General features: G+C 49.4%; 3 protein-coding genes and 1 non-coding gene across 11 annotated transcripts in view; 1 reads left to right on the top strand and 3 right to left on the bottom strand.

Moving 5' to 3' along the window:
- The window catches only part of C1H1orf109 (chromosome 1 C1orf109 homolog), a 13,178-nt gene extending 8,292 nt beyond the window's left edge, over positions 1-4,886 (bottom strand). For 2 of the 7 annotated variants that reach the window (XM_047563935.1, XM_047563983.1), the window contains exons 1-2: positions 4,164-4,821; positions 18-209 (exon numbers count right to left, since the gene is read on the bottom strand). In XM_047563935.1, coding sequence (XP_047419891.1) covers positions 18-209; positions 4,164-4,525 — 554 coding nt within the window. In that variant the 5' untranslated portion in view covers positions 4,526-4,821. The other 5 variants (XM_047563945.1, XM_047563992.1, XM_047563955.1 and 2 more) reach the window with 4 other exon arrangements.
- Cdca8 (cell division cycle associated 8) lies at positions 4,784-20,637 on the top strand. The gene is made up of 10 exons (XM_047564005.1): positions 4,784-5,407; positions 5,539-5,667; positions 7,649-7,689; positions 12,615-12,687; positions 14,923-15,005; positions 16,301-16,365; positions 17,214-17,309; positions 18,108-18,234; positions 19,022-19,108; positions 19,878-20,637. Exons 1-10 carry the CDS (start codon positions 5,314-5,316, stop codon positions 19,920-19,922), a joined length of 840 nt encoding a protein of 279 aa, XP_047419961.1. The 5' UTR covers positions 4,784-5,313; the 3' UTR covers positions 19,923-20,637.
- Positions 20,638-26,113: 5,476 nt separating this feature from the next.
- Epha10 (EPH receptor A10) lies at positions 26,114-62,946 on the bottom strand. 2 transcript variants are annotated; one of them, XM_047518938.1, is made up of 17 exons: positions 62,841-62,946; positions 60,697-60,761; positions 58,456-59,134; positions 52,114-52,269; positions 51,229-51,579; positions 44,588-44,721; positions 40,034-40,205; positions 36,485-36,593; positions 32,494-32,555; positions 32,238-32,363; positions 31,181-31,366; positions 30,658-30,719; positions 30,233-30,436; positions 29,801-29,950; positions 29,379-29,572; positions 28,902-29,057; positions 26,114-28,735 (listed from the first exon to the last, which is right to left on the bottom strand). In XM_047518938.1, the coding sequence occupies exons 1-17, from the start codon at positions 62,944-62,946 to the stop codon at positions 28,621-28,623; spliced, it is 3,027 nt and encodes a 1,008-aa protein (XP_047374894.1). In that variant the 3' UTR covers positions 26,114-28,620. The 2 variants fall into 2 exon arrangements, with proteins under 2 accessions (XP_047374894.1, XP_047374967.1); XM_047519011.1 differs by lacking the exons at positions 26,114-28,735; positions 28,902-29,057; positions 29,379-29,572; ... (6 more) ...; positions 36,485-36,593; positions 40,034-40,205 and adding an exon at positions 44,383-44,464.
- Positions 60,089-60,190, bottom strand: LOC124968493 (U6 spliceosomal RNA). Its single transcript, XR_007105742.1, has one exon. It is a non-coding gene; the product is annotated as a U6 spliceosomal RNA (small nuclear RNA).
- Positions 62,947-69,946: the final 7,000 nt, after the last annotated feature.

The following is a 69,946-nucleotide window of genomic DNA, read 5'->3' as shown; positions in this document are numbered from 1 at the left end:
ATGTATGCAAAGGATATGAAGTTCGGTAATGTCTCTCAATATCTTGCAACCACTCCAACATGTCAGCCACAGACGGGCTCAGAGCTGAGGGCTGCAGAACAGCATCAAGGCCGACCACGTCTGCATGCTGCTCATAGATCCGAAACACTTGCTCCACGTGGCTGCTGACTGTGTCTCGTACCTTGAGGAGAGTGGCTCTGTGGAAGAGTCTGAATTAGGTGACATGAGAATGTAGGCAGCAGGGCTTCTCAACCCTGGCACCGCTGACATTTTGAATCGCATGACTCTGTTTTGCGGAGGGCCACCCCACACACACAGGATGTGTACCAGCACACCTGGCATCTCCCCACCAGATGACAGAAATAAACCACGCCCTCACTGTCTCCACATCACAACCATGTCTCTAGACATTGCCAAATATCCCCTCCCAGAAAAACTGCCCCCAGTTGAGAACATGAGCTAAGGAGACTGGTGGTATTGCTTTGGAGGTACAAGTAGATCAAGAATTAAGAAATGACTTTATGATGGAGAGGCTGAAGAAGTTATATTGCTCTCAAAGTTGTGGGATAAGCCCAGTTGCCAAAGAAAGGAAAGACCAAGGGACATTTCTGGGGTTAAGGATGGACTGAGCTCAGAGACAGAATGCTTACCTAGCATGTGCAAGGCCCTAGGCTTAATCCCCAGTACTGCCCATCTCTAAAAATAAATAAATAAATAGATAGATAAATAAATAAATAACCTGTGTAAGGGGAGCAAATGCTCACTCACAGACCCATGCCATGTACAAGGAAAGGAAATAAAACGGTATTGAAGCAACAAACCATTCCTATCTACATGCTCCCTAGCTCTTTCCAGAAAATTCTTGAATGGTCAAGTGTGGGCTCAGGATGCACAAACCACTGTGGACCTTAGGAAAGTTATTTATTCTCCCCATGCATAAAAACAGTTTGTTTTGCTCACAATACAGAACAGAGACTAGCACATAGAGTAAACACTTATTCAACAAATCAATGAGTGAATGAATGAAATTATGATAAAAACCAAATGCAATAATGCATATAAAGTGCTTAGAGCAGTGCCTAGGTTATGGTTTCATCCGTGACCCCAAGGGACCCAGCCATCAAGACAAAGGCTACAACTTCCAAAAATAGAAGGCATTTCCCAGCCTAGTACTGTGGCTTTCAAAAATGTTTGACCATGACTCACAATGAGAAACAGAATAACAACCCAACACCCACACACAAAAATGTAATCAATTGAAGTAAAAATACTTGACCCTCTCAAATGCTGTTTTTCATACTATGAGATCTAATTACTTGTAGATTATGAACAGCATTAAAAAAAAAAAAAAACAACAGAAGGCAAAATATCAGAATGCAACACTCCTAGCATTGTTTTATGGAATATTTCAGTTACATATGTATGCACATGTGTTTTATGGAATATTTCAGTTACATATGTATGCACATGCACATGTATGGATCATGACATAAAATGTATTTCTTCCTGTAAATCATGACCAAACAACTAAAAGTCACTATCTGAAGGAAAACAGGTGCCTCTTGGAAGGCAGGCTTTCGCTGGGAATTTTTGGTATTTTTGTTCTTGTAGTGTAGTGTAAGTACTCTACCGCTGAGCTATATACCATTTTTTAAAATTGAGAAACAAGCTGGGCATGGTGGCACACATCTGTAAATCCCAGTGGCTCAGCAGGTTGGTTGGCTGAGGCAGGAGGATCAAGAGTTCAAAGTCAGACTCAGCAACTCAGCAAGACCCTGTCTTAAAATAAAAAATAAAAAATAAAAAGGGCTAGAAATGTGGCTCAGTGGTAGAGAGTCCCTGGGTTCAATCCCCGGTACCAAAACAATCAATCAATCAATAATTGAGAAGCAATTCACACTTTAAAAGTATACAACTTAGCGGGGCATGGTGGCACACGCCTATAATTCCAATGGCTTGGGAAGCTGAGGCAGGAGGATCAAGGGTTAAAACCAGCTTCAGCAAAAGCAAGGCACTAAGCAACTCAGTGAGACCCTGTCTAAATAAAATACAAAATAGGGCTGGGGATGTGGCTCAGTGGTTGAATTCCCATGAGTTCAATCCCTGGCACCCTCCCTCTCAAAAAGTATACAACTTACAATGAAACTACTCTGCATAATACTACAATGGTATATACATGCCACTACACATTTCTCTAAATCCAGTGAACATACAAAACCAACAGGAAAGCCAATGGAAACTATGGACTTTTGGGGATAATGACATATCACTATAGATTCATTGATGGTAACAAACATTACCACTGTCATGCAGGTAAGAGTGGAGGTAATACATGTGTGGAGGCAGAAGGTACAAGGGAATTCTCTACACATTCCAACTTCACTCTGAACTTGAAACTTTCAAAATTAAAGCTTCTTAGTTTTTTTAAATAAGTATACAATTTAGTACTTTTTCATATAGTCACCAACCACTATGCAACCATCATTACCACCTAATTCCAGAACATCTTCATCACCCCCAAAAGAAATCCTGAATTCATTAGTAGTTATTCCACTTCCCTTCTTCCTTTTGGCCCAAGGAAAGCACTGATCTACTTTTTACCTCTCTGGATTTGTCCATTCTGGATATTTCAGAGAAATGGAATCATACAATGTGTTTTGTTTTGTTTTGGTATTTGATTTCTTTCACTTAGCATAATGTTTTCAAGGTTCATCCATGTTGTAGCATATATCAGTGCTTAATTCCTTTTTATGGCTGAGTAACATTCCAATGTATGGATCTATCATATATTACCTATTCATGTGAAGAACATTTGGATTGATTCCACTTTTTGGCTGTTATGAATCACACTGATTACCAGAGTCCTTTAACAGCTACTACTGATAAAAGGAGTTGATTTGTACAGAAGTTGTGATGAATTAGGGGGTTCTAAGGATTTCTGCCTCCACTCCTCACCAAAGTTCTCTCAATCTAGAAGCCAAAGCCACATCTACAGATCATATGCTCAACACAGCTAACACATCACATGAGCTGATTTACCTGTCCAACCTCATCTCTTACATCCCCTACTCCAGCAACAGTACTCATACCCACATCTTGGCTCATTTTACACAAATTCATCCTTCAGGCTTTGACATTACCTCCTCCCAGAGGTTTCCTCCCTCCATAGGTTGCACACATCACTATCTTAGAACATAGCACAACATCTCTTCAACTCAAGGCTGCTTCACTGTTGTCTTTACAGCACCTTGTGCCTGGCATCAAAGGCACAAATGTCGCTTTTTACAAGTGTACAAGTGTACAAAAGAAAAAAATGTATTTTACACAAACAACAGTTTCCTATTCATCTATGACACAGACACTATACACAAGAACTTTATTTGTTTGGAGTCAAAAAAAGGCCACATATGCCCTGTCTCAATAACCTGTAGGTTACTGAGAGAAAAAATATCTAAAAGGCAAAAAACAGAGCTTGTAGATATGCTGGGCACAGAGACATCAGTGTACAGCAGAACAAAATGATGGGGCTGGGGTTGTGGCTCAGTGGTAGAGGCACTGGGTTTGATCCTCAGCACCACATAAAATAAACTAAACTAACATAAAGGCATAAAAATGGACTTTAAAAAAAAAAAAAAAAGAGCTCTGGTGTTTTTCAAAATAAGGGGGTTAGATTCCAGTCAACTCTTTACTAGATGTGTGACCAGGGCAATCTGCTTGAGTCTCAGTTTCCTCACTTGCAAAAATGGAATGACATGAGATTAAGTCACAGAGGTATTAAAAAGACTTCATGGGTAATGTACATAAAACCTTCAGTTCTGGCACCTACCAAGCTTACAGCATAGTTCCTTATTGCCTTTACCAAGACAACTATAGCACAGGGCTAACAAGCCTTCTCCACTCCTTTTCCTTTGTGCTTTTGTAATTTCTACTAAGCCCACTACCATGCCTGCCCTCTGAAAGGGAAATGCCAGAAAATGGTTTTTTTTTTTTTTTTAGAATATGGTTTTTTTGACAGTGGTCTGGCTGCAACAGAAGGAAAGGAGGAAAGGCTGAAACGCCACCAACTGTCATGCTCTCGAGCAAAAACACCCTTCGGATGAACCTAGCTATTTAAAAGCACCCAGTTTGAAGATCTTCCTAAAGAGCACCAAGGAAATCCTTACAGCTTCTCCCCTAGCTTGTCCAGGACAGTGTCCCCAGCCGCCAGCTGCTTGCGCCGCAGCCGCTCCTGTAGGTCGGGGAAGGCCCGAAGCGCCGGCACATCCTCAAACCGCACTCTTTGTGCGGCCTGCAACTGCTCTGCCAGGTTGCTGAGCGAGGCCAGGAGGGGCGAGCAGTCCCGCAGAGTGCTCTGCCACAGGCCGTGCTGCTCCTCCACGACCGGGAAGCACTTCTTCAAGGCCTCCTGCACAGGAAGTAAAGGCCTGTCTTGAGCCATCTTCTGTTGGGAAAAGAAACAAGAACAAAAAACAGGGTCAGGGCGCCGAGTCAGTAGGGGAGGTACTGGGTCGAGGGTGGGAGCCATTTCCGACCCCGTGGTCGGTCCAGCTGTTGGCCTCCAAGTCCCTCCGGACCGGAGCTCCTGCCCGAGGCATCATCTCGCCTGCAGAAGCGGCTCCCTGAAGGACCCTTGCTTCCCCCCTCAGGCAGGGTGTCCTAGTTACTCCTCGGGATAGGGCAGTTTCCTGTTTCCGACTGCGGATTCCCGGGGACCAGGCCCTGACCCCCTCAAGACCGATGCTTCCGGAGGCGGAATCCCGTCTCCTCTCTTTGAAGCTGCCATCAGCGTTCCCTAAACCAGCAGGATGTGGGAGCGTGAGAACCCACCCGGACAGCCAGGGCGCCTCGCACACTTTCTGCGCACGCTCAGAAACGACCGCCCTTCGGCTCACCGGAGGCTAGCGCGACACTGAGTCGTGAAGAAAGGCCGTAAAGCCGCAATGACTTCTGGGCATTGAAGTCCTGCATGTGGATTGGCTGCCTGATGGAGAAGCTCGCTTGTGATTGGGTGGTCCGGGACCATCCTCAAAGGGCCACTTCTCATTCGTCAGTCATTGGCAATTGAGTTTGAATTGGGTGGCGGTTAGCTACAGCGCTCTTCCCTCTCAGCCGGAGCAGTGAGGTGTTTCCCGGCCCTTGCTTCCCGACCCACGGGTACGTATCTCGCGGCTTCTTTATGCCCAGACCCTGAAGGACGACGATTCCCAGCCGCCTTCGCCATCCCTTCGTGTCCCCTTACTTTCCTTCCCCTGTCTCCGCTGCCGACCCCTTGTGACTCGGTCCCAGCCTCCCCGCAGCCTCCTCCGAAGCGCCATGGCTCCTAGGAAGGGTGGCAGTCGGGTGAACAAGACCAACTCGTTACGGAGCCGAAAGCTCGCCTCCTTTCTTAAGGACTTCGACCGTGAAGGTAAGGGGTGGATTCCCGCCGTCGCTGCTGCTACCTAAGGGCGATCGCGGGGCGCTGGTGCGTTGGGGCGCGGGTGGCACGGATTCGCCCGTCGGGTGACGCGTCTTCTGTCGGCTTCTGCCCTCTCGCAGTGCAAGTACGAATCAAGCAAATTGAATCAGACAGGCAGAACCTTCTCAAGGAGGTGGATAACCTGTACAACATCGAGATCCTGCGGCTCCCCAAGGCTCTGCGCGAGATGAACTGGCTTGACTACTTCGGTAAGAGACGAACCATGGCCGCGGTCAGTCTGTGATTATCGTGACAGCCTTCAGAAAAGGCTCGCTAAAATGTTCCCTTCCTCTTGAGGTCTAACATGGCCACTATAGAAAATTGCAACTCTGCTGCTTGGTCCCGCTCTCTACCTCACCTGCCTGCTTCGTTCTTCTTCTCAATGGCACACCCCCTACACCCGACACATACATACCAATGCAAACCCTTCCTTAAAGGACTAGATGGCAAATATTTTAGGCTTCTGGAGCCAGTGGGTTCTCTGTGCAGCTACTCAGCTCTGCTGTTGTTCTGAAACAGCTATAATGAATGGGCACAAATGGGCTGTATTCCAATAAAACTTTATGAACGGACTAACATGAATTTCACATAATTTTCACACATCAGGAAATATTATTCCTCTGGGTATGTGTACATTACCCAGCCATTTAAAAATGAACAAATTAATGACTTGGTTTGTTATCAGCACAGGTGAAAGAAGCTCTTTCTGCAGCTCATGAAAATTGCAAATTGATTTAAGTGTCCACTCCTGTCTTGATTTAAAAATGGGCAAATTGATTGTGAACTGCAAGGACAGGAGAGTTCTCCTGACCAGAGAAAAATCTCAGCCGATTTTCTCACTCCCTTATTAAACGTCCAGGAAAAAGCAGAGGACTTCCTCTGCTGAGTTACCCTTTTTTTCCCGTTTTCCTTTTTATTAATAATTACAGTATGTAGCCTTTTTCCTGGATAGAAATGTTTGTCCTACTCACATAGGATTTGGTGGTTCTTTCATTTTGCCTTTTTATTTATTATTCTACGTATTCACCCATTTCTACAAAAGTTGAGCATGCCTCAGTCACAATTCTGTGTGCTGAAGATGCACTGGGGAATCAAACTGACATTTTTCCTGTCCTTGAGAGCATATGAGCTAGAGGACAAAGGTTTTTTAAAAACTTCAGGGCCTTGGGATATAGCTCAGTGACAGAGAGCTTACCTAGCATGGGTGAGGCCCTAGGTTCAATTCCCAGCACTACAAAAAGAAAAAAAAAAAATTATAGGTATGTCATTAGAATTATAAGTACTACAAAAGAGACTAGAGTAGTGGCTAGTGAGTATATTTATTTAATGCTTTCTATGCCAGGTCTACATTGTACCAAAATGGTTTATATATTTTAATTTCATAACAAGCTAATTTGTTATTAATATTATGCCTGTTTTAGAAATGACAAGATTAAGGCACGGAGAAAGGTTACTTTGCTTAAGGTTTCAATTTAGTTAGTAGCAGAATCCATTTGAATCCCAGCATTCTATTTCCAAAGCTTGAGATCTTAAATTTTTTAGGTTTTTTTGTGTGTGTGCCTCCACAACCAGTGAGATCTTAACAGTTATACAGGATACCAGGACAGTTTCTAGGAGGAGGATGTAACCTAAATTTATTCTACATCTAAATCTCACAAAGATTCCATTCAATGCATGTTTACTACACCAGATTTTTGCCCAAAGCACTGGATCTTATCGGTGGAATTCAGTCCAAGACAGGAGTGGACACGAACAGCTTTGTTTTGAGTAGCTTTTGAGTAGCAGTTGGGTATGATAAGGGGAGCAACAGCAATTTACTATATAAGTTTTTACAATTTACAGCACTCAAGTATAATAGAAACATAAGCAGAATTTTGGGGTGACATTTGAACTGAGTTTTAAAGGATGAATTAGAAATTTGTTGGCAGAGGTAAAGCTTAATACTAGGATACTATCATGAGAGAAGGTGGCACTTTTGAGAAATAACAAAAATTTTGATGAAGTGAAACAAGAATAGGTCAAAAAAGAAAGGAATCAAGCTTAGAGAAAGAGTGGACTAGATCATGGGTCTATCAGTGTTGGACCAAGGGCTGAAATCTAGTCCAGGTTTAGAAAGATAATTGATAATATTAGGGAAGATGATTTATCATTCTAATCTGAGAGTAACTAAATGTAATGTTCTTTTTAAAGCCCTTGGAGGAAACAAACAGGCCCTGGAAGAGGCAGCAACAGTAAGTGACCTGTTTTACTTTTGAGTCAGTTAGTTTTTAAGTATAATCTATTCACAAAATTCAACCAATGGGCTGGCATGGTTGCACACATCTGTAATCCCAGTGGCTTGGGAGGCTGAGGCAGAAGGATCGAAAGTTCAAAGCTAGCCTTAGCAACTTAGCAAGACCCTGTCTCTAAATAAAATACTTTTAAAAGGGCTGGGGATGTGGCTCAGTGGTTAAGTGACCCTGTACCAAAAAAAAAAAAAAAAAAGAAAAAGAAAGAAAAGAAATCTAACCAATGGGTTGCACACTATAGAAGAGGTTCCATAGTGATCATTATTTCTGTCAACTAAAAAGTTATGGTTGTGTCAAACACTGAATATATGAAGTCCAAATAGATCTGAATCCCAAAAAGGGATTCTGCTATTATGACACAGTCTCTCTACCCCAACCCCCACCCCATGAGTTCCTTATTGGAGGATTTAGTCAACCACGATTGGAAAATGTGTTTTTTTAAATTGCATCCAGCCAGTTGTGGTGTTGCACACCTGTAATCCCAGCAGCTCCAGAGACTGAGACAGGAGGATTGCAAGTTCTAAGCCAGCCTCAGCAATGGCGAGGTGCTAAGCAACTCAGTGAGACCCTGTCTCTTAATAAAATATGAAATGGGGCTGGGGATGTGGCTCAGTGGTTGAGTCCCCCTGAGCTCAATCCTTGGTACACCGTGCCTCCACCAAACTGCATCCATATTAAACATGTGCAGACTTTTTTTCCTTGTCATTGTCCCTAAACAATACAGTATAATAGATATTTACTTAGTATTTACATTGTGTTAGGAGTTATAAGTTATCTTGAGGGAATTTAAAACATATAATAGGACATGCATAGGTTGTATGCAAATACCACATCATTGTATATGAAGGACTAGAACCTTCATGGATTTTGGTATCTGCAAGGTGTTCTGGATCCAGTCCCCCAAGGGTACCAAGGGACTACTATATATTTTGGGAGTTTTGTCCACGGTTCCCTAGCTTACAGCTTCTGTACCCCTTGTAATTTCTTAAATGACTACAATAGTAAGAATATCTTTTTGGCCTTTTGACCTTAGCAACTCCAGAGTGATAAAGGTGAAAGACAGTCTTTTGCTATTTATAACAAGCCCCTTTCAACCTTGATGTTAATGAGGTGATTTTTTTTTGGAAAGTCCCTGGGTAACCAGTGGATGAGGTGCTGTTTCCAGGGGAACAAACCCTGTGCTGTTAGTGTTAGAACTCAAAACCCCTCTTCCTGAGAGGGGAGAAAAGGATCACCAAGGGCCAATGATAAATCAATCATGCCTATGTAGTGAAGCCTTCATAAATACCCAAAAGGACAGGGTTCGAGGACTTGAACACATGGAGGTTCCTGGGGGGTAGCAAACCATGGAAGATCTGTGCCCCTTCCCCTTGCCTTAGGCACCTTGTAGGGAGGTTTTAAGTGTTATTTTTCTTCTGAAGGTTCCATAATGTTGGTCTGTGAAATAAACTGGTAATAGATTAACAATGGGAAAAAGCATACAATTGATCAACATACATAAACATAGGAGCCATACACAAAGTATGAAATTCAAAGAAAGAGCCAGATATAGAAGTTTGAGGTTCCTGGAAAAAGGAGGCTTCTGCAAGCTTTGGCGGGCAGAGGAGAGGATCCCAGTGAGAACAGAGGCTCTCTTATTATACAAGTAAAGTCTCTCAGGTAATGGTTATCAGAGGACCATAAATAAAGTGCTTCCAAATTCAGAGAGCAGCTCTAGCAAATTAGTCAAACCTAAGGGGCGGGAGGACTCCTCTTTATAGCCAGTTGGTCAGAAACAGGTAAAACAACCTGGGACTTGCAATTAGCATGGGAAGCAGGGAACAGTCTTGTAGGATCTGATGCTATTCTCAGGTAGATGTATCTGAATTGAATCAGTGGTGTCCACTATAGGATTGTTTGTATGATGTGTGGGGAAGAATCTACACACGTAGGCCATAGAAATGTTCTAAAAATATAGTGGGGAGAAATGGAGTTTTGTCATTCTTAAATCCTCAGAGGGAGACAGTTCCTTTTTTGACAGGCTCCTGGTCATCTTTTGTCCTGAACTCTTCAGGAGAAGTGGAAAGCCTCAAGCTCAAGTTCCTGTAAACCCCGGGGTAAACCATGACCTGACCTGCTAGGAGATAAACTATGACTTTATTTTATGTATTTTTTTAGTACTGGATATTGAACCCAGAGGCATTCTAACACTAAGCTATATCCCCAATCCTTTTTACTTTTTATTTTGAGTCAGGGAGGCTGCCTTGAGCTTGCCATCCTCCTGCCTCAGCCTCCCAAGTTGCTCGGATTATAGGCTTGTGCCACTACACTCTGCTCAAAATAAAAATCTAAAAAACCTGGGGACAGAACACTTGCCTACCAGGTTCAAGGCCCTAGGTTTAATCTCCAGCACCACCGAAAACAAACAAACAAAATTGTGCATACATGCACCTAGGTGTCTTCCTGGGGAGAGAGTTTATTGTAGCCTTCATCACATTTTCAAAGTGAACACAAAATTCCGCATCCTTCATTGAGAATCATTTGGAATGTGAGGTTTGAAGGGGTGTGACTACAAAGGGTACATATGTGCAGTGAATAACAGATCTCAACCATCTCAAGAAGCTAAAGGTAATCAGGAACTAGTTGTTCATTTAGAAAAAAATTCAAGAGTTGGGGGATGAGAATAACTGAAACAAAATTGAGCTAGTAAAACATTCTTGATCCATGTCTTCTTTTTCTTTATGTGTCTATGACCCATTTTATTGACACCCCCCCCACAGACCCAATTCTGATATTTCAAAACATTCTATCTGAGATGAAATAGATCATTAACTAGAGATCTTCCTCTTTTTGAATTAATCAGACATGTATAGCTGAAAATAAGAACTTCTGGTGTAATACGAGAGAACCAGTGTTAACACACCAGGTTGAGAGAATTCCAGATTTAGCTAATACCATTTAAATCCCATTAAAGAATGATCCTTTCATCCAAAAACTCTTAGTTGGGAGGTACGCTGGAGACTCCCAAGACCACCACAGGTTTGGAGGTTCTCTAGGAGGACTCAGCCTATAACCATACTCTTGGTGATGATTTATCATGATGAAAGGACACAAAGAAAACTCAGCAGAGGGAAAAAGTACAAGGGACAAAGTCCAGAGGAGACCAGTTGAGTCACACGGGACATGCTCAATTCAACACATGTGAAATGTTATCTCCAGAAAAACCCTTTAGAGACTCAGTGCCCAGGCTTCTTATTGGGTGCTGGTTTCTTAGGCATCCTCTGCCTGACAGAAGAAAGCAGGTGTTTGGTATAAACCACATTGTTTACATACAGTTTAGGCATGGTGAACTGTTCTTATCAAGGAATGGTGGGAATCACAACATACCAGTTAGTGCTAGAGATGGTGGAAAGTTGACAGGAATGCCATTTCTGTCCCATCAGGCATGGTACACATCACTAATCTATTATAGTCCAGTGTCTTCTAAGCCCAGGCAACCTCAGAGTCCTTCTCTGAGTACTCCTCAGATGTGACACCTGTGTCACTCCTTCTCTATAAGGACCATTTCGTTATTTATATGTGCCCCATGAGGCAAGGACTACAATTCATCTGTTCTTGCCTGTACCCTACATATGAATAGTCATCACCATAAACAAACTAATTAGAATGCAAGGAGGCCTCTTTGAAGGACCCAGGAACCTTACTGAGAGTTGGGTGTCATGGTAGTCCCAGCCACTTGAGAGGCCCAGATGGGAGAATCACTTGAGCCTCTAAGAGTCCAAGACCAGCCTGAGCAACATGGTAAGACCCAATCTCACAAAAAGAAAAAGAAAACCCTATTGAGAACCTGTAGACTTCCCAAAGAAATAAGTCTGACACAGTATCAAGTATTGTGCCAGGCATGGTGGCACACGCCTGTAACCCCAGCAGCTTGGGAGCCTGCGACAGGAAGATGGTGAGTTCAAAGCCAGCCTCAGCAACTTAGCGAGGCACTTATAACTCAGTGAGACCCTGTCTCTATAAAATATAAAAAAGGGCTAGGGATGTGACTCGGTGATTAAATATCCTGGATTCAATCCTCAGTACCAAAAAAAAAGAAAAAAATCAAAAGTGTTGTAAAGGATGTGAACCATTAGGGACTTGTGTTTGCAAATGAGATATAAACAAGATATAAACTTTGGGAAAGAGTTTCGCATAATAGCATGACTGATTTTTTTTTTTTTTTTTTTTTTTTTTTTTTTTTTTGGTACCAGGGATTGAACTCAACCCCTGAGCCACATCCCCAGCCCTATTTTGTATTTTATTTAGAGACAGGGTTTCACTGAGTTGCTTTGTGCCTCACTGTTGCTGAGCCTGGCTTTGAACTTGCAATCCTCCTGCCTCAGCCTCCTGAGCCTCTGGGATTACAGGTATGCGTCACCATGCCCAGCTAAGGCTGACATTTATGTAACCCATAACCCTGTAATGCTCTGTCCTTCCTAAGTATGTAGCCAAGAGAAAACTTGGACATCAAGTGCATCAGATAGTTCAAAGTAGCACTATTGTTGGGAGAATGAACAAACCCATGGCAATATAATCACACACACTCATTTGTACGTTTACTTTCTTTTCTGCAAATAGAATGATAATGGTTACCTCTGAAGAATGACAGGATTAAGAGCCTGGTCACCTTTGGAACAGGGAAGGAATGCATACCTAGAAGCAGGTTATTAGCAATGTTTTAGGTCTTAAGTTATATGTAGATTTATAGAGGTTCTGTATTGTATTGTAACTAATATTTAGCAGTCATTTTTCATGTATCAGGTAATATATTTTTAAAGTTGTTTATTAGTCTACTGTATCTCATTTGGTGAACTAAGCCTGGTACTTTCTGGCTGTGTTTGTCACAGGCTGATGTGGATATCACAGAAATAAACAAACTAACTGCAGAAGCTATCCAGACTCCCCTGAAATCTGCCAAAAGTGAGTACTTTTCTAATGTCTGGTTCCCAATCCTATAAATCCCAAAATTTGATTTTAGCTGCTGCATTTAGTTAATCATATGCAGGACTCATACTAACCAAACTTACAAGGCTGTTTGTTGTGTGAGCAAAAGTGAAAGGAACGGGAAAACAAAGACTGTTCCAGAAACCAAACCTTGTTGCCTGCTTGCTTTCCCTTGAGTAACGTAGAGAGACTGGCAAGATTCAGAGAGGTGTTATAAGACACACAGTCTTATAAGACAGGAGAGTCCATGATGTGACCAGCAGGGTCAAAAGAGATTTGTAGAAGGAAATTTTCCAGCATAATTTCATGTTACCCAATTCAGTGATCTGGCCATATAAAATCATCTCACATCCATGTCCCACAAGCCGAGTTGTAACTACAGAGCATGGAATCCAGTCAGGGTGAATTGAGACATGGGCTGAATGTCACTGTCATTAAGCTGTGGTAGCTCAATGCATCCAGCCCTTGTGAGGGCAGACCCACCCCGTGGCCTGGATGTGGGGGCTGCACTCCAAGTACCTGCTCCACTAACCAGGGCCAGAAACACTGTCTTCTTGTAGTTCTGACTGGCCTTCCATCGGAATTGTCTTAATGAATGAAGAAAGCATGATGAGATTTTTCCTTACTTTGTGTTGTATTCCATTTCTGTCTCTCAGGTTATGATAGAATTGAACTTGAGTGTTCTTAGATCACATATTTATAATCAGTTTTGCTTACATTGTGATGGTGATGGTTAGGGATCTTCTGATTTCACTCCCTACGACTGAACACACCAGGAACAATGTCCATCAACTGTTAAAATTGCCTTTTTTTTTTTAAACCTTTTTTTTGGGGGGGGGAGCGGTGCTGGGGATTGAACCCAGGGCCTTGTGCTTACAAGGCAAGCACTCTACCAACTGAACTATCTCCCCAGCCCCTTTTTTTAACCTTTTTGATCATTGGACTTCAACTACATTGTAAGCTATTAAAATATATCTATATGGACTGCGGATGTAGCTTTTGTGGCTTAATGGTAAAGCGCTTGTCTCCTGTGTACAAGGCCCTGGGTTCAATTCCCAGGACCACAGGGAAAAAAAATAAGAAAATAAAATTTAAAATACATACATATATGTGTGTGTGTGTGTGTGTGTGTGTGTGTGTGCATGTATATACATACTATATAAGTGTATATATGTATATATATATACACACATACACACACTGATACATTAAAAAGGAATGACAAAATAGCTTGAAGTCATTTACTCTGATCTCTTTACCCCATGATTAAATACAGGGAATCCCTGCTCAGGATTGCCTAGCTGCTGGTGGTACCTATACATGGAATTCCCTTTATGGAATCCCTGCTCAGGATTGTCTAGCCCCTGGTTGTACCTATTCAGCAGTAACACACTTCTTTCATCTCTAGACAGTTGTGAGGGTTAGAAAGTTCTTTCTAATTTTGAACCAAACTTTCCTGTGGTATCTGTGTATCAATACTAGTTCTGCTCTTTGGAGCCCCAAAAAACAATTTTCAATATGATAACCCCTTAAACATTAAAAATTGGTACTTATCCTCTAGAATCTTTCATCTTAAATATCCCTAATGCTCCTTTACCTCCTATGATGATAATTATAATTTATTTTTCTAAATAAAAGCATTTGTTATAACTTGTGTCTGGTATCATCCAGTGAACCTTACATTCATTCATTCCACGAATACTTACTAAACACTTAGAAGCACAATTCTAAGGTTTGGGGATAAGAATGAAAATAGCAAACGCCTGTTCTTGTGGAGCACACATTCCAAACCTACAGTGACGGCTCCCTGTTAAACACCAGGAAACGGAACACCTTGGTTCAAGCCATTTGACCCAGACCACACCTCAAGCTCAAGTCTTTCCTGGTCGGAGTGCTGGGCTGTCCCTACCGAAGCACTACTCTGATTAAGTTCCTTTGTTTAAAACCACTCCTCCCTCCCCACGCACACACACTTTTTAAGTGATCTCTGGGGTGGGGGCATACGTCAGTGGTAGAGCTTTTGTCGAGAGGCCATGAGGCCCTGGGTTCAATCCTCAACACTGCCCAAAAGAAGTAAGTGGTATTCTTTATGTCAAGTCCATTTCTTGATTGTAGCCTTAGGTTACATAAGTGTCCTTCCTTCTGAAAAATGTGAATGCATGACACCTCCTCCCATCAGAAATAACATGCTGTTAATGCTGTCTCCTTTAGCACGAAAGGTAATACAAGTGGATGAAATGATAGTGGAAGAAGAAGAGGAGGAAAACAAACATAAGAATCTTCAAACTACAAGAGTAAGTAGAAATTCAGGGTAAGGGCTGAGGGCTAGCCAGAGATAAGCAAGTACACAATTGCCCTCCTAGGGCTCACAGTCTGACTGAGGGCCTCCCACTTAAGTGGCAGATAAAAGAGATCATTGACATGCATGGGAAGTATGTAGGCCACAGGAGAGGAAGCTGGTGAGCCTTCCCTACCCCAGGAGGACACAGCCAGTCCCTCCAAGGTCAGCGAGAAGAAAGGGAAGAAAATTCCAGGAAGAGCTAGGAAAAGGTCGAGCTAAAGAGCTCCTAGGAAGCAATTTGGTATGGCTGATGTAGGACAGGAGGAGAGCAGGGACCAAATAATGGATGGCTGTGTGTGCCAAGCTTGGAAGTTTCATTCTGTCAGACAGGTGATGATAAGTGACATCAGATCCATATTTTAAAATAGTATTCAGGATAAAGAGAAGAGGGGAAAATAAGACAAGGAAACCTATCAGGTGAAACTGAGGCAGTGACTAAAAAGAATCATGATTTTGAGGTAGGTTTTATAAAGGAGAACTAGCATGATTGGTGGAAGAAGGAATCAGATGGCTAAATGGTTTTAGCTTAGCCACCTGCCATCCAGTGGAGCATGGGACCCTGGAGGCAGAGTGGTGGGTCAGGGTGAGCGGGGGCATGCCAGTTGCTTGCCCTGTCGAATATTGAGAACCTCTCCAAGACGTGGAAATTCAAATAGGAAGTTCAGCCCGGAACTCGGGGAGGAGGACATCGGGAGATGCCTTGTCTCCCAGATCTGTAGGTGCTTGTCCCAAGGGGCGAGTATGAGGAGGGAGGCTGCAGGTGGGCATGAGAAGGAAGCTGGGCGGAGGGGTCTGACGCAGCCTGCCAAGGGACAGCAGGAGATGCAGGAACGCTAGATTGGTCTTGGAAGATGGGAGGGGAGAATTGCCAGAAGATGAGTGATTCTTGTCACATACTCCCAGGACGCAGAGGATTCCTAGATTGGGTAACTTGGGATGCCCAGAGTGACCACCACAGCAGCACTTTATGGAAAGTAGTGGGGCGAGTCAGGCTTCAATCAGTTCAAAGGGATTTACCTTTAATCTTGGCCCAAATTTTACATTTTGAAGACCCAGCCAGTGTAAGTCCTCTGTTGATTAACTCTATTCTGAATGTTTTAGTCACTAAATTCTGTGAGTTGAACCTTCTTCTGTTCAATATTAACTTTCCTTCCAAGAATTGATCCCCCTTCCTCTCCTTTTCTAACCCCCTTCTGTCCCCCGTGCTGGGCTTTGTGTAACCTCAGTTTTATTTGATTGTGAGTACAGGTCAAAAGGTGTCCTCCATCCAAGAAGAGAACCCAGTCCGTGCAAGGAAAAGGCAAAAGCAAAAGGTATTGGGTTTCCAAAGTTAGACATGTGTTTGGGCTTAATTAAAGAACTCTGTACACAGGCAGAAGTAGAGGCAGAAAGGGCTTTGGCGGCTATTGTTCTAGGATTGTAAAGTCACAGGATCCATGAGGAACCTCTAGTCTAAGCCAGTTCTGTGTACCTTCTCTGTCCTCCCCCACTGTTTTGTTTTTAATACAAACAGGCAGAGTGAGCTCAAAAGAGTGTAGTAAGAACTGTATATTATGTTTAGTTGCCGACAGTCCGTGTACAGAGCTACCCAGAATCAGTCACAAAGTGGCCATCACCTGCCCACAGCTAGCTGCTTGCAATGTTCCTTGCAATGATTCTATGGGCTTGAGTTGACTATGTGATCTCCACTATTTGGTGGGAAGAGGAAACAGCTTAAGAAAGTAGGCATTGGACTGTGTGTCTATGAAAAAGAGAATTCCTCCTTTTTCTCTGGGCAGAAGTAGCAGGACATTAACCACCTGCCTTTCAAGAGAACAAGAATCCCGGTTTTGGGGTGGCAGGGGGCTTTGTGTTGTCTCTTCCAGCCTGATTGAGAAGTCGGGCTTTGCGGGCTTTCTGATTGGGTTCAGAGTCGGGCTCCTGCCTAACTGGCTGTGTGATCTTGGACAAGCTCTTTAAACCCCTATGCCTGGGTTTCTGCACCTGTAACGAGGAGGATGAATACTGCTTGCCTCCTAGGGTAGCTGGCAGGGCCACATGATTTTTTGAGTATGGGACACCCAGGGCAGTATCTGACACGATGTGTCATCTGCCTCTGCAGCTGCTGCTGCTGCTGTCATTGCCAAGAGCTGGCACACTCATGGCTGTTTCTTCCCTGTAGGTCAAGCCATGACAGCACTGTGACCCCAGCTGTGGGCCGATTAGAGTTGTCCATGGTGAAACCAACTCCAGGCCTGACGCCCAGGTTTGACTCCAGGTGAGGCTGAGAGCGGCACTTGGATTCAGGCGGGAGCCCAGCAGTGAGAGCTCTCGGGAGGTGTGCCAGGAAATGCCCTGTCCTAGTCACTCAAGTAGGAAGCGCTATGCAGCCCTTAGAGAAGAATGCACGTGTGCGCGCTCCAGGGAACGCTTCACAGTCACTGCGTGTCGCAGGCAGGTTGCCAGCAGTGCAGACTGTAGGATCCTGTTTGCTTCGGAACATTTCAGAGAAGTTACCTCTGGGGAGTGGAGTAAGGATCGATTAACTCTGAGGAGGGAAAAGTGAGGAAGACTTACTTTCACTTTTAATTCCCACTCGATTATTTTTTCACGTGAGCATGTAGCAAAAGATAATTAGCCAAAAACAGCAGCATTCTAGCTGCCTTAGGGAAGCTGGGGTGGGGATTGCATGCTGATGTAATCTCTGAAGCACCTCCATTGAACCTGGAGAGTCCTCTTGATGGAAGGACTTAGCCCCTCTGGGAAACACATAGCCAGTTTATTTCTGGCCCTGTGGGTGGGTGGAGGACTGGCACCCATATAGAGCAACTGGTCCTAAAGTTTACATGAGTAAGAGTTGACTTTTTCTAGATGTATATTTAATAATTACAGCCTCCCCTCTCCAGCTGTGTTTAGTCATTACTACTTAAAAAATGTACCTAAATTTAGAACTTGTCTTCTGGAAAGTGTGGTTTGAAAACTGCAGCTCGAAACCAGATGGGGCTGGAAGGGCTCCTCGTGCTTGATGTCTTTCAGCCTGACAAACCATCTTCACAGAGATTCTCCCACTTTGCAGGGTCTTCAAGACCCCGGGCCTGCGCACTCCAACAGCCAGAGAGCACATCTACAACGTCTCTGCCAACGGCAGCCCTCTTGCTGACAGCAAAGAGATCTCCCTGACCGTGCCAGTGGGCGGCGGAGCGGTAAAGCGTTTCCCTGGGAAGGCAGAGCGCAGTGTGCTGCTCAGTGAAACCTTTTCTCCCCTGGGCGTCATCCACCTCTGTCCTTCAGAGTCCTTTGGTTGCCTGGGTCCTGATCTCCATGCTTCTGCAGGACTCAGAGTCCAGTTTTCTCTCCCAGATTAGAGACCCAGACTGGGAGCATCCCTGCCCAGCTCTGTGTTCCATCTGTTCATCAGCTGCCATTTGCCCACCTGATTATAGCAAGCCAGAGGTGCAGAGGTCATGATTCCTGATCTTGAGAAGCAGTTCAGTAGTCCAGATGGGTCTGCAATTACAACAGTTAGGCCACATGCAACAACAGATACAAAGGGATCGCTGAGGAAGGCACGACTGGTAGGCACTTAGTCTAGAAAGCAGGGAGAGCCATACCTTCAACTCCGCACAGCCTTGAGGGTTCAAATCAGGCTGAGCCTGGTTTCCCTAAACTATAAAGAGCAAGTTGCTGACCTCAGCCCCAGTGGCAGGATGGCGTCTCTCAGATGGGTCTGTGAGGGTATCCAAGCTAATGTGCATGCCTTTGTCCCCCGATGACCTAGCTGGTGGTCATCTGATAACACTGACGATGTCGTCTTCTCCTTAGGCCTAAGCCACCTCCTGCCTACCTTGCCACTTCTCCCTCCCAGCCATCCCCACCATAACATGCAGGATATCCAGTGGACATCCAGTGGACCCCCTGGGGCATACCAGGCTGCGGGGGGAAGTTCCTGTCTTAAAGGACCTGTCAGTTGAACCCATTCTCTCCATACAGAGCATGCGGTTACTGGCCAGTGACTTGCAGAGGATTGACATTGCACAGCTGAATCCAGAGGCTTTAGGGAACATTAAGAAGCTCTCGGTAAGTTCCATATTCCTCTAGCTAGGAAGCCTGTGGTAGCTTTCTTGGTTTAGCTTTCCTTAGGATTGTTTTTGGGTCTGGTCTAATACTTGCTATGTAAAATCATGTTGCCTTCTCCCAGGGGATTTTGACTGTTACTACTTCCCTAGCAGCAGTTCTGATCTGAGACTGATGTTGAGTTTTGGCCATGCCAGATTTTGCCCTTGAAGTTCCACAATAATTACCAAGATCAGGCAACGAGTACCAGAGTACCCACTGAGCCCATGAACTGAACATATTCATAGTAGTCAGGAGGGAAGGGGCTTGTTACAAGGGATCTCACAGAATCGAAGAAACATTCAGGCCTCCAGGTGTTGGGGACCATCAGAAATCAGCCATGGCAGTCCGTGGACCTTCACGGGCACACCACTGTTCAGCTCTGGGTTCCAAGCCCTCATTTCTCTGGCTCATCTTCATTCTCCCTCTTGGCACATAACATTCTCCTCAGGCTCTTGGTTCTGCTCTCCTTTAACATTGATTTGTGTGCGGCTTTAGGTAGTGACACCTCCAATTCTGTCACTCCAGTGCCAAAGCCGTTCAGTTTCCTGTCTTTGTTTAGGTTCTCAAGAATGTTATTTTACCACTTTGTTCTGGTGAGAAAGTTTCAGAAAGGTTTATCAGTGTGAGTACAAGTAGAGAATGGAAGGGCTGAGGCTCACGCAGACGTGCGCATGGGTGGACTAGCTTACCAGGTGCCATCTTCTTTAAATGACCTATCTCCTCTTTTCAGAGCCATCTCGCCCAAATCTGCAGCAGCATACGGACCCACAAGTGAGAAGATGGCAGGACAGTACAGGTTGTAGCAGTGACCAAGGCAGCAGAACGTGCACGTGTCTCCTCCTGTTCCCCTGCTGTCTCCTGCCCTTTCAATGCTGGGTACTAAGTGGGGCCTTGAAATCTTTCACCTGCTATGCCCAGTAGTTCTTGTCATGCTGACATGAGTTTTGAGTTTATCAAAAAGACCAAAAACTGGTTTGGAGGCAGCTTCCATATCTTACACCTCTACCTCTCTAATTAGTGGGAATTTAGAGAAGGGAATTATAGGACTTAGTCTAAGAATTTAAGTGACTGGCTGCAGAATAACTGTCTCTAAGCTACATGTGGTCCAGCAGTCCCTGCAGGTCTGTAGACTCTGTAGACAGCACGTCTCTTAATGGGATCACTGGGTGGCAACAGTGCCTTGGCTGGTGATGTCATTTCGTGTTTAGCTTATGCCTGGGGCACAGACTAGTTGTGTAGAGTCAGGAGTGAGATCCTTATGCTCTGACCAGCCTCTGTACCCCAAAGGGCCATGTACTATGTTCCAGGAATTTTGGGAACAAGAGATCTTCTCACCTCCCGACTTGCAGGCGCGCAGCTTTCTCTTGTATGGCTCTTTAGTTATATTTTGTATTATTAACTCAGTCCTATACAGACTGAATTGTTTCAAGTTGTTTTATTCTCCTTTTCATGAGACTTTTGTACATATTGTTTTTCCTACCTGCTTTCAATAAATTCTGGTTTTGTTTTTTAATCAATATCCCCTTGTGCTGCATGAACTGAGGGGACCATTTTGGAGCTGAAACTATTGCAGTGGGGGTCACTGGACAGCTACTTTCCTCAGAAGGTGTGGAAACCTTTATTGTAGGCAAATTTTCTGGTATCTAGAGTGGGACTCACCCCAAGATCCAGGGCAGCAGTGACCTCGCCCCTGAGCAGTTTTCACCTTCATTCAAGAATTAGACATTTACATCTTGGAGGACAAAATCAAGTAGTAAACCTGTGAGTGAAGACTTGTAGGCTGGGACGTTGCAGGAGTGGGTAACTTGATGATAACGCCTCTCGCTTCCCAAAGGCCTTGGGACTTAAGCAGGTCTGCCTTCCTCAAGTTCTCTACCCCGAAATGGTCAACATGGAACTCAGTGGCAGAGGGTTCTGCCTGAGAGAAGTCTGGGGTTGTGACTCAGCTGGCCACTGGGCATGGACAGTTCATGAAGAAGAGGCCCTTTGGAAGTGACCTGGCCCCCAAGACCACACCTGAGGCATCTCCCTTGCCCTCTGGTGCATCACTGAGAAGGGCCTGACACAAAGGACACGCCTGGACCAACACACTTTGCCCAGAGCCGCGCTCATCTGGTTCACTCCGTTCACACCAAGGCCTAGGTGAACCCACCTGCAGTGGTGTACAGCAGGTGCCTGGTCCAGGCCTGCGGCTGGGGTACGGCAGTTCATGTGATATGCTATGGTTTAGACATGAGGTGTCCCCCAAAATCTCATGAGAGACAATGCAAGAAAGTTTAGAGGTGAAATGATTTGGTTATGGGATTGCAAACCTAATCAGTGCATTAATCTCCTAAGAGGGATTAACTGGGTGGTGGTGTGGGCAGGTAGGGTGTGGCTGGAGGAGGTGGATCACTGGGGGAGTGCCTTTGGGCATATTTTGTCTGTGATGAGGGGAGAGCTTGCTTCCCCACAGTCCCCAGCCTGGTAGCAATGTCCCAAGCTGCTTTCCTCTGCCACGCTCTTGTGCCATCATGTTCTGCCTCACCTCGGGCCCCCAAAGAATGGAGTTGGCAGTCTGTGGCCTGAAACCTCTGAAACATGAGCACCAAATAAACTTTTCCTTCTTTAAAATTGCTATTTTCATCAGCTCTTTTGATCACAGTGATGAAAAAGCTAACTAAAATATGATAGAAGGAGCTGGCTGGGGAGGGAGATCCATCCCAGGGTGGTTTTTCCCCCAATGCTGGGGATTGAAGACCGGTGCTCTTTACCACTGGGCTACATCCGCAAGCCTTTTCACTTTGGGACTGGGTCTTGCTAAGTCACTAAGGCTGGCCTTGAAATTAGGATCCTGCTGCCTCGGCCGCCCACGCAGCTGGGATTACAGGTGTGCACACTGCACCCAGTTCACACTCCCAGGATTTTTAGGCATGGGCTGAATTATGTCATATGTCTGGGATGTTGTAAAGAACATTTTAAATCTTACTGCCAGCCCACAGACATGATTTCACCCCCATGGTTTGAGTCGATTTGGGTTGGTTTTTTAAATTTTTAAATTAGTTGCTAACAATTTTTTTAAACTGGGAGATTTCAAAAAATCTTAACCTCCAATAGTAAGATCTGGCAATGCAGGTCCACAGTCAGACGTGAGGTAGAACTTTCCTTGGCCCCTAAATCCTCTTCCTGTTCTGAGATTACTTCTTCCCCACAATGTTACCTACCTAATCCCTCTGGATGGTTAATTTGAACCATCTGCTGTGTATATAAAGCAAATCAAAGCAGAGCTTCTCTGAATAGAAGGGAAGATGGAAGCCTGGAGTCTGCCTTGCCCAGGACGCCTGAAGCAGTTTCACGGAACTCCAGTGGGTTCCTCTTTGCCTGACAGGGCGCCTGGTATTTCCAAAAGCCTACTTTGGGCTTCCTGTTGAAAGAATTCCAAATATAGTGCCTCGTGAAGAGTTACTCCTGTGAGGAGCCCGTACACCTGTGAGAGAGGACATCGCCTGGGCGCTGTCCCTCAGAGCACCAGACAGCCCTTCATTCACCGGGATGTAGAGCGCCGTGTCTACAACGGCAGTGAGCTCACCTATCAGTAGACTTAGCTCCCCAATGTCCCCACAACCTCAGAAAAGCAAAGCGTACCTCAGTGTCCGCATGTGCGCACCCTGACAGGTCTGCCTCTATGATTTTGCACAATTAGGTAGGTGTTGACCCACACCTCAGCCCCTCAAAAATTTTAAAATAGTTTATGTGACTTCAGATGAAGGGTCAAGGGAGATGGTGAGAGGGTTCAATCAGAATTGGAGGCCACTCAGTGGAAGCACCCCACTTAATGGAAGTCGAGTCCAGTTTGCTTTGGCTAAGGGTCCTTCTCTGTGGACAGGACAGGGCATTTCCTCAGCTCCTCACCCTTCCTGCAGTCTAACCACTTCAAACGTCACTTCTGACCACCGAGTGGGTCCTGCACATCTGACATCTATACTTTCCGCCACCCACTTTCCCTTAGTCACATGGGGTCCCTGTTTCCTGGTTCTTGGGTTGTATACGTGGTGGAAGACAGACATACCCTTGGCCCTAAAATACCAGGAAGAGCCCAGACCCATTTACACATGTTCAGTGCCACCAGCACATGCTACATGATATGCCCAGGACCTCAGAATGGAGACACAATGCTCTCCAAGGACACACCTCAGCTTAGTGCAAGGGTCACACTGGCAAACCTCAGGCAACTCTCTTCAGAATGCCCCAGCTGGTGGCACACGCCTGTAATCCAAGCTATTCAGGAGGCTGAGACAGGAGGGTCCCAAGTTCAAGGGCAGCCTGGGCAACTTAGACATTGTCTCAAAATAAAATTTAAAAGAGGCTGGACTGAGATGTAGCTCAGTGGTCGACTCCCACCTAGCAAGTGCGAGTCCCTGGGTTTAATCCCCAGCACAAAAACAAAACACGGTGGGAGTGGCGGAGGTGGAGAAGGGAGTCCCCCCCGGGAGGCCACAGGAGGTGCGTGCAATGGGGAGGCAAACCTGCCTGGCATTTTCAGGTTTTCTCTTATGCTTGCATAAGCAGCTTGGTCAAAATATCTCCTCTGCTCTCAAGATACTGGAAGGCATCGTGAGATCATCCATGACCCAAAACCATTTCCGACTTCTTTCTGTTGCCCTGGGTCCCCACTTTACTAAGTGGGAAATGTCCCAAGTGGCAGGGGGGCGGTTAAGATATTAGGAGGCACTTCAATTTAAATGGCAAAAGGGTCCAAAGAAATTTGAAAATAATGCCACGTGGTAAGGAGTTTTACTCACTTCTTAAGCAATGTGATGGCGACATTAGGAACAGGCGCCAGTCCAGAATTCAGGTGCGGGTTAAAGGCGGCAAACGCACTGCCAGTTTTCCCCTGGGAGCCTCTCCCTCCCTCCAGGGACTGAGAGAGGCAGCACTGTTCTCTGGACTCCCACGGTGCCTAGACTCAGTCTTTACAGGCCTGATGCTCAGGATTTTTACTTCACTGACTCCCCGAGTATGAGGGAAGGTCAACTTACCTGCCGGCCACTTGCAGGTGTCTGCTCTGTGTTCACTGAATGAGCAGACGCTTTGTCACGCCAGAGCAGCAGACTCACTGCCCAGAGAAGTCCTTTTCAGTTCCTATTTTGGTACGTCTCCCTGATGGCTCACACCTGCTAGTAATAACACTTGAGAGTGCTTCCCGGGTGCCAGGCACTGTGCCGATGTTGGGGTCCTCTGTTCCCTGCCTGCAGCCTCTCGGACCGATTTCAGCAAAGCAGCGCTCCTAGCATCTCCAACCCACTCCTCATTCACTCCTCCCCACTGAAAGAAGTGGCTGGTTTAATGGAATTAGGAGCAGAAGGAAGAACCTGCTTGAAACCAGTGACAGCTGGCTTCTCCTGCAGATCTGCCTGCCCAAAGGAAAGGCGCCCCCTGGTCTGCTCCCCTTGTGCAGGAGCTGAGTGGGCAGCTTGGCCCTGCAAGGGAGGCCTGGCTCTGGGGGGCCATGTTCAGGGGAAAGCTGGGAAACACCTTGTCCCTGACACATCGCACCTCGCTTAACTGGAGATGTGCATTTTACACATTGCGGTGTCTGAAACTGGGGTGCAGCAGCCAACAACCAGATGGCACGCCAGGGTCTAGCTGGCTGTGATGTTTCTTTCCTAGTGGTGCATCTCAACTCGGTGGCATCTTAGATTCAAAGAAACACGGTGAGCAACATTCTCCAGTCAGCCTTATCAAAGAGCTGGGACTGTGATCCCCGTCTGTCCCAGCGAAGGAGAACTCCATCTGTTCTGACTGAGCGGGGCAGGAGGGGAGGTGCAGGGTGCTACTGGCCATCAACAAGCCCCCTGCACGGAGCGCCCCGTGTGGCCTGGGCCATGGGGATGAGTGAGGTGCCTTCCCAGTCTGCACCTGAGAACAGCCCCGGGCAGGGAGGAAGGAAGCACTGTGGGTCAACGGAGGCAACCAGGGTGCTCCCCGTGTGCCGCATCTATCTCCTACCACTCCGCCACTTGACACGGTTCTGCTGGAGCAGAGGATTCAACACTGACTCGGCTCTGTTGAAAGATCATCCTCCCTCTCGGGGGCCACAGGCGTGGCATGTCTCCATGTGCAGTTGCTTTTAATACTAATAATCAATACATCCTTAGATTCAGATTATAGAGAATACTGGGGAGATTTCATGGTGCCGGGACACAAAATAACATACAATAAAGTTTAATATTAATACTTAGATGAAATCATAAATAAGCAATTATGATTTGCTCAAATTTGTAGGGAGCCTGTGATTTCTTTTAGTATACAAATTCTCTAAAAGTTATATGTAGGTATATGAGAGTGTATTCCTCTGAGTTTTGATGTGGTGTTTGGTCTTCATTGCTTTCTTAGTGTTTATGATTAAGTTTAAGGATATTTTTCCCACTTAATAAAAAAATAAAGAGGTTGATCATAAGTACAATTTGTATTCTTCCTATGTCTAGTTCTTTAAAGATCAAAATAGAGTTTTAGTCTGCCATTGAGTACATGAAATAGAATAAATATTAACTATAAGCTGAGTCTTCTATTCTCTGTTAACAAAAACTCTCCACTGTTAATAACTTACATTCAAGTTCTTGGAGAGGGTAACTTCTATAGAAACCTAATGACGTATTCTTTCAGGGAAATTAAAACTAAACGGAGCATGGTGCCCTCTACCTTGCTGGGAACTGGTTTTTGTTTTTTTTCTTTTTTTTAATTTAACCTATCATACAGTAAGAACATGTTTCTTCAATAAGACCATTAATTATACTCTTGAAGATTTTTTACTTAACATTTCCTTGTATTAACCATGAAATGATGTAATCAATACCAAAGAAAAAACATGCAAAAAGATTCTGTGAACAATAAAGATAGGGATTCAGCCTCAGAACACTTGTGTGCTGTTTCTCCAGCACGCCGACGTCTCCCATCCACCTAGAACCCCAGCACCCGTGCCCCTGACCACACTGTCCTACCATGTTTCTTAACTCTGTCCCCACTAGACTGATGCTTTTCAGGGCAGTAGCAAGGCCTGACTCCCCTCCATGCTGGGGGATCTGAGACACGTGCTCTGCAACACCCGCCACCAGGAGAGGGGGTGGAAACCCTCCCCCACAAGCCACTCGATGGCACAGCAACTGGCTAAGCAATTGCCACTCAAAGAGGCACCAGAGCATAGACGAGTTTGTATTTATTTGTCCTGCATTTAGAACCCAAGAAATATAAAAACATCTCCAGATTTAGTCAAAGGATCCATTTCCCCACCCAGCCCCCTCCCTCCCTGGGTGGGCTCAGATGGGGGTGCTGGGGTTACGGGCCACCTCCCTTTGTCTAGTGAACAGTTCCATATAAAAATAGATTTATAGAGGCTCCCCAAGACTCCACCCTGCGTCACAGCAGCACCTGTGCAGGGCTGAGGCCTGGGACCCAGCAGGATTCTGGGATCCCACTCCTCAGAGGAGGGGACATCTACCCTGGACACCGAAGTCCTGCCAACACAGCCAGGTGCTCCTGGGCAAAACAGCTGGGGGAGCAGAGGGCTTTGACCTTACGAGAATGACAGATGTGGTTGGAAACAGGAATGAGGTTCCATCCACCCAAGACAGGGTGCTGGTCTCCAGGCTTTCCTGGAGAGAATGGTGAAGGCAAAGACAGGAGGGCACCTAGCAAGGGCCCCCCAACCCTGTTAAAGGTAGAAGCAATATCTCAGTCAGTCCCAGGAGCCCCAAAGTCACTGAGGTGGGGCAGGTGCTCAGGAGAGAGGGGAGCCCGGAGTCGGGGGGACTCCAAGGAGGGAGGAGTTGCTGCTGGCAGAGTGAAGCCAAAGGCACTGCTGGGGTCACCTTCTCCAGACAGGGTGCTCCCCAAAGATGTGCTGCACCTTCCAGCCTCCGGCTCCTTCTCAGCTAACCTCTTCCTGTCCCAAGCCCGGTCCTTGGCCTGCTGCAAACCCCATCTACCTCAAGGCCCTGTTCCGCTTACGCTTCAGCCAAGAAGCCTCTCTGGACATCCCTCAATACATACAAGTGAGAGAGACCTGCCCCTCGGGCCCGCCTTCCACTGCCCCTGAGGGCCGCTGGCCTGGGCACTGGGGGAGGTGTTTTGTCTTAACCTGGCCATCTGAGCTTAGCTCCTGTGGAGTCAGAGTCCCTAGCGGAAGGCTGTGTCCTTTACCTCTCTCCCACCTTCCTCTCCTCCTCCCCAGCCCACCCTGCCCAACCCACACATAGCTGGACCAGAGCAGGCGTCCGCCAGAGGGAACATGGACAGACTTGGCCCTGCAGCCCTGACCACATCCTGCTCTGTGTTGATGCCCCTGGCCTCATGATCACCCCTGCCACTGGGGGCCCTTCTGGATGAGGACCGCTGAGTCAGCGCCATGTAACTCCTGCCAGAGTTCTGTGGAAGCCAGAGGGAGGCCAGGAGCACCCTGGGACGCCAGATGTGCCCAGGGACAAGGCTGGCTGGCGAGGGCCCAGAGGACTATCCCAGGGAAGCATGTTGGTGCCACAGGGCGAGCAAGGCCCAGGACTCCGCACCAGGCTCCCCCCTCGACTCGGTTCTGACCCCAGCTCCAGCCCTGAATCCCATGGACTTGGCTTTCCCCATATGCAGGGGTTTAGACAGCCTGCTAGAGAGAGAAAATCCATTTCTGAGCTTCCTCACAAGCCCCCAGGTACCCCTGAGAAGTCCTGTTCCCTTATGCTCTTCCAAGCCGGTTCATAGAAAGAATGCAAACTGGATCCTGGTGGGGCCCCGAGCGCACCAGAGCCTCGTGCGGCCGGCCGGGACACCTCCCTCACCCCGACCATCAGCCTCAGGCTGGGCAGGCAGTCAGCTCCTGAGTCTGGGGCTTCCGGGTCCAGCCCTGTGCTCAGCACCACTTTTGCCTGCCTGGGTCTTAGGACTAGTGTCCAGAGAGACCCCAGCCACAGCACAGGGGGCTAGGACCCCCACCCCTCCAGTCCAGCCTCCCACTCCCAGGGTACCAAACAGTGGAGTCACTGCCAAGTTGAATGGGTGCCCTGGACTGGGTCATGAGTCAGGGCCCATGCTGTCTTGACTGACCAATGGGTCTGTGGGAAGAGGGGCCACCAGGGAGGCCCCAGTGCCCAGTGGGTACAGAAGACAGAGGGGTGTGAGCCCGGGCAACTGAAATCTGTCTTCTCTCCCCCTCGCTGCCCTGTCTCTGCATCGGACCCTGAATTTCCTCCTGCTACTCTCTCAGAGGTCTCCCCCAGGCATTCGAACCTCTTTCCCATAGGCACCGGGTCAGTGAAGTGTTCAGAGGGGGAAATGGGAGAAGCAGGCAGTGAAATGGGGGACACTGTGACCCCAAACCAGCTCTGGGCCCAAGAGGAGGAAGAGGGTGCTCGGTCCCACACAGCTGGAGCGCAGTTGGCCAGGGTCCTCCGGCAGGGCTGGGGGTTGGGCCACCAGGGGCCCTGCCTCGTAAGAGTGGGACCCACTCACACCTGCACCCCCTGGCCCTGCAGCTGCAGCACTCGAGCCCGCAGGGCGCTGATCCCACTCAAGAGGGCCTCCCGATGTTCAGCCGAGGAAATGCCCAGGCTCACCAGGTCCCTGGAACAAAGGCTGCTCAGACCCCAGCCAGTCCCTCCTCCTTCCTTCCCTCCTCTCCCTCCCCTTCTTTGGACAGGGCCGGGCCCAGAACCAGAGCAGGCAGGGGCTTCCCATGGGGGCAGGGCAGGGTCTCTGCATTCCCTGGCTTTGCCTTGGCTCAACTCACTGGGCTGTCATCTCAGCCACAGCCTCAAGTGTCCCGTAGCCAGCCGCCGTGAAGCTGTCCTTGTAGCGGCTCAGGTCCAGGGCCTCCAGCCAGGCACCCACAGAGCCAAAAGAGGGGAAGGTAGAGAAAGCTCGGTCTGCCAGAGGGGTGGGAGGCCTGGGGAGCAGAGGAGCTGTGGTCAGTAGATGGCTGGGACCTGGTGCCCAAACTGGATGCTCTCCTGTCGAGAGCCCCCGAGAATGGATGGGGAAGGGCTAGGCCTGGCTCACGGGGGCAAGGTTTAGGATGCTCAGGCAGGTGGAGGGCCAGCTAAAGGTGCTGGGAGTGTCGGGAAGAGTCCGAGGTGGACATACCTAAGGAACGGGCAGAGCAGATGACGCTGATTTGGAGCTAATATTAATTTCACTTACCTTATTTATTGGAACTACAAACATATTTGGCTGACTCTGGTACGGCTGGGGATCGGCGGGAAAGTACCTGGGACAGGCAGTAGTGGCACACTTGGAGGGTTCTGGGTCCTGCACCATCTTGCTCAGAATGTTGTGGATCTGGGAGAACCTGGGCCTCTCGCCTGGGTCTTTCTGCCAGCAGTCAAGCATCAGTCGGTGCAGGGGCGAGGGGCAGCTCCTGGGGGGTGGCAGCCGGAAGCCATCCTCCACAGCCTTGATCACCTGGGCCACGGGGATGAGGCAGACGAGAGGCTTCAGGTGTCCCCAACACAAACACACACATGCGCACACACACAGAGACACCATCTCAAGGAGGCAGGATGGGAAGGAGGTAGACAGAGAAGGGGGCCTGGAGCCAGGAGGTCCATGGGAAGCAGACAAGGAGCTGGAATCTGGGGCCAGAGGGCGAGAGGATCACAAGGCAAAGAGCTGGTGCCACAGGTCACTCACATCTTGACCAGACATGTCCCAGTAGGGCCGCTCCCCAAAGGCCATCACCTCCCACATGACGACACCAAAGCTCCACACGTCACTGGCAGAGCTGAAGTGACCAAACTCAAGCGTCTCGGGGGCGGCCCAGAGCGCGGGGCTCCGGCCACTCTGTGGACAGGCAGGCAGATCAGGACAGGAAGGAGCGAGTCACACCCAGGCTCCCCCACCCTGCACCCGGCCCCCCACTCCCAGCTTCTCCTCTGGGGAAAGCCCCAGCTGACCACAGGGGGGTGCACACTGGCCTTCACTCAGGCCCAGTGGGATGGAGGGGCAGGGGTGGAGAGTGACCCTGACAGCAGGGACGGGGTGGGAGGGGGCGATGGAGACTCCGGGGTAGCTGGACAGAGGACAGGAGGACAGCAGGCTGGGCTGGGGGGAGGGGACCCTCACCATGGTGGTGTAGACAGCCTCTGCTCGGTCCCGGGGTCCCCGCCCAAAGCCAGAGATCTTACAAAGGAGGCCACTGCTGACCAGCACACGGCGGGCCGCCAGGCCCCGGTGAACGTAGCCCATCTCCGACAGATACTTCATGGCTGATGCCAGCCCGGGCAGCAACCCCATCAGCTGCCCGGCCACCAGCTGCCCCTCGTGATGCTGTGGGGGGAGGGAGTAGGAGCTGAGGCCAGGGCAGTGCGCTCCCCCGGGCTGTGGACTACGAGGAAGACTCTCAGTGGCCCCTGGGCTTCTGTGTAGCCAGTGACCACCAGGTCAGCCTGACCCGTGAGAACAATGCCAATTCCAAGCCCCACCAAGGAGAAAAGGGAGGGACCAAGAACAACATGGTCACCAGTATCCCCGGGGCCCAGGCCACTTACCCTGAGGAAGCCATCCAGGGCCCCATGGCTCATGTACTCAGTGACGATCATCAGGGGGCTTCCTGTGGCAGGGAAGGGGAACACACAATTGCCTGCTCCACCCTATGGACACATGTCCCCGCCCCACCTTACAGGGCCCCACCTTGACCAGGATGGCCAGAACCAAAACCGGCTCCCTAATCTTGCCACCATCCAGCCTGACCCAACATCCCCCATGCCAAGAAACAAAAGAGATGGTGTCTACAAAGGCCAAGGTCAGGAGGTGCAACAAGTTAGCTAAGAGAGAGCATCAGAGGTCAAAGCCATCCACTGCCCAGGTGTCACTACAAGGCAGAGAGGTCATTCCAGGTCAGAGGAGCCACTCCAGAGAGAAGCCACCCTGAGTCAGTGAAAGGGAGCAGAGGGCCCTTTATGGGCTCCCTGCCATGGCTAAGGGGGACCTGGAGGAGCACCCCACGTCCCCGCATCATTTCCACTGCCCACGCCTGTGGCAGGGGAGCAGGAGGCAGAGCGCAGGGCCTACCTCGGGTGACCACACCCTCCAGCCGCACGATGTGGCTGTGGTCAAACTGGCCCAGAGTGAGGGCCTCAGCCAGGAAGCTGAGCCTCTGCGAGTCCGAGCAGCCATCCCTCAGCGTGTGCACGGCCACGGGCAGCTCCTGGCGCCCCGGCAGCTGCAGGCAGCCGCAGCACAAGTCCCCGAACCTCCCTGCGGGGAACAGTGCTCAGATACCACCCAAAAGCACATGGCCCAGGAGAAAGTGACTCTGGATCCTGGGCTGTTTCTGACCAGGGGTTTGGAGCTCCTGAGTTCAGATCCTGGTAACCTGAGCACCAGCAGTGTGACCTTGAGCTTCATCTCTTTCCCTCTCTTGACCTCAATTTCCTTCTCTGTGAAGTTTCAAAGAGAGGATAAAGCACGGCCAGTCCATCAAAGGCTATTAAAGCCAGCATGACCCTGGGCCTATGACAATGACATCTATTTCACCACACCATCTCTCTCTGGCTTCTGGCCAGCAGGTCTGGTGACAGTGTTGGGAGACACTGGTCAGTGTTGCGATTCTCTGAGGACAGAGAGGTGGGGACTTGTGAATAGACAGAAAGGTAGGCAGGAGACTGACTCTCAGAGAGCAAGCCAGGCCCACTGTGAGCACAGCGAAGGAGAACTGAGGCTCAGAGCGGAAGAGAGACATGCCCCTGGTCATACAGCTCAATGGCAGAGACAGGACCAGAATTCAGGTGCATCTGATCCCCATGCTTACAAAGACCCTTCTGCACTTCCCCATGGAGGATTGGGGCTACACTGCCTGCGGAGGCTGCAGGGGTAACCCCGAGTGGGCCACAACAGAGAAGTCTCAAAGTGACCTTGAAGACCTGGGAGGAAGCTGGTTGACAGGATACGGGTGGGGAAAGAGTGGATGCTTTAGAGTGGGTGGGGCGGGGCTTCTAGAGTGGGGGCGGGGAAGTGGGTGGAGCATTTCTAGAGGGCTGTGGTTGGATGGGTGTGGCCGGGTGGGTGGGGCTTCTAGAGTGGGTGGGACTCCTGGATGGGATCAAGACTTCCAGGATGCCCAGCTTGCCTGCTCCCAGGCTCCTCTCCAGTGTGACACTTTTCACATCCAATTCCTTGGCGAACAGATGCACAGCCTGCAGCGGGTCCCCACAGCTCTGAGGGTCCAGGAACGTGCGACGTGTGGGGACTTTGACTGAGAAGGCAAAGAGAGATAAGTTGGAGGAAAGGAAGCTTCCTGGTGGGCTGGGTGGAGGGTGTGCAATGGCAGCCAAGAAGGGGCTGGGGAGAGGTAGGCCTCTGCAGGCCATGCCCAGACAACTCACAGTGGAAGTACAGCTCCTCTTCGTCGTGGGCGTCCCCACCTCCTTTGCCGTAGCTGCAGGGCCTGTGTGAGGGGTTGTGGGTGGCATAGTCATCTTTTGGGTTTTTGGTACTAAGGATTGAACCCAGGGATGCTTTAGCACCAACCTACATCCCCAGCTCTTTTCTAGTTTTATTTTGACACAGGGTTCTGCTGAGTTGCTGAGACAGGCTGGCCTGGAACTTGCAAGCCCCCTGGCCCAGCCTCCGGAGTTGCCAAGTGAGTGCCACCATGCCCTGCTCCACCAGGCCACCTCAGCTCTTCTCACTTTGCAGCACGAGGGGCAGCACTTTGGTGTCTTTTCAAAAAGACAAGGTCTGTGCGCCTGGGGAGGGACCTTCTTGTCCTGTTGGATTGAAAGCTTCTCTGTAACCCTTCCTCCCTTCCTTCTCTCCTCCCTTTCTTTCCTTTTTTTAACCCTAGCCCCAGACCTGGCCCTTCACCCCATCAGCATTCTGGTTATTTCCACCTGGAGACACAGTGAAACTGCCCAGAGGTAGCAGGAAGCCCCCAAATGCTCCCACCTACAGATTAGTGAAAAAGCATGACTAAAGGGCTGGGGTGTGGCTGGGGTGGAGGGCTTGCCTAGCACAGGTGAGACTCTTGAGTAGTTCAACCCTTGTCGCAAAAAAAAGCAGCAGCAGCAGCAGCAGCAGCAGCAGCAGCATGAATAAGACAGGCAGACCCTAGACTCCAGAAATCTCACAGGTTCAAACAAAGAAGGCCATTGTGCTGAGCAGACACACAACAGACAACCTGACCTGGTCCCGGGCCATCACGGATGGCTTCCTGAGACAGGAAGCCACAGAGCCAAGGACCAAGTCACAATCAACAAAGCCACAGGCTGGCATTTGGGGCCCTCTGAGGCAGGTCTTTGCTAGCCCAGATAAAGACTCTAGTTTTTATTCTGGAAGCAGAGAAGAGCCCCTGGGGCCTTGAGCAGGGATGCATTATGACTCAATTTGCATTTTAGAAAGATCATCCCAGCTGCTGAATGGAGGTTGCTCTGTGGTCCCCGCAGGAGACCAGTGGTTCTGGCTCTGGGGTGACTGTGTCAATGGACAGAGGTGAGAGGGGCTGCAGTTTTGGAGATTGCTGGATGGTGGAAAGGAAGACGTTGCCCAGAGCTCCTGGGGGCGCTATTTCCAAGATGGGGAGATGAAAAGTTCATGTTTGACATTTGACCCGAGCCAGCAGATGAGCAGTGGGGATGCATGGGCAGCGTGTGTGTCTGGACCTCGGAAAAGAGGTCTGCTCTCAAGAGCGGGTGTCCAGAAGAGGCTGGAGCCTGACAGGAGGACCTGGGAGCAAGTGTGAGGAAGCCCAGCCGTGAAAGGCTGGGTAGGAGAAGGAAGCCATGGAGGAGACCATGAAAAACCTGCAGAGAAGTAGATGGAAAACAGAAGGGAAATGGGGGTGAGGACTTCACAGGAATCAAGGAAGGAGAGTTGGGGGAGCGTCACATGCAAGCTGGAGGAGGAGGGGCCAGGGAGGACTCTTCAAAAGGGATGATCAGATCCTGGTAAGATGGGCGCAGTGGCCGTGGAAGGACGCTCGCAGGGCTCTGGACCTGGCTGCACGCACGGCTTCCCCACTCCTCCACTCAGTGGCTCAGATTTCTCTTTAATAAAATCAGGATAAAGACAGCTGTGCCGGACAGCACCATCGCAAAGAGCCTACTGTCATAGTGTGGATCCTAATGTCTCCCAGAGGCCTATGCATCAAAGGCTTGGTCACCGGCCCATGTTGCTACTGAGAAGGGATGGAACCTTTAGGTGGGGCATAGTGGAAAGAAGTTAGGAGGTGTGCCCTTGAAGAAGATATTGGGACCCCAGCCCCTTCCTGTGTCTCTCTCTCTCTCTCTGCTTCCAGCACTATGAGGCGAGCAGCTTTCTCTGCTATGTGCTCCCACCATGCTGTACTCTGCAGTCACAGGCCCAAAGGCCAAGGCAACCATGGACTGAAACCTCTGGAGTTGAAAGCCAAAATACACTTTTCCCCCTTATAAGTTGATTAACTCAGATATTTTGTCACAGCAATGGAAAACTAATACACATAATTACCAAGCCTCAATAAATGTTCATTATTATGCGGGGGAGAGGGAGCATTATAAGTAATGGTAGGTTCCTGAGATGCTTGCAGAAAGGGTGGGGGAACTAATCCTGGCTAGGAGGAAGTCTCCTCTAGTTCACAGGAGGGGAGGACCAGCACGGCGCAGGTACGCTTGCAGACCTGGTGGCGAGAGGTCGAGGGGCCACTGATGAGGCTGAAGAACAGCAATGGCCATGGCGGGGTGAGCTGCGCAGGCCCAGAGCAGAAGAACTGGATGACAGATTGGGGATGGAGCACTCTTGGGGGAGGGCCAGGAGGCCTGGTTAGACAGAAGAGAAGGCCCTAGGGAATAAGGAAGTCAAAGAACTGAGATGCACTGTGGGGCGTAGGGGGCAGACAGGGGGTGTCAGGCCATCCAGTGGCTCCTGAACTCACCCAGGGCAGTGATACGACTTTTGTGCATGAGGAACATCATCCAGGAGAGATGGGCAGAAATGAAGGGGAAGGCTGCGTGGATGCAGGAGTGACAGACAGTGCAGAGTTAACAGAAAACCACACAGTGACGGAGGTGAGAGGCAGACCATGCCCTCTTGTGAGGAGTGGGTGAGCCAGGATGGACTGGAGGGGAACCAGAGGAGACGGGACCTGGGCACAGAGCAGGTAACAAGACGTGGAGAGAGGGGATGCTGAGAGCTGTCACAGAGCATCTGCGAGGCTGGGACTGCAGGCTGGAGGAGCTGGCCGGGCTGCTTCTCCCCACTGCAGGGAGGCCTTACTGGGGCAGCATGCTGTCTCTGCGGCATTCCTGGACAGCTGCTGACAGCTGCTGACAGCTGCAGAGCCCTGGCTGGAAGAGACACTCCCTGCTCCCTCCTCTCCCCTTCCCTCCTGCCTCCAGAGCCTCTGTGTTCAAAACCAGGACAGATGCTCTCAGCAGCTGCCCACCCTGCTTTTCCAACAGGTACAACACATGGACCTTTAAGCTGCCTGCTCACATCTGCCTCTTAACTTACCTGGTCCAGGCGGAAATGACTCCCAGACTGGAAGGATGATGCCCTCCCGCTCTTGGTCACCATCAGTGACCCAGTCAAGGTCATGTACACAGCCAGTGCCAAATGCATGCTCAGCCCACAGGCAGTCTCAGAAGGCTGAGTCAGGCTGAAATATGGCTGCCTGGCTAGCCTGTTTCTCCTCTGCTCCCCACTCCAGCCCATCTGTTCAGAACGTGCACACTCTCCCGACCTGTTACCACCTGGGGCCTCCGCGTGGAGCAGAGCATGGCCCCGGGGAGGAGGAGGGGCGTATTCCAGTGAGGCCTCTGCTGTGTGCAAAGGGACTGGAATCTTCCCGCATCCAGAGTCAACCAGACTCAAGCTCCACATCCCCCGCCCCCAATCCGCTTTCCCTGCCCACTCTCCTGCAAGCTTCCTTCTCCTGGGGTTGGGGGAATTTCTGTCTTATGAGTCCTCCTCCCTGTCCTCTCCCCGCTACACACACACACACACACACACACACACACACACACACACACAATTTCTGCCTTTCTTCTCTTTGCTTGTGTTCAAGGGCCTCTAGATCCCTTAGGGGCAGGGGCTGGGGGCCTCTGAGCGCCTCAGGGGAATCCTAATCACACTGGAGCAGCTGGAACTTGATTCTATCCTTAGTGATGCCTTCTGACATTTAATGAGTTAAGGAGCTAAATCCCCTTCATCCCAGAGCAGCTGAGCTAGCTGCAGGGTTACTGCGCAGGAGCAGCAAGGGGTGGGGGAGGGCCGAGGCCAGTCACATCTGTATCTACACAGCAGTGTGCGCTCAACCAGACAGAGGTACCTGTGGGCACATGCTAATGTTCACAGAGACGTGACCCACCAGGGGTCACCCGGCTGGGACCCGCCACCTACCTCCTCCAAATGGCCAGTACACTCATCACGGAGCCCAGGACGAGGAGGGCTGAGATGGTCACCACAGTGACGACGACTGCAGGGCTCTGGTCCCTGGACCCTGAGGCAGCTGCGAGGAAAACCATGAGGTTGAGGCATGAAGCACTGCCTCCAAGGAGCAGGGACCAAGGGGGCTCTACCACCCACAGTGGCACTTGGAGTCCCAAAGAGTTCTTTCCTCCCAGGGCAGGGCACCCCCCACACACACTGCAGCCCAGCTCTGAGAGGCCAGGGAGCAGAGCTAGAGGTGGGCCAGCCTGCCTTTAGGCCTTTCAGAAAGGCAAGGGACTTCAAGAAGCTCTGCAGGGGCGATGGCCTCCGCCCCAGCTCCCTACCCCCACTCCAGACCATGCACCAACGGTGAGAGTCAGCAGCTCGGGGGCAGAGCGCTTGCTTAGCATGTGCAAGGTCCTGGGTCCAATCCCCAGCACCACAGCAAAAATAAAACAATAACAAAAAATAGTAAGAGCCACCATTCAGTGCACACTTATTCCAGACACTGTATTACTTTGTTTCAATGTCTTGTTTCATCATCGGGCCAATAACAGTAAGGTGTTACAGCTGAGGAAACTGAGGCGGAGGAAAGTTCTGTAATTTGCCAAGTAATATATAAATATTAACAGATAATATGTAATAGCTAATAAGCAGTGAACCCAGGATTGGAACCTGACTCCAAAAGCCTCTACCTGACGCACGAGTCTCTATTTTTGAATTATTTTCCCAAGGGGCATAGAGGACCCCATCCCTCCCTCCTCCCTCCCTCTATCCACCCATCCAAGAGTGAACAAGGAGCACGTGCCTAGGAGGAGTGCCTCGGCCGGCTTGCAGACGGAAGCAAGAACGAAAGCATGACAAAGAATCAAACGCAATTCTCAACGGCCACGGGAACGGCCCGTGCAGCTCCAGTGCTCACCAAGGCTAAGAAATGAGCGGAGGCCCGAGAGGCCTTCCTGAAGCCAGAGAGGAAGGCTTTGCAGAGGAGGTGTCAGCCGAGCTGGACAGGGAAGCTGAAAGGCTGACGATGCCCTCCGGACCCAGACACACAAGCCAGTCTGGAGCACTGACTGTACCGAGGCAGAGGTGGCAAGATAGAAGCCAGAGGGTGGGAGGGTGGATGGGACTGGGGGAGGCTGAACCTGGCAACCTTGAACGCCAGGCTAAGGAGCATGAACTTTATCCTGAGGGTCACGGGGAGCCAGGGACGGTAGAGAGAGTTCCTGCCCAGGGAGAGAGGGAACAAGGCCCTCTGCCAGGAGGGGAGTGAGGATGGAGGGGAGGAGCCCAGGAGAGGAGAAAGTTGGGGTAACTGGGAAGAATGGGGAAGTACTGAGCAGCCTGGATACTAAGCTGGGACTGGAGAAACGTGTGCAGCAGCCTCAGCTGGAGTCCAGGACCAGCAGGACAGGAGCAGCGAGACAGAGGAGGAGGCCCGCAGGGCAGGGAGTGCTTCTGAGGGGTCAAGCGGCAGGGTCCCCACGCATGTGCAGTGGGGGACTGAGGGCCTAGGGGATGAGGCAGGACCCAGAGAGTTATCGTTAGGATGTCACGGAACAAGCAGAAGGAGTTAGAGGCCACAGGGCCAGGGTCAAGGAGGGCACTGAAGAGCCCAGGCTCCTGGGGGCGAATAAGGCCCAGGGCCTGGCTGGTGGCAGAAGGGCAGTGGAGTTGTCAAGAACGGTTTGGAAGGAAGCATCCAGGGGACACAGGAATGAAGAATGGGGCAAAGGCGCTGCAGCAGACAGGCTCTGGGACGGCGGTCGGGATACCCGCCTCCTGGCCTTCACTCCCCTGAGCACAGGCTGGGCCTGGGGACTCCCGTCAAGGAACAGAATACGGCCAACGTCGTGGGGTGCCATGTTCACACTGGCATGACAGGAGACTGGCTTCTGTCTGGGGTGCCCTGTCATCCTCTCACTCACTGTCTGAAGGATCTAATGCCACGTGGAGGAGCCACATCGAGAAGGAAGCCCATGGGGCAAGGCACCGCGTGCTTCCGGTGACAGCCAGCAAGAACCGAGCTCCTTCCTGGTTAAGCTCAGAGGTCACCACAGCCCAAGAGGACACCTAGACGGTAGGGGTGGGAGAAACCCTGAGCCAAAGGCACCTGGAGAAGCAGCCCTGTGTTCCTGAGCCCCAGAAACCACGAAATGACATGTCTGCTGTTCCCAGGCACTGAGTTTCGGGGTAATTTGTTACACTGCCGTAGATAATTAAACAGTGGTGAAGCATGACCCTGCATTAAGATTCTACTTTGGGGTCACAGATGGGGAGAACCATGCTCCCACACAGTCAGGGCCACAGCAAGGGTGACTGGGATTTGAGCAGTCCCTGCTCACGGAGAGGCACCGAGTGATGGAAGCCGGCAGCCCAGCCCCCGCCCCACCACACTGGCTCCTGCCAAACCCCAGCCTTTACTCACTTGGCTTCCTCTACCCAAACGCCCTCGTGCCCATCTCCACTTGTGCAGATGCCCCCCAGCCTTCGAGACATGGCTCTAATCTCCTCTGCGCAGCACCTGGCCGAGGTCTGGCACAGACAGCCATTCCAGCAAGAAGAGCTGTCCTCCTCCCGGAACCCAGACTCCCCCAACACTTATCTTCACCTCCCTTTGGGCGCGGAGCGCTTCCTATCTTGGATTAGAGTCATGTAGCAGGTTGGAGAGAATTATTATCTTGACAGCTGGTGCCAGAAGGCCTCTTAGGGGGAACTGCCTTTGTTCTGGAAAATACTTTCATGAGCTGCTCAGGGTAGATAGAGGTGAGATCCTGAGGGCTGGGTCAGCAGCAGGCCAAACAACAAAAGGGGAGCTACACTGCCCTGCGCGGCCATGAAAGGGGATTTGGGGTTGGGGGAGACGGGGCAGCGGGGAGGGATGCAAAGGGCAGAAGGGGTAGCATGGTACCACTGAGGTATGTTCCGATCAGAGTGTCTGCTGCTCAGCGATGGTTTGTTTCCATAGGACCTTTACTGAGACACAGTTCCACTTGCCCATTTAAAGGTACTGTGTCCATTTCGTTTTGGTTTATTGCTGCAGTCTAACCCCTTCTGCCCCCAACCTTCAGTGACATCTTCACATCCTAAGGCCTGGCTGGGAAAGGGACGATGCCCCATGGCCAGTCTATGTTATGGGAGGGAAACAGGAGAACAGGAAGAAGGATCTAGTGGTCCTAATGAGACCACAAGACTTAGGAACTCCTCCCAAGAAAGTGGCCAGATCTGGGAGAGGACACAGGACAGTTCTGCACAATGAGGCAGGTCTGCAGAGGAGTGGGGCACCAGCAGAGGCGGGCATCATGGCTGTCCAGAGCCCCTGTCCTGTGAGCCCCTCCAGGGCACATACACAATCAAATTTATGTCAGCAGATCCCAAATTACTTAATTAATTGGGCTGTGAGTCCTCTGTCCCACAGGCTCCCACGATGACACATATCATTCTCACCCTCTATTTGTCTCCCTGTCCCTGTCCAGGGCTAGTCTCCCTGTCCACACCCAGCCCATGAGCACCACTTACCCTCCCCTGGGGTCTGCACCTCAATGCTGGGGTTGAAGCTCTGGGCCTCCCAGGAGGGCCCAGGGGAAGCTGCCCGGATCTGGAAGACGTAGCGGGTAGCCGGCTTCAAGTTGGTCACAGTGACCGCAGGCATCCCTGTCTTCACTGTGGAGTAGGACTGTTCACTCTGACCCTGGAGAGAATAGAGAAGTGAGGCCCAGACCCAGAACCAGACCCACTCTGTGGGGAGGTGGAGGAGGGGAAAGGAGGGGAGCTGAGAGAAGCAGTCTCAGGTGAGCAAGAACGAGGTGAGAGGACCTGACCCGAAGGGTCTGGGGCCTGCAGACTCCCCCTGGGATTCCCAGCACCTCTGTCCACCACGAGTTTCACTTGGGGTGCTTGTAGCTGAGAACAGCCCCACTTCTGCCTAAGAGAACCTTTGGAGAAGATGCCAGAGCCTCCTCCTGGGGGACGACAGGCTGGTGGCCATCAGGCATGGTGGTCCAGGGACAAACTGGGCCAGAATCCCAACGGAGGAAGGAATAAGAAAATAAGCCCCTAGCAACCCAGGAGACCAGGCAGGAGAACTGCAAGTTAGAGGTCAGCTTCAGCAACCTAATGAGACCCTGTCTCAAAATAAAAAATAAAAAGGGCCGGGGTGTGGCTCCGTGGCTAAGCACCCCTGGGTTCAATCCCTGGCACCAGAAAAACAAACAACGATGCCCGACAGCACCCAGACTTCACACTCAGGAGGCTTTCCTGCCCCTTGCCCCCTGATTTTCACAACGTGCTGCCAGGCACAGAGGACGGGAGGAATCCCCTTGTTGGTTGTTTGTTTCACAGATAAGGAAACTGGACAGCGGGGCAGAGCCTCACCCCAGGCCCCTCCTGGAGAAGAAGCAGCAGGGTCAGTTACTGATGGAGCCCACCCGCCCCCAGCACATGCCCCCAGCACATGCGGGGCCCCACCAGCCCTACCCCACACAATGCCCACCGCAGCCACCGACTCAGCTTTGCTCCGTCCTTTTCAAAGACGAGGTTCAAATCAAGGGAGGGTCAGGGTGACGCCTGAACCCCTTCAGGCCTGCTCTTTGCTCTACATCATCCTTCCCCAACACGTCTGATAAGGACACGTCCTAAAGTGCTCCTCCTATCATGTCGTCTACCCATACTTTATTAGAGCTCCTGCCTCATCCACAGCCCCCAGAAAGGCACCCCCCCCAATATCCTTTGACCATGGCATTCAGAAATCGGGGCTGACTGGGCCAGTGAGAATCTCCTTTGCAGCATTTGAACAATTCCTGGGAGGAGCGGGCATGGAGGTGCAAGCCTGTAATCCCCGTGGCGCGGAGGCTGAAGAAGGAGGATCACAGGTTCCAGGCCAGCCTCAGCAAACTGGCCAGCTGTAAGCAACCTAGCGAGACCCTGCCTCAAAAGAAAAATAAAAAGGGCCGGGGACGTGGCTCAGTGGTGGCCAAGTGCCCTTGGGTTCCATTCCCAGGAAGACAGAGGCAATGGCTGCGGGAGCTCAGACGGGGTCAGCCGGGAGGCGGAGGGAGCAAGGACACCAACCTCAGCTGCCTGCTGTGCTAGACAGGAGCCCCCCTGCGGAGGAGGCGGGGCTGGCTGCAGGGCGAAGACAAGCTGAGAGGCACCGGGCCCAGGCCCTGGCATCTGTCCACACCTGGCCACCGGGCACGCCCCCACGCAGCCCTCCTGCGCTTGCTCTTCTGTTTGAGGGTTTTGTCCCCAGCATACTCACACTCCCTGACTAAGGACCTGGGAGCGTCCAGCCAGCTCAGCCTGGGCCCCTTGTCTATGACCTGATCCCCAAATGTCAGTGCAGAGAGTCCTCTTTTTTTTTTTTTTTTTTTTTCTTTTTTTGCAGGTGGGGGGTGATTCTGGGGATCAAACCCAAGGGTGCTTAACCACTGAGCCACATCCCCAGTCCTTTTTTATACTTTATTTAGAGACAGGGTCTCGCTGAGTTGGTTAGGGCCTCGCTAAATGGCTGAGGCTGGGTTTCAGTGAGTCCTTTCTAAGCACTTGCTACACGCGTGCTGCTTCCCTCCTGTCTCCCAGACATCAGGGTTCCTCCGGGCTGTCCTGGTCGCTCTGACACACACTGCCCTCCTGGTGTTAGCTACCATCACCGTGCTGAAAGGCACCGACTTGCTCTCTCTCTCTCTCCAGCCCAGGGCTCCACCTCCAGCCTCAGACCTGTGAAGCCACCTATAGAGCCCATGGCACCCTACCCTACCCCCACTTTTTTTGTGGTATTGGAGATTGAACCCAGAGATGGTCCACCACCGAACTACATCCCAAGCACTTTTCAGTTTTTATTTTGAGACAGCCTTTCACCAAGTTGACCAGACTGGCCTCAAACTTGTAATCCTCGTGCCTCAGACTCCTAAGTAGCTGGGATTACAGGTGTGCATCGCCACACCTGGCCTAGAGGCCCCTTGAACGCCACAGGAGCAAAGCCAGATGCACCACCTTAACTCACTCTGCTCCTCCTCCTCCATGGGTATCCATCTCAACCAGTGGCACCCCACTCCCTGAGTCACCCAGGTCAGACACCCTGCAGTGACTCGGGGCTCCCTCTTCCTTCCGGTCCCTGACACTAGCAGCTCTCAGCTGCCTTCTAGTATTCAAAAACTATTATCTGATTCAGCAAAGAATCCCCACGTGTCACTGGGAAGTGAGCAGAGTTCTGACACATGGAGTGCTGACTCTGAAAGAGGTTTCGCTTTAATGAGTTTAATTTGTACCAAGGTGAGAAGCAGTTTAACGGTAGATTACATCTCAGATTTAGAGACAATAAATGTACAAGGGAAAAGAGATAGTGGGTTGGGATGTAACTCCATTTGTCAAATCATGGCTGAACTGCATCCACAGATTGAAAGAAAAAAAAAAAAACCGCTGGGCATGGTGGCATATGACTGTAGTCCCAGCTACTTGGGAGGCTGAAGCAGGAGGACTGCTGGAGTCCGGAAGATGAAGACCAGCCTGGAAACACGGCAAGACCCCATCACAAAATAATAACAATGATGATAATAATGATAATAATAATCATACAGGAGACTTGCAAAACTGTCCCATGAGAATCAGCCTGCTAGCTGGGCATGGTGGTTCTCACCTGTAACCTCAGGTACACAGAAGGCTGAGGCAGGAGGATCACAAGACTGAGGCCACACTGGGCAACTTAGGGAGACTCTGTCTCAAAATAGAAAATACAAAGGGCTGGGGATGTAGCTGAGTGATAGAGAACGCCTGGGTTCAATCCTCAGTACCCAAATAAGAGAGCGAGAAAATCAATTGATTATATGGAGTTTATAATGAATACTAAAGATATTATTTCAATCAATAAATTTTATCAATAAAATCATAATAATTCCTGCACTCATTGTTCTGTAGAGCTGGTTGTTAAACATCTACCAGCACACCACTCAACCTAGCAATGTATTCAAATAGTCATAAATCTTTTAATTTACTTTATTATTATTATTTTTTGATACTGGGGATTGATCTCAGGGGTGCTTTACCACTGAGTGGCATTGCCAGCCCTTTGAATTTTTTTATTTTGAGACAGTGTCTCACTAGGTTACAGATGGTCTTGCTAAGTTGCCGAGGCTGGCCTCCAACTTGTGATTCTCCTGCCTCAGCCTCCAGAGTTGCTGGGATTACAGGTATGCATCCATGGTCAGATGTTTTTGTGAAATTTGAAACAAAGCCACGTCAGGTAGCACACGCCCCTTTGGGAAGTTGAGGCAGGAGGATCAAAGGTTCCAAGAAATTTAGCAAGACCTTGTATCAAAGTAAAAAGGGTTTAGGGGGCGGGAAGAGAAGAATGAAGGAACTTTGGATGGTGTGGAGGAAAATGGGGCAGGAGGGGGTGGGGGAAGGAAAGATAGTAGAATGAGACAGACAGTATCTCCCTATGTATGTGTATGATTACACAAATGGTGTGACTCTACATTGTGCACAACCATAGAAATGAAAAGTCGTACCCCATTTGTGTAAAAAAAAAAAAAGTAAAAATGACTTAGCATGTAGTTAGTGATGAAGCTATCCTGAGTTCAATTCCCAGTACACACACACACACACACACACACACACACACACACACAAAGAAGGAGAAGGAGAAGAGGAGGAGGTGGAGGAGGAGGGGGGAGGAAGAAAAGAGGGAGGAAGAGGGGGAGGAGGGGAAGGAGGAGGATGGAGGGGAAGGGAAAGGGGAAGGAGAAGAAAAATAAATTAAAACAATTTGGTATTTCTGTGGTCTTTTCCCTTAAAAGGATTCTGCTAATGTTATGATTCAGCCACACAAAATCTGTGCCAGTCCCCAGAGAAAGCTCTTGGTGAAAACCGAGATGCCAATGGTGCTGAAGGTCAGCTTGAGGGGAGAGCGGCGGAGCACGGGGCCCAGGAGCGCAGGGGTCAGGAAGAAGCCTGGACACGGGGATTTGGATAAAAAGAAAGCAGGAAGGGCTTGGCTGGGAGGAGGGCGTGAAGAGCCGAAGGCCGGGCAGGCGAGGGGCGCAGGCTCCAGGTCCCTCCCAGACCCGGACTCACCTTCTCGTAGTATCGGATCTCGTACTCCGTGCTGTTGGCCCCGGGGGCGCCAGGGGGAATGGGCTCCCGCCACGACAGGGACACACTCTGGGGCTCCACTCGGTCCCTGCGGATCTCATCCTCCTCCCAGGGTGCTGAAAGCAAGTTAAGTGGGATTCTCCACCCAGATCGATTGCCCCCGCAAAGGGTCAGAGGGTCCAGCGAGAGGGTGGGCGCTGGAGGGCGGGGCATGCGGGTGGTGGGCGGGGCTAGGGACGGGGCGGGCAGAGTCTGAGACCAGAGGCTAGAAACTCCTCTCTCCCCACCGCTCTTCACCACCTCCACGGCCTCCCGTGGGGAAGCACCAAACTGCCTGCTGCTGGCCTACCCCAGCTCCCCTCTTGGTGGTTGGTTCTACCCCCTGGATCTTTCTACACTTCCTAGGACTTGAAGACATAAGAAATCATTAAGAAGCAGGGGAGCAGCTATTTAACTCGTCCAAATGTCTGGTCAATTGAACAATGCACTCAACCAACTAGAAATGGAAGGAAATTAGCCCAACGTAATAAGAGTCATATATGAAAAGCCACAGTGAACATCATGCTCGGTGAAAGACGAGGCTTTCCCCTAAGACATGGAAAAAGGCAAGGAAGACCATGCTTGCCAATTCTGGGCACCATAATACTGGCAGTTCTAGCCAGAGCAATTAGGCAAGAAAAAATGTAAAGGAATCCAAACTGGAAAGAAGAAACAAATTCATCTGTTCCCAGAGGTCATGATCTTCTAGGTAGAAAACCCTAAAGAATCCACAAAATACTCTTAGAACTAATAAATACAGCAAAATTGCAGGATACAAAATCAATGCACAAAAATAAATTGCATCAGGAGACTGAGGAAGAAGGATCAGAAGTTCAGAGTCGGCCTCAGCAATTTAGCGAGGCCCTAAGCAACTTAGCAAGACTCTGTCTCAAAATAAAATGATTTTTTAAAAAGGGGGAGCTGGAAATGTAGTTTATTGGTTAAGCACTTTTGGGTTCAATCCCCATTACCAAAAAGAAAAAAGAGAAAAAAAGAAAGGAGGAAGGAAGAAAGGAAGGAAGGAAGGAAAAGGAAAATCCTGCCAGAGGTTATATAATATGGATGAATCTTGAGAACATCATGCTGAAATAAGCCAGTCACAAAAAGACACACTGCAGGATTGCACTTTTAAAATATGAGCTATTAAAATAGTCAAACTATCTGAAACAGAAAGTAGAACTGTGGTTGCCAAGAGAAGCGGGGGCGGAGAGGAGCTATCCAATGGGTATAGAGTTTCAGTTCTGCAAGATGAAAAAGTTCTAGAGACCTGTTGCACAGCAATGTACACAGAATTAATAGTTCTATGCTGTACACTTAAAATTAGTTAAGGTGGTAACATTTATGTTTTGTTCTTTTTACCATGATGAAAAAATACAGATGCCCAGGTCACATCCCAAGTATTTCAGTCATAACATCTGTGGAGTGAGGCTCAGGCATGAGCATATAGATTTTGAGGATGCTTGAACCCAGGAATACTTAACCACTGAGCCACATCCCCAGTCCTTTTTATTTTTTATCTTAAGACAGGGTCGCACTAAGTTGCTGAGGCTAGCCTGGAATTTATAATCCTCCTGCCTCATCCTCTGGAGTTGCTGGGATTACAGGCATGTGCCACCATGCCCAGTAGGAGATTTTAAAAGAATTTTAGTGATTCCAATGTGTATACAAGCTTGAGAACCAATGGTATAGATAATGTCAGATGAATGGCACACAAATACACACATCCTGATGCCCAGGGTCACTGAGAAGCATGGTCATGACTTCACTTGGCTGTGGGAGCCAGGCATTTCCAAGAGCAGAAGTTGGAAAGGCAGAGCAGTGACTGGTACAGGCTCAGAAGAGGTGCCGGGGAGGAAGGGGGAGATTCAGGAACCATGCCTGGATAAAACTGCCCAGGGAAAATGCACACGAGGAGACGAGGAAGAGGTTTAGGAAATAAGCCCAAGAAGCACCAACATTTAAGAGACAGGCAAGGGCCAGGCCCCGTGGTGCCTGCCTGTAATCCCAGAGACTTAGGAGGCTGAGGAAGAGTATCACAGTTTAAGGACAGCCTGGGCAATTTAGTGAGACCCTGTCTCAAAATAAAAAAGGAAGAGCTGGAATGTAGCTCAGTGTAGAGCATCCCTGTGTTCAATCCCCAGTACTTGGGGGAAAATCAAGATACAGAAAGCATTGAAAATGCACAACATCACTGTACACCAGTCTTGCAGCTGGTCGCCAGAGTGGGGGGATGGGGATTGGAGTGGCATATTTTTACCTATGATAAAGCCAGTAGAACTAGATCGAAAGGTATAATTGTAGTGAACCCCAGGCTATGCTGCCCACGGAGTGGCGTTGTCTCCCGTTCTAAAAATAACTTGAAAAATCCTTTATTCCTTCCCTCCAAGTGTCTGACCCTTTAAAAAAAAAAAAAAAGCCAAGTCTTTGTCAATGGGACAATGTATAACCGTCACTCTACTGCACAGTTGTTTTAGAGGAAAAGTGCTCTTCCCTGTTCCCCGGGAGTGCCTCTCTGCCTGAATTCACCTGGAGATGGCAGCTCCCAAAGAGACACAGGCACAAGGCGAGAGGAGTGAAGCAGCATCCCAGCGGGTGGCGGTCCTGTGTAGATACAGATGGGGTCAGAGCAAGGCAGACCTAGGGACGTCAATTTTGAACTGCATTCATTAACGGCCGGGATATGGGGGTAGGTAGCACCTCAGAGATGGATGAGACAAAAGCCTGATAAACCTGAGAGCAAAACTGAAAACTGAGCCCAAGCACTTGCTGGCCAGCTGCACATTAGTGATGAAATCCAGCCAGTGCCCAAGAATAAATAAATAAATGCTGGAGATGTGGTTCAGTGGTAGAGCACTTGCCTCGCATGTGTGAGGCCCAGAGTTTGGTCCCCAGCATTGCAAAAATTTTTAAAGGTACCTACAAGGAAGAGTCATTTTTATGCCTTGGGATGGAGAGACTATGATGTGGAGCCAACTTGCCACCCTAAGGGACCAGGCCTATGTGATAAAGATGGCAGAGTGCAAAGACAAACAGAACCTGGCTCTGTGAGGATACTGTGAAGCTGCTGCAGTCACCAGGCTCTAACTCCAGGCATCTGTGAGCTAAGAAATCCTTCTCAGTGGAGTCCGTTGGATTAGGCTGTACTGTTACTTACAGCTTTGAAAAGCCTCAAACCAATCCAAAGGGCAATTCACACATCCTCCCCCACGCAAAAAAAATATCAGTTATCTCCTTGTCCAAAAACAAATGACCAGAAAGCATCAAAAAACTGGGCATATGAAAAATATTCCTGAATAAGGAATACCAACATTATTCTGAAGACTGAGGAGGAGCCTGCCTTATATAGATATGTATGTACATTTATAATTTGTATATGTATATATAGAGAATGTTACACTACAAAATAATACACATTGCTTTAAAGTACCCATGAAACAGTTAACATTTTATACCACAAAGAAAACCTCAATCGTTACTAAAAATGTAAAAATTATACAAACATCTTTCTCTACCCTGGAACAATAAAATCAGAGTTCTTCTGTCTGGACTCGCCATGTAGTACTGGTTCTTCCAAATAAAATAAGTTTACTGGAATGACAAAATACTTTCTAAAATAACATAAACCAGGCGTGGTGGCACATACCTGTAATCCCAGAGATTTGGAAGACTGAGGCAGGAAGATTGCAAGTTCAAGGTCAGCTTCAGTAATATACTGAAACCCTCAGCAACTTAGCAAGATCCTGTCTCAGGGGAAAAAAAAAAAAAACCCAGATACCTGTAATCCCAGCAGAGCAGCAGCTTGGGAGGTTGAGGTAGGAGGATTGCAAGTTCAAAACCAGCCTCAGCAACTTAGTAAGGCCCTAAGTAACTTAGTGAGACCCTGTCTCAAAATAAAAAGTAAAAATAAAATAAGATTTAAAAAACAGGAGGCTGGGGATGTGGCTCAGTGGATAAGCACCCCTGGCTTCAATCCCTTATACAAAAAAAAAAAAAAAAAAAAAGCAGGGAACTGAGGAATGCAGTGGAAGAGCACCCTGGGTTTAATCCCCAGTACCAAAAAATAAAATAAAATAATTTGAGTCAAAACCATGATACTAGAAGAAAATGTATAAAACATGTATCACGGGCTGGGGTTGGGGGTCAGTGGTAGAGCACTTGCCTAGCATGTGTGAGGCCCTAGGTCCAATCCTCTGCACCACATAAAAATCAAATAAAGGTACTGTATTCACCTACAACTAAAACAAAATATGAAAAAAAAATCATACATCATATTCATGATTTTGGATTAGGCAATAGTTTCTTAGAGATGACACCAAAACATAAGCAACCAATAAAAAAATAGATAAACTTGACTTCTTCAAACTACAAGCTTTTTGTGATTCAAAGGACACTCTCCATTACATAAAAGAGAAGACACAGAGTGGGAGAAAATATTTGCAAATTACATATCTGATAAGGTTTATATGGGTCAAATTATGTCTCCCAAAAAAAGACTTGTTGAAGTCCTGATCCCTGGGCCCTCAGACTATGTGACCTTGCTTGGGAAACTCTACAGAGGTAAAGTTCAAATTAGGTCATTTAGCTGACCTCTGACCCAACAGGACTGGAAAGGGGAGATTGGAACACAGAGACAGACATGCACGAAGGCAAGATGCTGTGAAGACACACAGGGAGAAGACAGTCATGTGGCTGGATGATTGCTGGCGAACACTAGGAGACAGAACAAGGAGGCTCTCCCCTGGAACCGTCAGAGGGAACATGGCCCGCCATGTTTGATCTTGGACTTCTAGACTCCGGAATAATGAGGCAATGACAGACAATACACTTCTTTTGTCACCCAGTTTTTGGCACCTTGAGGCATGTGTGTATGTGTGTGTGTACTTACATGACGTACATGTATAGACATATGTATGTATATATTTCTCTCTCCATGATCACTCTTATAACTTCATGACAAAAAGAAAATATTCAGCTGGGTGCAGTGGCTCCTAAAAAGGGGGGCTGGAGAACGTGACTCAATGTTTAAGCGCCCATGGGTTCAATCCCCAGTACAAAAAAAAAAAAAAAAAAAAAAAAGGCAGAGGAAATGGATTAAGAGCTAAGAATGATAAAGGAAATGACAAGATTTGAGAATCAGAAAATGGATGCACAACCTAAGGCTTAGAGATAGTCTTAAGAGATACACTGGAGCTATCAGAAGTTCTAGTCAAAGCAATAACTCAAGACAACTTTTCCAGGAATTAAAAGAAAAAAGTTGTGCAGATCAAAATGTTTACTGTAGCCCAGCCAAACTTAATGAGAAGAAATTCATAACTGTTAATTTTAATTGTCATCAGTAGGCTAAGGAATTATTCAAATATTGGTGTGCTACATATTAATTCACCCAAGTTACTTACAAAAAAATGAAAATAAACATAGCCTCACACACTTTTCTGGGAATGTAATAGCCGTAAGACAGGGAAGTAGGGTCACAAACCAATCACATATCCTCAGATTGGAAAACCCAGAAACCATACCACTCATCTTTCTTGCAAAAGACACTTTAGGGATTACTTGAAAGTGTGCAGTGGCTGAGAGACAAATCAGAAGAAAATGTCAAGAATGAGGAAGGTGGTGGGTGTTGTGGCCTGTAATCCCAGTGGCTCAGGAGGCTGAGGCAGGAGGATTGGAGAGTTCAAAGCCAGCCTCAGCCAAAGCGAGGTGCTAAGCAACTTAGTGAGACCCTGTCTCTAAATAAAATACAAAATAGGGCTGGGGACGTGGCTCGGTGGTCGAGTGCCCCTGAGTTCAATCCCTGGTACCCAATAAATAAATAAATACATACATAGGACTGGGAGTGTGGCTCAGTGGTAGAACCCCCCTGAGTCTGACCCTCAGTAGTAGGGGAAAGTGGAGGAGGGGGCAAAGGGAAGAAAGACAGGCAGACAGGAAGGACAAAAGAAAGGTGGTGTAGTATAAAAGGTCTTCCTTTATTCATCTCAATTCTAGACTCGAAACTGTGCTGACCTGTGGACTCTTCACCCTGACTCTCTGCTTCCACGCCCTTTTCCAGGACCAAGAAAGAGAGTGACCAATGCAGCAAAGCCCTTGCGGAGACCGCAGGATGGAGGCAGCGGGGCACACCGCCCCTCTTTCTGAGACCGAAAGGAAGAATGACTCTGCTTCCTACTGAAATTTTTGAAACGGGAAGGCAAGCGACTTTCCATCTCTTTCCCCCGGGAAATCAGAGGCAGGCCAACTGCAGAGTTGGGTGGGACCCAGGCTTTCTGCAACGTGGTTAAGAGAAAGGGGTCGCCAACCGGCTCCCGCAGACCCGCTGAAACGCTCACATCCTCTGGCCCACTGGCAAGGAGTCACCGGCAACCTCATGTCTCCCTCGGGAACCTGGGGACGGCCACCGAGCCCCGGTGGGGCTCCCCGGGCTCAGGGGGTTTTGTGGTCCCTTGGACTCTTGGAGGTGCTGGGTGCTTGCACAGCCCGTGGTTTACTTGGGGATGGCTTCGGTGGGACCGACGGGGCCTCGGGGTGCGGAAGGAGCAGGTGTCTCGGGGGCCCGGCAGGGGCGGGCGCGCGCGTTGCCTTACCCCCGGGCCCAGTGGAGACGGTGACCTGCGCATAGGTGGCTCCCGCGGCGGCCGCCGGGCCCGAGACGCCGTTGAGCGCGGCCACGCGCACGGTGTAGCGCGCGCCGGGGCGCAGGTGGAGCAGCGTGGCGGCGCGTTCGCGGAGACCAGCCTGGCGCGGCACAAAGGCCACGCGCGGCCCGCAGGGTTCGCACGCGCCCGCCGGACCCTCCCGGCCACAGCGCAGGCACAGCAGCGAGTAGGTGACGTCCGAGCGGCCGCCAGAGTCCGCCGGTGGCAGCCAGCGCAGCCGCAGCGCCAGCGGAGAGCGGCTCAGGCTGTACTGCAAGTCCCGCGGCGCCGACGGCGGCCCTGGCGGCAGGGGCGGCGCTCAGCCTGGAGGCAGGGACCCCAAGAGGGACCAGCCCGGACGCGGCTCCTGCATTCCCAGTGGGGTCAGGCGGGGAGGAGCGAACAGGGGGCTCCGGGGTCAGAAAGGGGAATGGCCTGGAGGAGCGGGGATGGGTGTGGGAGCGGGGGCAGCCAGTGATGGGGGGAGGAGGAGACCGGTGCCGGGCGTGGGGATCCCGGAGAGAGGGCGTGAGGGTCGGAGACCCCTCCAGGCTGGCGGATGGATGAGGTGAGGGCGGGACAGGGCACTCCAGGCGGGGACCCGTCGGGAATCCTGACCGATCCGGTCCCTGCTCTCCCGGTTCTTCCAATCCCAGCCCCGACTCTATCCCCACCCCAGGCTTCCCTCCCTACACTGGGCGCTCCTGGTCGCTAGCTCCAAGCCCGCCCTCAACGCGCCCAGTGGGGAGCCCCGTCACATCATCTGGATCGCGCCCATGGTTGGCCGCCTCCAGCGCCCCTAACCTTCATGGTGCAGCCAAGAGGGACACTCACGGGTGCAGGAGGCCGAGGGCGGGTCGGTGGGCGAGCGCGCATAGCTGTCTTGGCACACGCAGAACGTGGAAGCGCTTTCCAGGGCCCGGCTGTGTTCCGGGCATGGCGAACAGAGCGGCCGCCTGGGGGACACCTTGTAAAACCCTGGAGGACAGGCTGCGGAGAGGGGCCGGTGAGCAGGGGCCTCCTCACTCCCCGCCCCTTTCCTGCCTGAGCCCTTTAGGGTGGGGTTTATACCCTGATAGGGAAAGTCGGGGGACTCAGGTCCTCCAGCTGAACAACCTAGCATTACCTCTGAGTAAACGCTCAGTGTCCGCAGGGGTCGTTGACACATTTTACTTCTTTTACTAACTCATTTGATTCTCATAATTTGTGAGGTGTGGCTTCATCCCCATTTTGAAAAATAAGGAAACTGAGGTTCAGAGAGGGAAAATCAGTTGGCCAATGTCACACTCCCATTTCTCTAGAGCCTAAACAACATGACTCTAAGGTTCACTGGGAGAAAATGAGTCAAACTTTGCAACCCTGATGTGACGAGGAGTTCCAAGGGCTGGTCCGCAGTCACCCAGGGACAGATACACTCCCACTCCCACTTGTCGACACTGACACACACGCACAGACACATTGTCAAAGCTCATTTTTCCACCATGGTCCTTGGGAGTAGTGTGTAGAAATCCCCAACTCATACCCTGGGCTGTGCGGAGGCAGGGTGGGAGGAAGAAGAGGGCCCTGGAAAGTTTCCTGGCTCATGAGTCAAGCAGGTTTTAGTCTTGACACCTACTCTTCGCTTCTCTTTCTTCCCTCATCTCACCCAGAGTCCAGCTGCTAAACGCACAGGCTTTTACTTATGAACAACCAGGGTTGGTAGCTGAGTTGCAGTACCTGTTTGCTGTGTGGCCTTGAGCACATTGGTTGACCTTTTAGGCTTGGGTAGAATACCCACGTCAACAAAGTTGGTGGAGGATTAACTGAAATAAAACATGTAAATGGCTTAGACCAGTATGGACTATTTTACACAATAATCCTGGTAATTACTCCTTCTCCATCAAGGGCCTGAAGTGGAAACTAATAAACACTCACTTTAAAGAATTTCCCACCAGCTAGGCCAGGGAGGGAAGCAGAGCCTCCTGGCCCCTCCTCTCTCAGAGCGTGATTGGTCTTTCCCTTGTTCCCTGGACCTCCCTTCTAGATTAACTGGTGAGGGGAGACTGGTTGTGCTCCAGCTCCAAGAAGACAGAATACAGCAACAGGAATGCAGGCTAGACCTGGGAAGAACTTTCTGGGAGAGAGGGGTGGGGCCTGAGGATTTCCAGGCTTAGACTTAGAAAAATTCATCTTGCCCAGAGTCCCAGGCAGCACAGTGTTGGGAAGGGTCTCAGCAACCCAGGGGTCTTCAGAAGTCCCTGCCTTGAGAGCAAACCTGGGACCAACTACCCAAACAGGAACTCAGGAGGCCTGGGTTGCGATGTTAGCTAGCCCACTCCTCTCTGACCTCAAGCCTACCAGTTAAGTGGGATAACCACTGCAGCCTGCCCACCTGTGTTGTGAAATAAGAGAGGGGGAGGCCCTGGGCGGGTAGCCCTTTTTCAGGGTCTCAGGTCCACAGGGGAGGAGAATGGCTGCCACTGGTCCCAGAGGAAGCAGCGGTGATCTCTACTGTGAGAGGCTCCGTTTAGAAGTGTGTGAAGAGCAGACTCAAGGGATTCCTGATGGCTAGCACCTCCCTCCCTTCCTCGAGGGCAGAGCCAACCTGTCAGAGGTCCCCTGGTTCATCTCTGCCTGGCCGGGTCTGCCAGCTGCATTCCTGGCAGCAGGCAGACTCTTGACTCAGGGACCTCACAGTGGGGCACTCATGTCTGTCCCTGGAGGCTGCCCTCAGGGATCACCTCCAGCAGTTACAGGGTGCTTCTCACCAAGAGCTGGAATTGGCCTCCTTGTCTGTACTGCCCCCTCATACCACCCATCTCGGGCTTCCCTGTGCCCTACACAGCCTCAGAACATATCTGTTTGGGTCCCCCAGCACCAGGGAAATTCCAGAGATTGAAGACACAGGCCACATGCCCTGATTTTTCTCCCAAAGGGAAACCCCACCTCTTTCATTAATTCCTCTAGTAGCTTGGAGAAAGCAGAGTCAACATCACTAAAGAGAAGAATGGGGGGAAAGAACACCTTGGCTCTATCCCCTCTTCTAGATTCATCTGCCCTTAGAGAGGGGATTATACCTAGCTGTAGAAGACTCTGGAAGGCCTGAACTTGCTGACTACCGATCCGACCACGTCCTCTCCTAAACCCTCCAGCAGCTCCCCACTGCCAGTCGCCCTGCCGATGCTGCGTCAAGCTCTCCTTTCGACTCCAGGTCTTGTCCTATGATACCTCACACCCCTTTCCTCCTGGCAGTCTAGTTCTGTACTTCACCAACACCTGGTCCAAACAGCACCTCCCTGGCTTCCTCCCTAGCTCCCCATTCCCCAGGACAGAGGAATAGTCATTATTAAAATGGCCTTCTCAGGGCAGAGTGAGGGAGCTCCACCCAAACTGAAAGTGGAACTGGGTTTCTGTGTGTGTGTGTGTGTGTGTGTTTCCAGAGTGTGGATCAAAACCTCTTCCAGTCCCTGATCCATTCATTCAACAAATAATTTTATCATCTACTATGAGCTAGACTCTAAAGACATACAGCAATGAGCAGAATAGACAAGGATCTGAATGTCCACTGGGACAGATGCCTCCTTGCGATCCCACAGGGAGAAGAGAGGCCATTGGTTGGTAATTCCCTCAACATCTGGCCATCAAAACCCACACACACCTCCCTGTACACTCCTCTCCCTTCTCCTCCTTCATTCCAGTCCTAAGGGAGAGGTTGAGCCACCTCCTGTTGAAGGCCAGGCTTCTATTTCCATTCAGGACCGTCCCTTCCACCTCTTCAAAGACTACATTCCATAGGTCATCTCCCCTGCTGGTTTTCACGCTGCTCCTCTGCTGGCTCTTAAGAGGGTGGAGCAGAAAAGGTGGTCCATTCAGGTTCAGGGAATAAAGGTACTGACTGTGGAGGATTTTCAAACAATCATAAAACTGACTAAAAGTTGGCCTCTTTTTATTAGCAGCCTGCATCAGCAATTCCAACCCACATCAGTAATCAAATACTCCTTCCTAGCCGGGTGCAATGGCGCATGCCTCTAATCTGAGCAGCTCCCAAGGCTGAGGCAGGAGGATGGCGAGTTCAAAGCCAGCCTCGGCAACTCAGTGAGACCTGTCTCTAAATAAAATTCAAAAACAGGCTGGGGATGTGGCTCAGTGGTTAAGGGCTCCTGGGTTCAATCCCTGGTACCAAAATAAATAAATAAAATACTCCTTCCTCCTGGGGACAGACACCCCCTCACACATACCTGGTACCCCAATGGCTCTTTCCCTTCAGCATATGATAAAAATCCTTTCTCTGTGTTCAAATGAAAGGTACACACACACACACACACACACACACACACCCTCTTTCAACCCAAGGTCCTCCCAAAGATGCCACCTCTTCTTCCCCCTTCAAATCCAAACTTCTAGATTCCCTACTCCAGCCTCTCAACACCCTTCAATCTCGACTTATTACAACCTGATCTCTCCACTCATCAGCTGAAGCTGCTCTTGCTAATGCCACCAAGTGAACCTTGTCCAGTCCCCAGTCTCCCCGACTGCTCCCTCCCACTGTGGGCGGTTCCCTCCTGACCCCGCCTCCCCCTGAGCACATGCCAGTGCCCTCTCCAGCTGTCCTCCGGCCCACCTTTCACTGCTCCTTCTTAGTCTCTTTTGTGGACTATTTTTCCTACTTCTCCTTACGTTGCTGTTCTGAGTTTTCCTTGCCAGCCCCATTGCTTCTTGCTCCATAATTCTCTCAGTTTGGGGCTGGGGAGATAGCTCAGTCGGTAGAGTGCTTACCTTGTAAACATAAGGCCCTGGGTTAGATCCCCAGCACCCCCCCAAAAAAATTCTCTCAGTTTGTACCAACCACACCCAGAGCTCCAAGTAGAATCTATATTGCTGAGCTCCAGCCCCACATTCTAGCTACTTCCTCTTGGACACACCTGTCCATCCGTATTCTAGGTTCTGCACCCAGTGCATGATCCCTCTGTCCTTCGACCTTCAGCAGCATACCCTCCTGGATCACATGGTCACTAAGTGCTTTGGGGGCTCTCTCCTGATCACACCCATTCTCATGGCTCAAGGATGTCTGCTACCACCCTGGTTCAGAGGTCATGCTCTTTCTCCCGAACTATTGCATGATTTTCCTTATTTCTAGTCCCTAATCCTCCCCTCTCCAATCCTGTCTTTGCTATTGCAGCTTGAATGATCTTTCAAAATATAAATTTGAACACTTGGATCCCTCCTCACTGGTCTAAAACATAAAGCACCAGCTGTTTATCTAATATTCATGGACCCTGCGGGATTTGCCCCAGCCCTCTCCAGCCTCATTGCTCCTCATGCCCTACATGCATCCCCTGGTTCTAGTCGCACAGGCTACCCACATAACATCACCCATGCTATGTTGCTTCTGCTGACTTGCTTTTGAATACAATCCCTAAGCTCATAGTGGTCTCAGCTGCCTAGAATAAAGACCTTTTCATTTTCTCTGGGAAGCTCTTTCCATCTTTAGGAAAAGCATATTCCTTTCTCCGTGCTTGCTCAGCTCTCTGTTGATATCTATCACACCCTGTGATAACTACTTGTTAACTCAATGCATTTTCAATGAGCACCTGCCATATGCCATATCCTGCCATGGGTGCTGGGGCTGTTGAGATTAAGACCCAGTGTCTGAGAGCAAGAATTTCCTAGTCTAGCCAGGTGTGGTGGTGTTCGCCTGTAATCCCAGGGGCTCAGGAGGCTGAGGCAGGAGGATCATGAGTTCAAAGCCAGCCTCAGCAACTTAGCAAGGCCCTAAGCAGCTTTATAAGACCCCCTCTCAAAAATAAAATACAGGGGCTGGGGAGATAGCTCAGTCAGTAGAGTGCTTACCTTGCAAGCACAAGGCCCTGGGTTTGATCCCCAGCACCCCAAAAATAAAAATAAAATAAAATAGAAAAAGGGTTGGGATGTGGCTCAGTGGTTAAGTGCCCCCAGATTCTATCCCCAGTACCGGAAAAAAAAAAAAAAAAAATCCTAGGCTATCAGTGGAAATACACATAAGTGGATTACTGCAGACCATGGGGTAAGTGCAGAAATAGCGGTCGCAGTGAGTACTGGAGAGCACTGAACTGCATCCTAACCCTATCTGGAGAGTTCAGGAAGGGTTCTTGCCTCTGAGTCTCATAAAATTTCCCAGGAAATACATGGTGGTATTCATCTATATACATCTAAGACCTGAATAAATGCAGCCAGCATGTCCTCATCTCATATTGAATGGGTGACTGAACAAAGGAATAAGAACAAGTTCAGTTATTTCCTCCTCTGTCTTCCCATTACTCTGCATACGGCTCTCTTGTGGCATATATGACCCTCTTGGTTTTTCATCTTTGCCTCTCTCCATGTGGATGTGCGCTTCTCAAGAGCTGGAGCTGTCTGATTCATTTCTGTTGCCCTGACACCCAGAAAAGGACCTGCTTTAGAAAATGCATTCCTTGATCTTCCTACATTAAATGCACACATTCATAGCCCTGTCTTTAACACCCGCCCCCATTTCCAAAGAGGGAGAGGAGAGATCTGTACCCAATACCCCACAGACTTGAGAACCCAGCAAAAACCCCATCGTGGAGGATCTCCCCTAGAAGACACAATGGGTGTAGTGCAGAGAGTAGTGGGATATGCCAGTCATTCAGGGCAACCCCACTCTCTCTTGAACTCAAAAGCTCTCTTCCAGCCTCTGACTGGTCAGTGACCCAGGGAAAGGGGGATGACCAGGAACTCACACTAGCAATGCTGGTTGCTATAGATTTCTTTCTTATGCACAGTGGAGGCAGCATAGTGTAGTATAAAGAGCTGGGCAAACCTGAATTCAAATCCTGGCTCCCCATTTCCTAACTTTGCCAGTGACGTGTTAACTTTGAGACTGTTTCCTACCTGTAAGATAGGGATAATGATGACTGAGTTAGTTGCTGGGCAAATAAATGAGAAGGCCTGAGGGAGGTGCTTATCGTAGTGCCTGAAAAGTAGGTCCTTAATGCCTCCTGATATGGAGTCCAATTCACCTCTTAGATACGTCACTCACGGGTCCTGACTGAACCCACTAGATGTTCCACAAAAAGTCATAACTCCCAGTCCCAGAGCCCATGGCTTCTCCACTCCCTCTCCTGCTTCTTTCATCTAGGGCACACTCTCCACCTGCGCGCTGTCCTCCCACCTCGCACGTCCCAGTCCTCTGGATACCTTCGCAGATGTCACCACGTTCCTGGAATCCCGCACTGCAGCTGCAGCGGCCCACCGGCACCAGCCACTCTCCATCCGCGCCGCAGTGCATGCGCGGAGGGCTGCCGGGCTCCCCTTCCGAGTGTGCCACGCACGTTCCAGCCACTTCCACCAGTGTGGAGAAGGCGCTCTCCGCCGCGGTGGCTGGGAACGCCGCCAGGCCCCGCACGGTGGCGCGGCACTGCTTGTAGTAGACGCGGACAGAGACCAGCGCCACGCATGCGCCCACGTCCTGGAAGGCCAGGTGGAAACCCCGCCGATTAAGCGGGCCGATCTCACGCACCTCTGTGTTCAGCTTCATCTTGCGCTCGCCCAGGTCGCCCTGCGTGAAGCTCTCGTCCGCAGCGATCGTGTCAATCTTGCGGGGTCGGCTACCTCCTAGACGGGGACGCCCGCGGCCCAGATCAGCCTCGGTTTCCAGGTAGTAGACATTGAAGGTCTCCTTGCAAGTGCCTGCGGCGCCAGGGATACTACTGCAGTCGCGCAGTGTGAACTGCAGCTCCACGAAGATGCGCTGCCCTCGACCTCGGCTGATCCATCTAGTCTGCAACCAGTTGTCCTGGTTGGGCTCCAGCACGTTGCACACTTGGTATGTGCGAATGGGACGGTCATGTTCGTCCACGCCGCTGATTTCCTCCCACTGGGGCAAGAGTAAAGAAGTGGACAGCTCAGAGTCAAGGTGCTCCCAGGAAGTCAAACAGTGCTCCCAGGAAGTCAAACACTAGCACTGACTCGGCTGAAAGCTCCCTTTTGCATCGTTTTGCCTTTTCCTGCCCCCCCCCACTAGCACACACACCCCTAAAATTGTAAAATGCAAGCCATGCAACCTGTAATCACAGCACCTCAGAAGGGGCGCAAGTTCAAGGTCAGTCTCGGCAAATTAGTGAGATCCTGTCCCAAACTTTAAAATAAAAAGGACTAGAGATGTAGCTCAGTGATAGGGCACCCTGGGGTTCAATCCCAAATTGGGCGTGGGGGTTGAAATCTGGGCTTACAAATCCCAGCGATTTGGGAAACTGAGGCAGGAGGATGGCAATATCAAGGCCAGCATGTGCACCTTAGTGTGACCCATCCTCAAAAAATGAAAAGAGCTAGGGACAAAATGTCCCTGGGTTAAATCCCCAGTACCACAATAAGTAAACACATAAATAAAACCTGGTTTCTCTGTGTACCTGTACCTGTGTACCTACTTCCCTTCCCTGTTAATTGGCATCACCACATTGCAGAAGGCAAACTTCCCTTTCAGACAAAGAGGTTGAAGCCCAAAGTGGTTCCAAAAAATCCCAAAAGGGCTCAAAGGAGCTTGTGAACAACAAGAAAAGGGATGGGTGAGGCCTAGCATGCACTGTCAGGGAGAACTCTGAACTTCAGGACCCATAGAGTTCAAGAGTTTATCGTTTTCACCCAATGGTGGTAAAAAGCAGCCCAAAGTGGAAGCGGGGTGATGGGCGGTGGGTAGGAGAAGGAAGAAAAAAGAAGAAAAAGAATACATAAATAAATAAAGAACATTGACTGGAGCTGTAACTCAGTGATAGAGTGCTTGCCTAGCATGTGCAAGGCCCTGTGTTCAATTCTCTGCAACAAAAGAAACAAAGAAATAATGGAGCACTTCACGAATTTGCATGTCATCCTTGAGCAGGGGCTGGGCTAATATCTGCATTCTTCCAGTTTTAGTGTATATGCAGTTGACGTGAACAACAATCCTTGTTGTTATGGGTGAGGAAACTGAAGTTCCTGAGGGAGAGCAACTTGACTAGGTATGCACATTGAATTAGTGGCGGAGCTAAGAATGGTACCTTGAATGTCTTGACTCTACACCCAGTGCCCTTCCCACTCACTACACCAAGCTCTATGGCCTCCCACAGTACCCCACCCCAAGTTCCTAAGCCCCCTTTCAGGACTCCAAGTCTTGCTTTCTGTCAATTAGCAACAGTCTTTGGAGGATCTATTGCTATGTACAAGCCCACGCCAGCATTAACTTCCTCCAGTTGTCATATTTCTGTTACTAGACACAGCCAGTTCTTTCTTTTTTACTTATTTATCTAACTAACTGAAGACAACATTTTCTAATAGGCCTCTTTGGTTTGACACCAGGGCAGCTGAAGATCACACACTCTGAGGTGTGTTTTGATCTGAAGTGACCATGGGGAGCTAAAGGGATGGAAGGATCCCTGGGACAGGGAAGGACAGTTTTACACCTACCCCATTACTCGGCAGTGAAGTCCAGCCCAGTTCAGCCTGGGAGGCTTTGGAATCCAGGAGAATGACTAAGGAGAGGGGAAGAAGAGAGATGTCAAAAAGCCAGAGGTCAGTTTAGAAAGAGGGTGGGATCCTTTGCTGAATTCACTGTAAATTTGCTAACTGAGGGATAGAGAATGTGGCAAAGGATACAAACAAATGTTTCCCACTTCATACTTCCCCAGAAAGGGAGTAGTGAGTACCTCACGTCCATGGACATGTAGCCACAGTGTTTAGAGAAGGAGTCTGTATGAGTTTCCTGGGGCTGCTGAAATAAATTGCCACAAATTTAGTGGCTTTAAATAACAGAATTTTATTTCTTGTACTATTCTGGAAGTCATATTCCTGATCTCAGTCCCACTAGTCTGAAGTCAGGTGTCAGTAGGACTGATTTCTTTGGAGACTCTGAGAGGAGAATCCATTTCCTTGCCTTCTTCACTTCTAGTGGTCACCCATATTCCTTGGCTTATGATCCCCTCCTTCACCTTTAGAGTGTATCACTTCAATCTCGGCTCCTGTCATCACATCACCTTCTCTCCTGGCTGACTCCTCTTGCATCCCTCATAGAAGGGCCATTGTGATTATATTGGATCCATCCAAATAATCCAGGATAATCTCTCCATCACAAAATCCTTAATTGTATCTGCACAGTCCCTTTTTGCCACTTAAGGTAAGATTCACAGGTTCTGAGGATTAGGACACAGACATTTTTGGAGAGGGGTTGTCATTATTCAGCCTTCCATAGAGTTCTTGGCAAATACTCTATAGAGTTGACTCTCAAATTGGGGAAGGGGAGCCAGTGACCCTCCCCAGTTTTTGCAGGTTCCCTAAATTATACTTACATGTCAATTAGAGGGAGAAAATGAGAATATCAGGGGATTCGTGTTTATACCCCCAAATTCATTCAGATTCAGGGGCTCTTCTAAGGTCGTATCAGCAGGCAGAGGGGAGACTTAGCCTTTTCATTTGACTCCCAGGATCTTCAGAAAAAATGGAGTGGAGAAACCTTACTAACCACAGGAGAAATAAAAATCTCTCATTTCCTCAGCCAGCTCCTTTCCCAGGGCTGTCAGCTATACTGTGTTGCAAAGAACGTCAGGGTGTTTCATATATGATCCATGACTCCTCCTGCACCAGAGAAGCTTGGAGTCACTTTATTCCGCAGGAGGTGTCAGATCAGCAGTCTGCATTCCACAAAGAAGCACTGGTTTGGACAGCAGAGTCACCAACCCAGAGACTAGAAGCCAGGCTATCCCCAAATCTCAGAAGATTACTCATCTGGAGCTTAAGGAAAGGGGTGGACCGCCAAGGTGAGAGCGTTTAAGAGGAGTTGGCTCCAGAGGCGTCAGCGACAGTGGGCAGGACCGCCAACAGCGTGTTGATTTCACACAACTGACAGCACATAGAAATTGCACACTGGAAGGCATCTGCTATCCGGCGCCAGGACCAACCCTGCAGTCAACGCCTGATTCCAGCTCTTCAAGATTCTGCACCTGCATATGACGCCTCTGGATCCAACTGAGCACACAGCTCCCCCAAATACAGAATCAGAAGCAAGAAGCGAGCTCTGATATCGCCAATCGCCCCAAACCCGGCAACGCAAACCGAGCGGGTAACACTATGCTCTTAATTCAGCACTGCGGACAGTTCCACGGTCAGCACTTCGCTGCCCTGAGACCAGCATTGAACCTCCTGTTGTCCATACAGTGGTTTCCTAGCCTCCACTTCATCCCCTCTCCTCATGCTCGGATCTCACCTCCGCACATCCTCGTCTCCTCTGATCCCTTCATCTCCCCGCCCCCACACCTCCCACCTCCAATCACTCAGCCTGTCCGTCTCACTGGCCCCTTAACCGTCGCCTCTGGCTCCCGGTTCCTGGTCTCTCTTCCCCAGCTTCTTAGGTCTCCAGCCCCCAAACTCCTCAACGCCCCTCTCTTCCCCATTGCTTAGCAGCCTCTCGCTCTCTCTCTTCGCCACCCACTGACCGCTTGCTTCAGACGCCAGTAGAGACTCTTGTCTCTCCAACGACTCCTTTCCCTGGCATCCCAGCACCCCAGCACCCTGTCTTTTGGCATTCCAGACCGGTGCACAGCCACCAGTCTCCTTACCTTCCTCGGCGGTCCCGGGCCGCCCGGGTCCCAGAAGCAGCGCGAGACAGAGCGGCATCAGGCAGACTAACAGGCGCCGCGGGTGTGGACCAGCGCCAGTCTCCATGGTCCGCAGACAGAGCTGTCAGTGCGGCGGCGGCTCAAGCCGCGCCAACCCAGCACCGCTGAGCAGTGCCCCCAGACCCCAGCACCGGCTGGAGGCGGGTCTCGCCGGTCACCATCATCCATGGGGACCAATCACTAGGCATCGCCGCGGGAGGTCCACCAATCCCTGCCAACAGAGGGTGGGGAGGTGGAGTTTTATAGGCCAGGGGCGGAACACCCAACTGGAGGGAGAAAGGACAGGGTCCCGCAGATCGCCAAACCGTGGGGGTGGGGCAACGCCGAGCGCTAGCTGGGCTTCTGGGGAGCGAGAGAAGCTGGCGTCGGAGGCCCAGGGCGCTAAACCTTAGCCCCTCAACCCTGAAAACTAGGCAATGTGGGCGTGGCTTAAGGAGGGGCGGCCCGCGGGGAAGCAGTGACACTTGCAGTCTCTTAACTAGCCTGGAAGCTCCCTCGGTCCCAAGACTGGCAGCGGGTTTCGAAGCCTGACCCCAAGCTCTGGGGAGCTCTTCGATTTCCAAACCTCTTTCTGCGTCTGCGGTTTTTGGGGTTTCATGGCTCGGTCCCTCCCCTTTTTCTCCCCGCCCTCATCAGACACACACAGAGGCAGGAGGGAGGGGCCGAGCGCGACCCCAGTTGCTGCCGGAGAAAAGAGAGCCAAATGGGAGACAAGTCCCACCCTACCAGCAGCGTTTCTGAGGTCGGGAAACCATGTGGACACCAGGATGGGGGCTGTGGTAGATTTTGGATGAATGATTGGTTCTTCAGATTCTTGCTCCTGCTGTCAAGATACAAGTAGCACATTCCGCCACCACTTCTGTCCTCAGGCTGGGGTTCCCTGTGAGACCCCACTTCGCCCACCCCAGGTGACTGGTGAGGAGCACAGTGGCCGGGAATCCGAGGCAGCTATGAGAGAGGCGGAGCAATTTTCTCAGAGTTCAGCCGGTGCAGAAGAAGCCGCAAGAAAACGTGGAACACGACCTCTATTTAGTGAAGGTCATTTATGTGCAAGCTGAGGGTTTAACCATTTGGTGGTGGGAAGGGCTGCGGCCTTCTAGGATGAGGGAGGCGGCAGCTCTTGAGCTTCACCATCTGAGCTGAACTTGAGGGGAGAAAGCTCCACCCGCCTCGTTGCTTCTTCAAGCTCTTTACTTGGGGGACCCACCCCCTCTCTCCCTTTGGACGGTGTATTAGCCCGAGTCTCCTCAAGAGTGAGGGTGGGTCCTGCATCCACTTGGCCTGTGTGGTCTGAGTGTCTCTGCATTTTGCATAAATCTACTCCTCACCCCTCCCTCCAGCAATTATTGGGCGCCATGCTCTGTGCTGAGTATACCTGGGTGAATCCCAGTCTCTGCCACAGTCCATACCTCTTTGAGCATCCAGTGTAATGAGAGTTCCCGACATCATAGATCACCGATCATTTGGAAGCTGCTTTCGTGTGCCATGTGTGTGTGTGTGTGTGTGTGTGTGTGTGTGTGTGTACATGCGCGCGTACGTGTGTGTGGTGTGTGTGTGCACACACGCTTGCTCACTCACATACTTACCGTAGAGTAGCAATAAGAGGAATAGGTGAGGAATTGGTTTCCTTTTTCTGCTAGAAAGAAAGGTCTTCTCAAGGGGCTGGGGCTCCAACGCCGCGGGAGACTGGAGCCCGCCCAGGAAGCAGAAGGAGGTGTGGTCTTGGCCGGTTCCTGGAGGCAGGCGGGGTCTCTGAAATAAGATCTACCTGAGGAAGAGTTCGTACCTCCCCACCTCCTTCCTATCTCCATTCTCCTCACGCTCCATTGTGCCCTCCCCCTCCCCCAGCGCTGGGAGATGGTATTTTAGAAGCTGCTTAGAGACCCAGGACTCCTTTCATTTCAGAATGAGTTCTCACTCCATCACCCGTCACTCCCCCCTTCAAAACCCACCCCCTTAGCAGTCTCTAAAGTGCCAGTCACGGTTTCTTACCCCAGCTCCAGGGACTTCAACCCAAAGGTTCTGACCCTAGGTAAAAAATAAATAAATAAAATAAAATAAATCACAATGCAGACTTCCTCAGAGCCTCGCGAAGCTTTCAGATGCTGCATAAATGGGAAATTAAATGGGGAAAGCTGCCTAGCATGCCCCAATAACACCCTGGCTGTTGGAAGTCAGGTTGGAGGCACATGGGGGAAATTGCCAGACTGAACCCCTAGAACTAGGGGAAACAAGAGGAAGAAAAGGGTGAGATCGTTCTTCTCTTTTTCTTCTCAACATTCATTCATTTATTTATACTGAGAACTGAACCCAAAGGGGCTTTATCACTGAACTACATCCCTAAATCTTTTAATTTTTTCATTTTGAGACAGAATCTCACTAAGTTGCATAGGGCCTTGCTAAATTGCTGAAACTCGCCTCAAACTTGCAATCTTCCTGCCTTGCTCTCCTGAGTGACTGGGATTTTATAGGGGTACAGCTACCATGCCTGGATGGACATTTATAATTATAAGGCCAGAATGGAGAAGACCCAGTTTATACAGATCTATGCAAATGAGCCAGATCTTAGTAAGTGCTACTCCAAGGTGGACCCATCCTGCCAGGAGACTGCAGAGTAGACAGCTCAGTGAAGAAATTCTGAAGGGCCTTAGAAGGAAACCAAGTCACCATTTCTTTCTTTTTTTTTTTCTTGGGGGGTGCTGGGGATCGAACCCAGGGCCTTGTGCTTGCAAGGCAAGCACTCTACCGACTGAGCTATCTCCCCAGCCCCCCCAAGTCACCATTTATGACAACTTTTAAGTGCTGGGGCCAGTCAACCAACCAATGGCCCAGGTTAGGTTTCTCCCTGGCATAGCAACTGGAGAGGGCTCGGGGTCAGAGGTGAGCAGAGAGGGAACCTTGGGCAATAGAGCTGAAGCCTCAGATGCAGCCCACCTTCGGTCTGATTTCTGTCAGTGGTGCTGACCCACCAGGGTCTGGACCATCCATCCTCAGTTGGACCTGGAACTTGTCTGCTGCTGCTCTATGATCCTCAGTCCAGGGCGACCTACTCCTTCAGCCTATTGCCGTGATCCTGCCATCTGCGTGTACAGGAGCCGAGCCTTCCCTGCCTGGGATAAGAATGGAGAAGCCTGCAACACATATGGAAGCAGCCTGTTTTTTCTGGCGAAAGTATGCTTCTCTCCAGTTCACTATACAGTCTAGCCCACCACCCAAAATAATTCAAAGTAGTCTTCTGGGGGCAGATTTAACTTAATCACAACTTCCATCTTCGAGCTACTAAAAGTTACAAATCCAAGTACTGAAATTTTGATTTCTTCATTTTTTTCACAAATTCAGAGTACACTGAGTCACGCTAAGCAGAGAAGGTCATCTCCTCCATGGGGAGGACTAGGATTGCTCCAGAAAAATCAAGGCCAAGTCCAGCTCTGAGGAAAAAGGACAAGGAGGTACAAAGAGAAGTTGGGAGCTTTGTCATCACAGGGACATCTGCAATTTCACATTATGGTCATACAACCTTCATCCATCTCATGTTCCTTTTTCTAGTCTGAGAAAGGCATAAGCATACTTCAGGTAGATTCTTCACTGGGACAATCAACTCACAAGCAAAAGCAAGATGGAAGTAATAAGCAATTTTAACCGAATTTTTCTGAGATAAGAGAAACAAAAAGGGGTTAATTTAGCTACTAAAATTAAACAGAGAAAACCCTTTAAAGGTATGAGATACAACCACCAAGCCTTTCAGAGCCTCCACTTCCTCCTCTGCAAAACAGGAATAAAACCCTTTCAGAGCTATTGTGAACTCACTGTATAATTTTAATATACAGCCCAGCTCCGTACTGGTTAACTCTGGTATATACTAGTATTCAACTCTGTGGTTAATTAAAGTGAAAGATGGAAGAAGAAGAAAAAAAGGAAAGAAGGGACAAAAGAAGTTAAGTGGTGAGGTAGGAAGAGAGACAGAATTTGGGAGAAAGTCTTAAAGGAAAAGAAAGTGAAGGATAAAAAAGGAGGCAACTGGTTGAGATGAAAGTGACTGGAAAGCTCAAGAATCTGGAAGAAATGCACTTGATGAGAAAAAGGTGTCCATCAGGCAGGGTGGCTGGCCGGCCGGATGTCAAGTGGTATCAGAGGTGACGCTGACCGTGTTGACGTGGTCATCCATTTGACTGACAGCACTAAGAGAGAATCTGTATCTTGGAGGACCAGGTCGGTCTTACTAACTCAGTTCCTATCCTACTATCCCAGCTAAAGAACCAGAGTACTAATTTATGATGAGAACTAGGACTGGGACCCAGGATGCTGGCATCGCCATGTCCATCACTTCCTTTCCTTGCAGGGAAGTGTGCATCTGACTCAGAGCCTCGTGCCCCCGAACTCCCAGTGAGGACACACCTTCCACTTGTACCTGAGTAAGGACACTAGGGCTCAGGGCTGGAAAGAAGACATTCCATATGCTTCCCTGACTCTCTGTTTTTAAAATCCTAGATCTGTTACTGAACATCCCATTTTCAGATTGAAGGAGTCCTTTTAAAGTTATTTATCAAAGTAATATAAACTAATAAGTTTGGAAGGGGCACTGGGGATTGAACTCAGGGGCACTCAGTCACTGAACCACATCCCCAGCCCTATTTTGTATTTTATTTAGAGACAGGGTCTTATTGAGTTGCTTAGGGCCTTGCCATTGCTGAGACTGGCTTTGAATTTGAGATCCTCCTGCTTCAGCCTCCCAAGCTGCTGGGATTACAGGCATGTACCACCACACAACCTAATAAAAATTTATAAGTAAAAATTGAAAAGTTCATTCATTACACCCCAGATAATCTATCCCCAAATTTGAATCATGTTAACAGATTGATATGTACCATTATTACACACACATTTTTAGAGAAAATGAATATATTTGTTAGAGGGATGCATAGCTGATTATCTACCTGATATTACTTCCCCCTCTCATATTTTATATTGCTAACAGAGCCTTAACTTTATTTGTTCATCCATTTATAATGTTCATCCATTATCGTCCTTGCTCAGGAAATATAACCTTCTCCCCAAGATCAGGGATAAAAGATGATGATTATTTTGAATCTGGGGGTGCTCAACCACTGAGTCTCATCCTCAGCCCTTTCTATCTTTTATTTTGAACAGGGTCTCATAAGTTGCCTAGGGCCTCTGTAAGTTGCTGAGGCTGACTTTGAACTTGCCATCCTCCTGCCTCAGCCTCCTGAGCTGCTGGGATTACAGGCCTGTGCCACCAGGCCCGGCCAAAAGATTATTACTGGCTAATGATTTTCATCCCATTCCACGTGGCATAGGATACATTTCTGGCCTTCTGACTTGAGGATTCTCAAAAAGATTTCCTCTCCTAATAAAAAGAGCAGCAGGAAGGAATGTGTCTGTTGGATGTGGTGTCAGCATTACACACCAGGAGCAGACACCTGGTCTTGACACCAGGAAGAGTGATATCTTCCACACTGTCCATTACGATTTTTTTTCAGTTGTATGTAACAGGAAGCCCATTTAAAATTGGCTCAAACAGCAATGAGATTTTCTTGGTTTATATAACGAGATGGGGGTAGATCTGTGTAGAACAGTAAGATTTTACATTGGGATGGTAGTAGACTGATAGCTCATCACCTAACCTGGACCTTCTAAAAAGAAATGCCACCCCAGAAACAGAGAGAGAGAGAGAGAGAGAGAGAGAGAGAGAGAGAGAGAAAGGAAGAGCCAAGCAGGTTGGTGCATACCTATAATCCCAAAGATTTGGGTCTGAGGCAGGAGGATCACAACTTTGAGGCCAGTCTGAGCAACTTAGCAAGACCCTGTCTCAAAATAAAAAATAGAAAGGGATGTAGTAGTATAGTGCCCCCAGTTTCAATCCCCAGTACCTACCCACTCCCCCACAAAAAAAGAAGAAAGAAAGTTGGATATGGTGGCACACACCTGCAATCCCAGCAACTCAGAAGGCTGGGGCAAGAGGATCACAAGTTCAAGGCTGGCCTGAACAACTTAATGAGACAGTGTCTCAAAATAAAATAAAAAGGGCTGGGTGTCATTCCCAGTAGAGTGCACCTGGGTTCAATCTCCAATACCAAAAAAAAAAAAAAAAAAAAAAATAGACTGACAACCAACTCTTCCACATAAATGATAAAATTCCAAAGATAATGGAGTGGCACCTTTAAAGTGCTAAAGAAAAATAAATTATAATCTAAAAATTCTATACCTAGTGAAAATATCCTTCAAAAACAAAGGCAAGGTCGAAAGGTCGAGTGCCCCTGAGTTCAATTCCTGGTACAAAAAAAAAAAAAAAAAAAGAGTAAAAAAATAAAATAAAATAAAATAAATAAAAACAAAGGCAAGAAATATCTTTTCAGATCATCAACACCGAGCAAATGGGGCTGAGGAGATAGCTCAGTCGGTAGAGTGCTTGCCTTGCAAGCACAAGGCCCTGGGTTCGATCCTCAGCCCTGCAAAAAAAAAAAAAAAACACTGAGAAAATTCCTCCACAAAAGAAATATTGAAAGGTATTTCCCCAGTACAGAAAAGAAAAAAGAAAATAATTTTTTTATTTTTATTTTTTGGGTACCAGGGATTGAACTCGGGGCACTCAACCCCTGAGCCACATCCCCAGCCCTATTTTGTATTTTATTTAGAGACAGAGTCTCACTGAGTTGCTTAGTGCCTCGCTGTTGCTGAGGCTGGCTTTGAACTCGTGATTCTCTTGCCTGAGCCTCCTGAGCTGCTGGGATTACAGGTGTGCACCACCGCACCCAGCTAGGAAAAGAAATATTAAAGGGAAACTTTCAATAAAAATAAACCCAAAAGGAAGCAGGAACATGCAACATTGGAAAGAATAAAATCATGGTAAAAATAAACGAACAATGGCTATATAAAGCAGTAACATTAAGTGGAATTTTAAGTACATGCAGAATTAAAACACATCACAGTGCAGCAGAGCGTGGGGCAGGGTCCCAGGAAACTGCCGCAAAGCTGATGCCAGCGCACAGGCCTCCTGGCTGCAGACCGCAGGCCAGAGTTGGTGGGAA

This window comes from Sciurus carolinensis, chromosome 1, assembly GCF_902686445.1.
Source record: "Sciurus carolinensis chromosome 1, mSciCar1.2, whole genome shotgun sequence".
NCBI lineage: Eukaryota > Metazoa > Chordata > Mammalia > Rodentia > Sciuridae > Sciurus > Sciurus carolinensis.
This window is presented reverse-complemented; position numbering and strand designations above follow the sequence as displayed.

Bases quoted from the DNA above. Each gene is read 5' to 3' on its own strand.
- Epha10 (XM_047518938.1), bottom strand. From the start codon at position 62,946: ATGGAGACTGGCGCTGGTCCACACCCGCGGCGCCTGTTAGTCTGCCTG. The intron at 32,364-32,493 runs GTGAGTTGTCTG...TTGCCTTCTCAG, and splicing joins AGAGGAGCTGTACTTCCACT to TCAAAGTCCCCACACGTCGC. The intron at 29,951-30,232 runs GTGAGGGTCCCC...GCCTGTCCACAG, and splicing joins AGGCTGTCTACACCACCATG to AGTGGCCGGAGCCCCGCGCT.
- Cdca8 (XM_047564005.1), top strand. From the start codon at position 5,314: ATGGCTCCTAGGAAGGGTGGCAGTCGGGTGAACAAGACCAACTCGTTA. The intron at 12,688-14,922 runs GTGAGTACTTTT...TGTCTCCTTTAG, and splicing joins TCCCCTGAAATCTGCCAAAA to CACGAAAGGTAATACAAGTG. The intron at 15,006-16,300 runs GTAAGTAGAAAT...TTGTGAGTACAG, and splicing joins AGAATCTTCAAACTACAAGA to GTCAAAAGGTGTCCTCCATC.